We start from the raw sequence: 72089 nt of genomic DNA, 5'->3' as shown, positions 1-72089 counted from the left end.
CTGGTAGATCTGCTGATGCATAAGTTGTGTCCTCATTATGAGCAGGTGAAGGTTCAGTGGAGTCTTACCCAGAGGCTTATAGAGAAAGGGATGCTTCAGTTCTCAACCATTCTCCAGTCATTACTGAGAGGAATAGAATGTCTTGAATAAATTAGGCTCTGGGCCAACTGTGTGTGTGTGCTTGTGTGTGTGTGTGTGTGTGTGTGTAGTGTACGTATGTGTAAGGCAGCAAGTTGAAACATTTGATAGTATGGCCATTGTATGCAAAGGAAAATGCTCCACATTATCAAGTAGTACTTTTAGAAAAAGGGTTCCAAAAGGGTGGCTGTCCCTATAGGAGAACCCTTTATGGTTCCAGGTACAACTCTTATGGGTTCCATGCAGAACCGTCTGTGGAAAAGGTTCTACATGGAACCCAAAATAGTTATTCCTGGAACCAAAAGGGTTCTACCGGGAACCAAAAAGGGTTCTTCAAAGTGTGGGGACAGCCAAAGAACCCTTTTAGGTTCTAGATAGCACCTATTTTTCTAAGAGTGTATACTTGAAGATATACTGCATATTGGGAAAAAGCAGCCTTGGTAAAAGCACACCAGCAGAGAAGAGTTTATTGACTAAATGTTAATCTGGCATTATCAAAAGAAGGCAGACTTATTTATGGGGCGGGGGAAGCGGGAGAAGCTCCGTGAGTTATGTGTGAACAAGCCTTAGGACTGTATACAGCAGACAGATATCCTGCTGCCTTGTCTCAAGTCTCTATGGGTTGAGAGCAATGTGCATTGTGGTGCGGCCAGTACTCTTTGTGGTATTTCAGAGGCTGTGGTACTGACTGTGGTAAGCGATGATGACAGATTCTGTTCTCTGAGTTTACAGATGGTATTCCTGAAGTAGTCTTTTATTTCAGCTTAAAATTATTCATTTGTTCTGAGCAATGAGCTGTCTAGCTGCCCTGCTCAGGTGATACTTGTGATTGGGTTGATGGATGAGAAATTAGAAATGCTGTGATTCCACTGTGAGTGCAGCTTTTAAAAACACATTCAGATCTGAATATGAGACCTGCCTCTGCCTAATGTGACAACCTTCATATGTGTGTTGCCAGATGTTGAGGATGCTGTGAAAAAGGTACATTTTAATTAATATGAATAACTTTAAAGGCATATTCATGACTGTATGTCGAATCTGTATGTCAAAATGCTGTATGTCGAATCAACCTACGGTCCACCACTACATCCTTCTCATATACCTTAAGATCTGAAAATACTTTCTGGATAGGTGTAAGCAATATGGAGGTAAATTGAATAGAATATTACTTTGTTAGTCCATCCATTATTACAATCCATTACTAAAGAAATGTTTCTCTTTATCTGCTCTTATTTTCCTTCGACAACACATATCAGCTGCAGTGGGGTTCCCCTGGAGGGTGGATGGTTAATGCGTTTCTCAAGAGCACAATGACAGTGGATGGTAGCTATCATCCGGCCCAAGATTTGAACCAGCAAACTTTCAGCTACTGGTCTGCCTCTCAGTGCTCTGGGCTTAACATCCTACCAATACCAATTAAAACCTTTCAGATCAGACAGGGACAATAAAGAAGTGTAATGGCCGGTAGGGGCTATAGGTCTTTCTATTTTTTTCTCTCTTACCGATCCATCTAAGAGCTCAACTAGGTCAACAAATAAAAAGCAATTAAGTGGGGCAGCAGCCTCCTTCAGGGAGTTGGTAATTAGAGAGCGGTGGGGACAGCTTCATTCTAAATAGGTACTAAAAGCCCCATCCATCATCTCCACTGTGAAGGCTCCCTCTCAGGTCATGTGATGCACAAACGAGAGAGAGAGAGACTGTGTGTGGTATGTGTGTGAGAGCTGGAAAGCTGAACACACAGCGTCCTTTAAGTAACTCAATATGCATGTGTTTCTGTTCAGCGATTTAGATTGTGCTGCCACATTTGCATTGCAGAAAGGGGCAAACATATCACATTCCCTTGTGATTGGTTGGATGCAAGGCGGTGAGGTTAAGGATTCAAAGTTTATGGACTGGGCACTACCATTGTGAAAGTGGGGAAGGTTAAACACAAAGGACACAGCATCCTTGACCTGTGCTGTTCCCCCCACCTCCAACTGCCTGCCCCTTCTCTTCCTCCATATGGTTGGGAACCTGTTAATATGGCAATATGGGGAGACTTTAACTGGTAAAGAAGAGAAGAATCCTAATTCAATGGAGGAAAACTGTGTTAGGAACTGTTCAATCTTTTGGAGGCCATTCATGCATTAATTTGGATATTTCCCTACAATTACGCATTTAATATAGCTTCTAATCAGCATCAACTTATTTGAGATACACTGAGCGAAATATCTTACTTATTTACTAAACGATCAGGCAATGGGTAGAAAAACATTTGACAAATTTACCATTTACCATTATTTGGGCAACAATTTAGAAGCTTAAAACCACTGGAACAGTGGTAAACTTGCCTGGTATTGGACGCAAGTGTATCTTGTTTCTACCAGGAAGATGGTTCGGGAGGCAAAGGAAAATTGAAGGGCCAAAGTTGGAGAATTACCGAACATCTGTCATGACTTCCGCCGAGGTCGGTCCCTCTCCCTGTTCGGGCGGCATTCGGCGGTCGACGTCACCGGTCTTCTAGCCATCGCCGATCCACCTTTCATTTTCCATTTGTTTTGTCTTGTTTTCCACACACCTGGTTTGCATTCCCTCATTACTCATCTTCCATATAACCCTCTGTTTCCCCCCATGTCTGTGTGTGGAATTGTTATATGTAAATGTATGTGTACTCCAGGCTGGTTTGCGCCGGGTTATTGTAACCTGTGTGTGTTCAGTTTTCTGATTAAATGCCACCTCCATTCCAATAGTCTCTTGGGAATGGTCTGTTATGAAACCAAAAATAATATAAGCATTTGATATTTTCTGAGACACTTAGGAATTTAATTCAAATCGTGTGCTGCATATTTAATAACCGCCCTAAACTCTACATCCCCCAGTGGCTCTGTGACGCCCCCTTGACAACTGTGAGTCGAGGAAATGTCTGGTTGCGGCAACCAATCATATCGCCGTCTGTAACCAAGACTTAACAAAAAATTGCACTCGCCAACCAATCCGAGACCCCAGTGCAACCAGGAAGTAACCAAGAACAATGAGAACAGAGCTATAGAATTGGCTGGCACTAGAATAGGGGCCTTTCCTCTCCATCTCTACCATGAACATTTCATTCAACAGTAAAGTTTTTGCTGCTTACGTTATCTTTTTTTAAATCAGAGGTTTTGTTGTCTGCTGTTTTCAATTAGAATATCTAGCACTAGCAGGTAGGATCAGTGCATTAGGCACATCTAACAATTTAGCTAGCTAGTGAGCTAACTAGCTACTGTACTTGCAGTACGAGTGTATTTTGACAGATTGTCAAAATAGTCTAATGTCAGCCCCAATACTTCCACACTAAGCTAAAATCATAAAGTGTGTGATTTAATAGTAGGCCTATGTTTTGTCACACCCAGTTAGCTAATGTTAGATACTAATCCTTAACCAAATTTACTGTGTGATATTGAATAAACATGCACTTTTTTTTCCTAATGTGTTGAGATGTTAAGTAAAGGTTAGGCACTATTCATTGTTCCATCTATACATCCAATCTACACACTGTGATTACATTTGACATCTTATACTCACCATTACAATCTTTTCCCGTTATTTCCATAACACACATGGAGCAACACATCTTCAAAAAGTTGCCACATGGGAGCCTTGTCCTGAAAGACACCCGTTTCTACAGATGCACCATAGAGAGCATCCTGTCTTGTTACATCCCCACCTGTAAAAGCAGCTTCACTGTCCCCTGGAAGATCACAAAGGACTTCAGCCACGGCCTGTTCTCTCCGCTTCCATCTGGCAGATGGTAAGAGCATCCACCTCCAGGCCATAAGACTGTTGAAAAGCCTAGTTGTCCACCTGCACAACCTGCTATTCACCTGCACCTTAAGAGACTGACTCTCTGTAACACTGACCCACTGACTCTCTGACTCTCTGTAACAGTATTGCTTCCGTCCCTGTCCTTGCCTCAACCTGGGCTCGAATCAGGGACCCTCTGAACACTTTTGCAACCTGTCACCCACAAAGCATCGTTAACTATCGCTCCACGAAAGCCGCGTCTCTTGCACATGCACGCATGCATGCACACTCACTCACTACCATCACTGCTGCTATTATTTATTACTGTTTATATGTACTGCTCACTTTATCTACATGTTGACATAGCACATTTCATACTACATACTGTTACTGCTAGTTTTACTCCTACTTTTGAGAGATAGCCCAGTAATAGACTAAAGGAGCCTAACATTACTCCTTTAAAGTCCAAGTATCTTGGATGTTCTGTTTAAAGGTGAATTGGCTCTGGAAGCCAAAAGAACCAGACACTCCATCTAAACGTGAATCGATTCTCAGTTGTGATACGGTTCTAGAAACCTAAATCCCTCTACTTTCACATCACATCAAAATAATTTCACAAATGCAAAATACACACTTACTATACACTGTTTTAACGGGTTTTAACACAGCTGCAGCCGACAGTATTTTTCAGTGACACATTTGTGGCATCCGTCTTCCGTTTACACACAGCTGTTAGCAGACGCATATAGCTAATTAGCACAGATAGTCAGTTGGCTCTTGTCTTCTGTCTTTTTTTCTGTAAATACCAGTGGCGATTTTAGCATGTAAATCTTGGTGGGGCAAAAAAAAAAGAAGTGGGATGCATGCCATCAAAGCCACTACACAACACTAAATAATACATTCATTGCACTATAACGGTGACAAGCGGTGCCAACACAAACTGTTAGGTCCTACATAAAGCTGTCCCAATAGCAGAGTCCTAACACCTTACTGCTACACCTGGCTATCAGCAGAGCCTTCTCTGGCAGCGAAACAGTTAATTCAGCCTCATTTACTGCCGTTAAAAAAACATTGCTGATATGGCTGACTTACTTAAACAAACGCGGTTTCTGCTGACAATTGAGATGTACAAACTATGGCATAAGGGGACTACGAGCGGATAAGAGGCAATCCGTAATTTTGATTAAGACATTAATGATCGAGCTAGGATGTACGTAGTCAATATAACTATTTGTTCAGCACTTTTGAAATGTACAGCGACAGAATTTAGAACATGGGCCGTTCTTACAGTGTTCTTCCTGTACACCCAGTCAGAAACGTAGGATAAATAAAGGGGGCATATAAGCAGACAACGGAAGCTCTTACAATATTCGATGATTACATTTCCAAAAACAGGTTATAGGCTACATGTGCACCACCAAGTCAGAACAGTAGGCGAAATTAAGTGGTGAAAATAGACCAAATTATTAGGGTGAAGCACATGGGCTACTAACAGCTTACTACACAACATATACTTAGTATTACTTTCTTAGCTACAGTATACATATCTCCCTGGCATATTACATAGTTTATGCAGCAGCATACAGTACAATACATTTTTGGACTCACGTTGTTGTGCTGTGCTCACTTGAACAGGAAGGTGGTGCGGCGGTCCTTCGTGGGCAAATTTTGTCATCAAAGTCTGGCATTCTCTGGATTCATGGTGCTTTCAAGACAACTGGGAACTTGAATTTTTTTTTTTAAAGGTTGAAGCATGATGACGTTAGTGATCTTCAAGTCGTAGCTCTAGAAAGAGGCCCGAGTTCCCGATTTACAATTCCCGAGTTGGATTAAAGTTCAAACGTATTTTTCCCAAGTTCCCAGTTGTTTTTAACTCACTAAAGTCAGGTTTTGCAGTTCCGAGTTAACAGTTGTTTTGAGCGCGGCACAAATCATGCTTCATTGACAGCATGGCCAATGTGGAATGTCAATCATTTTAAACAAGGAAAAGATACCCTTAATCTTAGATTTGGGACCACACAGCCACTCCACTGAATAGCAGGCTAATGATTGCTTTGCAATGCTTGCAGTTAGCCACTGATTCCTTCCAAACCACTAATTGTTGAATTTGCGATATCCAACTTGTTGTGTAATGTTTATGGCCGATGAGCACCGATACATTTTATTTATAATTTCACTTAATTATTTATCTTCATATGACAAGGATTAAAAAGGATTTGCCAGTAGATTGTCGGCTTGATTCATGACGATGACTGCTAGCTAAGATTTTGAAAGTAAGAAAGCTACTGTAGATATAACGTGATTTGATGTCATTTTATCTTTGGCCAATGACCTTAAGCTTTCTTGGATGGGCACTTCTCATGTAACTCTATGGCAGCACCCAAGGGGTTTAAATTTTCGAGCTCTACCCTTTGACTTGGTGGTGACGTAGTGTCCCCATGATTGACAGAACACTGAGCCAATCACGGCGCAATGCTCCATATTTTCTGCTGGCTTGCCCCACCACCACAGAAAGCACTTTATTTCTTAAATGTTTTTATTTGCTCTGCCCCACCTGCCCTGAATGACGGGTTGCCACTGGCAAACACATGCTGTAACATGGAGATATGGCCCTGTGGTAAGACTAACCCCATAAAGGTGTATATCAATTTAACCTTTTGTTTTTTGTTTTGTATTTGAAAGATAAGGTCCTTATGCTTACAAAACCGTACTGCAAGCGGTGCGTGTTAATGTTCAGACCGAACTTCGGGGCTCTTAACAACTTCCCGTACAGAATACGCCTTCGTCCAATGACTCTTACGTGTAATGGAATTGAACTGAGGGTTTATGACCTCCACGCCTGTGCCTGGCTGGGTCTCTGTCTGTGACCTCCATACCTGTGCCCGGCTGGGCCTCTGTCCATTCTCCACATCTATGCTTGGCTGTCCTTCAGTCAGCTCCTTGTCCTCTGTTCCTTACGGGCTGGGCATTCTGATTGGAGCCAACTATCAGTCTCTCTCCATTTTAAGGTAATTATACAAAATTGTAATTATTATTGTTCAATTGTTTGTCCCTCTGTGGTGTTTATGACCTCCACACCTGTCCCCGGCTGATCCTCTATTTTTCAAGCTTATACAGCATCATTTTTCATTGATGTATCAGTCAACAGTATTCTCCCCTTCCTCTTAATTTACTCTGAGCACAAAACCCCTTAGCTGAATGCTGTAATTACATTCTGATCAGTTAATGTCAGTCTTTGAATGCGCCATTGTATAAACTATTTAATTTTCCTGAGTGTGTGCTGTGCACTGATTAAAAAACAAATGAGAGTATATTTGTCATTCTCACATCTTCCTCCAATTATGTTGTCTTCAATTACTTCCTTGATTTACAATCAAAATAACTTAGCCAACATTACGTTTTCGATGGGACAAACAAGATTTAACTCCTGCGGTGTTTAGGCCTACTAAATGTACCCTTCTTCATAGCTCATAGCTCAGTATTTGAATTATTTATTTCATAGTCTTTTTTGCTCATCTTTATCAAGGGTGCCAATAATTTTTACCTGACTGTATGTAGCCTGGGTATGTATGTATACAAGTAAAGCACAGGTGAGAGGACAGCATACGGTTCTTTCCGCCTCACTAGAACAACATGGAATACACGTCTCTGCATCCTTTGTAAGGTAATCTTTTGCAGGGAAACTATGTATGTTATATCATGCAATAAATGGGAACCTCACTCAAACAAATATCTATCTACTTTTACTCTGATAAGCCAATTTTATGTGGAAGCGTCATGAACCGCGCCAAGGCCAGCGGTCATCAGTAGTGCTCAACAGCTCTGTTCTCATTGGCCAATTCATGGTAACGTCTTTGGCAGCGGTGCGGTCTCTGTTTGGTTGGTGAGGGCATATGCATTTGTAATTGTAATGTGATATTGTACCCCCTAGCTCGATTGTCTATCGTTTGTCATCTATGTATGCTTGTGTTCCCTCATGTGCTTTATGTATTGATTTGTTATAAATAAATACAAAATCAATCAAATTAAAATAAAAAATAAAATAAAAAATATATATATATATTTTTTTTTATGGTTGGTGAGGGCAATTCTACGTAACTTCTTGGTAGGATCAGGGATATGATTGGTTTTCGCTACCAGAAATGTCCTCGACTGACTCTCTAACCGCCAGTACAATTTTGTACCGAAAGACCATCACTTTTCTAATATGTAAGAGATGGTACTGTGACTGTGCTGGAGTGATGTGACGGTTGTGTTGAGTTTATAATGGGCCTATGTAGCCTAATAATATGTGTAGTTATTGTAGGCTACAGCTTGGGACATCTATTTTGAAACCTCCCAAAATAAAAGCCTTTGATGGATTTTTGAAAGATTTTTCTTCAAACCGTGTTCAGCCTATTTCATAACTTCCCTAACATTGACAGAATAACATGTAGGTGAAAAGATGGTCGTATGTGAAACTACTTCTGTAGAACCTCAGCGGCTCCGTGGCGCAATGGATAGCGCATTGGACTTCTAGGTTAAAGATCGTGGTGATTCAAAGGTTGTGGGTTCGAGTCCCACCGGAGTCGAATTTTTTTATCTGTTGATAGTGAAACATGAGTATAAACTGACAATGATACATGAGCATTTGCGAATACGCAAAATGTGCTTAACCTCAACTATAATAATAGCCCGAATATTCACCTCCATTGATAAGCCGAAACGCTCTATCTACACACAAGGTAGCATAATCTATCGCCGAAATTAAAGTAAGATTCACCAAAAATTGCATACTTTTATTAACGTCAGATGTCGGGTAGCTGTCATAGTCAAGAACCAAATAGGCGACCCTTTACTATGCATACAATCTTGAAACATGTTAAAATACTGTGCTGGCAAAAGTTGTTTGCGAACTGCTTGTTGCTCTCGACGTGCTCGTTCAAGATTACGCAGCTTGAAGGCCTGCGTAACAGTGCACGTGGCGTAGTGGGTGTGGACTCGGAGTTGGCTGCTGGTGCTGGAAAAGGCTTCCAGGCATACAGTGTCGGAACAGAGAAGTGCAACGAAAACCCATCATTCACCATGAAACATAGAACTTCTTTAGTAGGTCGATGAAAAAACACACCATCAACAGAATAATTCCGCTATGAACAGCAGACATTGAACACACGCAATGGTGCCCCCAATCTCGGATAGAATCTCCATAAATAGAAAGCATTGGCTGGATAGCCTATATCCCACTAGGAATTCCCAGTGTAGTTAATCCAGTATTACGTTTAACAGAGGTTTACTACTGAGTAGTATCAATACCAGAACATAAACAGGTATGCCGTCATGTATTAACAAATACTGACCACATTGTTCTTGAGGTGACATTTGGTTATATTCTTATTTCCTATTGAATTTTGTGGTTATAACAAGGCAAAACACTTAAATACGGATTAGGCAATTATACGTTTGAATGCTGATATTTTATACTGCAGAGATGTTAACTTCTGGCAGAGAGAAGCTGCATGTTTGCGTTCAATCAGACTGAAAACAATGTTTCACTCTCCCACAGACTTGCAACATCAGCTCGCTCTAGATTGAAGCCTCTGTACGCTGGCTGTGGTCTCACAACTAAACATAGGCTATTATATTTGACTAAAATCCGTCCCACTCCATGTAGTAAGATATGTTACTTTACATTAGGTAGTATGATATGCTACAATATGGTAGACAAAGAACGAGAAGAGTTTGAATAGCCCAGTATTATGGGCCCTTTGTTTCTGCATAGGCTGTTCAGATGGAAAGAATCATTCATTTTAGTTTGTCGTCTACATGAATCAGGCATGCAGGCCTGTTATATCTACTATGTTACATAACATTTATTTACCTTTATTTCTGCAGCCTTGTGTTATGACGGTCACGTTAAAATAACGGATCTCTCCACGTTGATATTTTGAAGTGCCCTCCCTAAACAATAAATAAAAAGTATAGGCCTATACCATCAATGATCTTAATGTAACCGGGTGCTCATTATTCTTCTATTTCGCTAACATCGATTGTTTCAGACCCAAGCTCGTGGTTCTGTAAATAGCGGGACCAGCCCTTATACAAAGTGATTTGTCCATTAACAAACTAAAGTTCGAGTCAATTCATGAAAAGTATATTGATATGTGTCCCTGCACTTAATGCCAAGGATCACCAGGTGAACTAAGGCTAATAAAATTAATATGAATAATATACCTGCTCATATTAATTACACATTACAACAACATACAATTGTCATGATAATAATATAGTTTAATTTATAAACAAACATTATTTTATGAATATGTAAATAATAATAATCTTTATGATTTATCATGTTTTCAATCTTATACAAAAATAAATGAACACCCTGAATTTCAAAGTCAGTAAAAAAAAGGGGCACGCATCATTGTTAAATGTGCAAGTTCCTATTCTACAAAATAACATAACTTATTCAACTTCACGCAAGGCCGATTTCAATTTGCAATATATCTTGTGACAGATAAGTGGAGTTGGAGTGGTTTGTTGGTAATCGATTGAGAGAATTTTTTTTAATTTTTAGTCAACTGAGTGTTGCCTCTCCAACCCGGTGACCGAGTCAGCCCAAGGCGAGTCAGGGGTTAAAAGGTCGAAGTTGAAATGGGGAGCAAGTTCCAATCACCCAAGGAAAGCAATGTAGTCGAGGAGTAAGTGAAGAGCTGTAAACACCAGTAAACATGCAATTTGATGTTTCTAGTGAAAGTGAATTTGCAACGAGTGAAAAAAATTATCTTTGAAATGGTCTGTAAAACTCTTAATAACATTATCCCCACTTTTGCATGAATTTAATCTAATTCATTCCGATGTAGCAGAAACCTATTTTCTTACATTTGTCTTTTCTTAACGTTTTTTTTAAACGTGCAGGCTATACTTCAGCGTTCTGATATCGTTGTTTTGCCCTTTAATTGTTTATTTTTCAAGCAATATCTGACAAATGTTAGCCACTTTCAGATTCTGAACGTACCAGATGTCTCCCCACTCACTACTGTTCTCACTTTTCTCCCATGTTTCCCCCAAAACATGTCAGCATAATGCGGAAATCAATAGTGACTAGTCAATTGTTGTTTTCCACCATAATCCACATTTTTTATTGCCGACATTAACTTGCCAGCAGTCATTTACCGTGTTTACCTTCATTTAAGAGACAGGAAAAATATTGCACGGTTGCACAAGTTAATATAGATCTAGCCCAACTTTAAAACATGTTTTGTTGGCTGCACTTAAACCTCGAAAGTAGTTCATTTTGAATTGAATTAGGCTAATTGCTTTTTTCCTTTAATCATGATGCTCACTGAATTGTGTAGCAGAAGGACTGCTGATAAAATTGATGAAACCTACCGAGAAATGATCGGAAATTAATTTCAAGACCAGAATTTGCTGTGTCAATTAAATGTAGCCTACTTCTTTGTAGGCAGTTATAGAACTGGCTAAAGATGATGTGTTATCCTTTTTGGTGTGTTGTTAAAGTGGGATAATTTTTGTTTTTTTGAATGGCCAGTTTCATAATTACGTTATTTAGATGTTAGTCATTATATAGGCTCTGAGATTGTAAGGAGTTGATATGCTAATTTGACCAAATCATATCTCTCAAGTTGCACTAGCCTAATACATTTTATTATTTCTCCAGTCCTAATATCTCACAGAACCGCCTGTAGGCCTACTCACGTACATGTAGGCATATTTATTACCAGAACGTCGAGGTCAATAATCAGACAATAATCATCGTATGCCATTCTGCATGCATTTCGATTGCATTGTACTTGTACAGTGTCGAACACATTTTTCCATGGGATTTAATTGAAAGGGTTTACCATGTAGCCTATTATCCTGTCCAAGTATTGTGCCAATAGTTTATCTGCTTAGCTGCTTAGCTAGTTTAGCTGCTTTTAGATATTTTTCAAGATGTTACCCGCAAGACATCTGTAATAGAGAACACATTGGGAATATGAAGGAAACGCCTATATCTTTGTTCAGCTTGAAATTAACATTTCCATTGTGTCAAAATATATTATAAATGAATGTTTAACTTCTTGGGCTTAATGAAACCACCATAACACATCATGAGACCTACATAGATGCTTCAAAAACAATGTATAAGAAAGTGATGATGGGTGATATAAAACGTCCATACATCTTGTGCTTGGCCAGATGTGGCATAACCGTTTTGACACCCTTTACCTAATGTTACATTTGCTTTTGAGTGCTTTGAAGGTGTACATCCTTATTTAGCCTACATAATGAAATCTATATTCTAATAATTCCTTGCTGACTGACTACCAAAGTTGTTGAAATGTTCATGTTACTGACCTGTTACTGCGCTTTCTATTAGCCTACATGGGGATCAGGTCCCCCCTCTTATTTATTATGATCTAAAAGGTAAAACTGACCCTAGATCAGCACTCCGAGATGCTTTATGAAAATTGACCCAGCTCGTGAAACTGCAGTCATAGCCCACTGAGGTTTGGTATGATGGAGGCGGAGGCAAGTGAGCAACATCACTCAGAGGTGCTCTGATGGTAGATCTTCCAGGGCTCTGATAAATGATAAGATTGGCCCGTGCACACAGAGCCATCTCTCTTTCTGGGTCCATCTCGCTCTTCTTTATCTTCTCCTTTTTTCTTTCCCTCTATCACCTGTGCTCTCTTCATTGAACTAGGCAAGTCAGTTAAGAATAAATTATTCTTTACAATGACGGCCTAACTTTTGTGGAAGTTTTTCATGATCTGGAAAACAACAGGATTCAACTTTGTATTTGCTCTGTTAGAATATCTAATATTGAAAGGAAGTATATCAACTCGGAAAAATCCATTTGCCGAATATCTGAGGTGATCTAAAGCCATTTATAATCCATAGTGGACCAGTGACTTCATTATGGACTAATGATAATTGCGCAAGCTGCATGATGCGGGTGGGCTCGAATGGTAATGATAAGGAAGATCAAAATTATATTTTGGTGGTGTTTATATTTTTTTTTGTGAGGTGCACATTCATAAAACATTTAAAATATACCCTGCACATCTAGGATTTATACCATTTATGTTTTCAAAGTTAGTTTTGAGAACCATTCGAATGTGCCTTGTGCCACTGTGCCATTTACGGTATTGCAGTACAAGACTCGGCACATATTTATTATGTCATGCTTGCCAAAAATATTTCTTAATTAAGATTTATAATATAGGTCTACCTTTCCAAACTGTAATCACAAAAATAAAGAACATTTTATCGGAGGAAAAAACAGCAATCAAAATCTCAGTTTTTACTGAAGTCATCCATCCTCAAATCGAAGGAGACCTAGCAACACAATTCAATGAAGGTAGCTATATTAACAAACTATTTAGCAAAAGAGATTCAACATTCTCAGTTTTGCAGAACGTTGTCAACACGTTTTGATAATAGGAATTCCTGACTTCCATACATTCTGAACAGAAACCTTGAAAATGCATCATGAGCACACATTTCTGTAGCCTAAATCTTAAATTGGATTAATTTGGTAATACGTGGACAGATTAATGTGGTCAATTGTGGCTGTTGTTCGTTTGCTATGTCGTTTAGAGACAAATTAAAACAGAAAATAGAGATAAAGCATGCTACTACTATGCTTAACCTTTAAAAAATCATCTCTAAATATATGGTTCATTATTATTTGTATTCTTAGGTTTTGAGAAACGTATTTTTTTCTGAATGTTTGATCTTTTTCAAATAATATGTCATGCTCCAACAGAATGGATGCATTTATAACAGTCATTCATTTGTAAATATCCAGCACAGTCTATTAATACTCATAATAATTCACAAATATACAGAGCTTCTTTATGTAAGCCACTTACCTTAATTATGGTGTTTAGATGCCCTGTCTGTCTTCACTCACATGGAGCAGGTATCAGGCGTTGTAGTAGGCTAGAGACAGGGGCATTCGGTATACGCCATTGATACTTGTGTGTTTCTAATGTGTCTATTCACTAGCATCAGTGTTAATTGATCTCTGAATTTGTACTTGGGAAAGTTAGATTTTGGGTTGAAATGACATAGAAACAATATAGATTCACCAAGTTTTTGTCCAGTCGGAAAGCTTAGAATTCAACCAACAATGTATGAAGAAATATTGTATCTTATATATACATATCTTTTGTCACCTTTCTGCCTTTTGTTTTCTTTGGCTACTGTTAGTTTTTCATCAAGGCAGTACCACAGTATACTCTCATTATTGATTGATGTGATTGGGTGATATGGAAAATGGTAGCTAGATAAAGATGGATAGAGAACGTGTGCAAATAGAGATAAGTCTTCATAATAAACAGATCAGGATCTGTTTCCGATCACACAGTGATTCCTATGATTTATAGCTGAATTGCTGTAACCCTTTGATGTGTGTGTTTTCCGTAGGGATCAAGTGCAAGAGCAACTCTGGAAGATGTGGTTCAGTTGTGGAGCGGCCTGGATGGTGAAAAACAATCAGGCAAGTGTAAATGAATTGCCATGCCTGTGCTCCTCTTCATCCAGCTGTGTTGTCTCCTCTGTAAATTTATTTGAGTGTGTTAGCATTTGTGTTCTGCTTGTGGTCAAATCCTGTGTGTTTGATTGCTAGAGAGAATACAATAAATATCTGTAGAGAACCAAATTAAGATACAGTATGTAGCCTACTTTATTTTTTAAATATATTTTTATATATAACACTTGATCCCTATTCCTGATTGCCATTGCAGAAACGAAAATTAATAATCAATAAACATGATTAAAATGTGTTTACTGCTTGGAAAATTGTTATTGTAGAATTACAATCATTATCAATATCCTAATCGCCATTATCATCATCATCTTCATCATCATCACCCCTACTCCCAGTGTCACCATCATGGGATATGGTCTGTTTGCATTGAGTGTCTGGAGGCTGTTTCATGCAGATTTGATATACATTTGTAAATGATCAGCAATATGCAGTGTGCATGGGTACAACACTAAGACATATCCCTGGTCCCAGCTGGGCGGGCTAATGGTATCCTACAGGCTGGGATCAATAGCTCACTCCCTACATTTGCATAATAAGCAGATATGTCTGTGTGACAGCTCCTGGGGTCGTCCAGGGTTCACCTGCCTCCCCGCTACTGTTTCTCCCACCCGGAGCTCGATTAATACATCTACGGGTAGCTTTTTTTTAACCGTCTGAATATTAATTTACTCACAGTCGATAGTGGAGCTGCCTCACAGAGACACACAGGAAACAGCATGTATTTGTAATAGCCTGCATCTGGAGTAGGGGACAAAAAAGTGTCCTTCCTCATCCTTCCCTTTCTGTTTAATTAACTCAGCACTGCATACCTCTAAAACCGACCTGCATCTTGCCAACATACACAACTCCCTAGGTTGGAGGATAATACCTTTTTTTTGTTTGAACTCATTTTCAGCTCATTGTATTTCATTAAATAATTAATTACTAGTCATTAACTTTGTTTAAAATTGGATCATAAATGTGCATGATGTCTCAGTGATTCCATGCACCTCATCCAGCAGTCCATAGCCTACTCATGCAGTTGAGTTTACTGGGAAATTGGTGTTCCCGTTTTTGGTTTATCTTCTTTGATAGCCTTTTCCATTTTCTTTCTAATAATCATATAAGATCACATAAGTCTGGTGTCTTGATAAACCTGCTAAGTGCATTGGTGAGCCTTGGCGCAGTGGTGAACTATGCATCTTGGTGAGCCTGTTCAACCTTGGCACTCAGGTGAAGTGACCCATAGGTCAAGTGATAATGCTGTCATGTAATGAATCAATGCATGCTGAAACCCCTTCAAACACTGTGGAGACAAGCACAGCCAGACAACTGAACCAAACACCCTAACTGCTTGGTGAGCTGATACAAGTAGTAGCATTTCGAAGCAGTGGACACGCCTCTCCGACCTCAACATTTTCTTTCTCTCTCTCTCTCTCTCTCTCTCTCTCTCTCTCTCTCTCTCTCTCTCTCTCTCTCTCTCTCTCTCTCTCTCTCTCTCTCTCTCTCTCCCTCTCTCTCACACACTAATATTTTAGAGTTCAGGTTAAAGCGTGTTCACCCATTGTCTTTAAAGGTCTTGAACAGTTTCTTAACAATTTGTTATCCTTCCTCTTGACTGTGTTCTTGTACCTTCTACACATAATAACATGATTTTACTGTAGCGGTTGTTCTCTCCTCATAAAAATTAGGGGAGGATGGAATTCAGTGATTTCTGAATTACAGTGTTGAAATATAAAATCATGTTTGACACATTACGTTGTATGTAAAGTGAATCCCTGAATTCAGGCCCTCAGAAAACATCAGGTCATAGGTTCATGTGTTTTCCTGTGTTTGCTACATGAAGAGTTATAACCACGTCCCGGGCCTTCATCTGCATCATATCTGCTCACCTCATGATGAACAACATACCAATCACCTTGGTATTTAAGAACGGAACGATCACATGGGGAGGTCAGGGCTGTTATGTAGTGAGCCCCACTTGACAGGGATGCATCTCCCCGTAGCGCATTACCTCCTCACTACCCCTGACAATGCCTTAGGAAATTATGCAGCGCCTGGTGGCCTCTCATTTTACCGTAGAGAAGCGGAAGGCGTTGTTATTTGTTCATCTCTCGACCCTGGAAGCGCCGGAGGGATGAATTGGTGCTGGCAGATGACTGTCACCGCCAGGAGAGGAGAGAGGAGAGGTCAGTGAGCACCGCTGAAGTTGAGCTAGTGCTGCCGTGGCTGCTGCCTGGGCTGTGGAGAGAGGATGATTGGTGCAAGCTTGCTTCATTCAAACATGCTAACCTGTGTGAGAGTATGGAGTGGTGCTGAGAGAGTGGGAGAGAGAGCAAGAGGGAGAGAGGGATCTTTTACTCCATCTAAATGGACAGTGCCGTGGACAACACCTGCCTGGAAGCATAGTATGGTGCTGAATGAGAGTGAGCCATGTCATAATCTAACACACTGACAGGGATTTCATATCACTAGTTAAAATCCAAGGGATATTTTATCGAGCCATTGATTTCAAGAATAAATTCAGCTACTTGAATCAGAGAAAAAAAAATATTTAGAGGGTATTCCAAATGATTCTCTATTACCAAACACACACTCTTAGAAAGGAAGGTTCTGGATATAACCAAAAACAGTTCTATGCCTGCTTCATATGACACCCCTAAAGGTTCTATATAGAACCCAAAATTGTCTCCATATAGAATCCTATATTAAACCCAAGGAACCAATTTTGGTTCAGTGAAGAATAACCCCTGGGGTTCTGATCAAATAACCATACAAAAGGGTTCTACAAAGAAAGGGGTGCCATATATGAAGCAAACAATATAACCTTTTTGGATATATCCAGAACTGTTTTTCTAAGTGTATGGCATCTTACAATTTATTTTTATTGATTTAGGTGACAGTTTTATTAACAATGACAATCAAGTGACCCTTAAGTTGTGTGTTTGGAGTTGTTGTTTGTGTTTACCCATAGCCTCCTCGTACCTCTTTGCTTTAAATGGCACCAATCACCTGCTTCACTGGAGTGCAGTTAAATCCTCATTGATTATGATAATGTGCAGCTTTAATATGACAGTAACAGTTGTAAGCAATACAGGGAGTCAACTTACCCAGATTGATGGTCCCTTGGTGAGTTACGAGTTACGACCCATCTACCTTACTGATGCCTCTGTCCCCAACACCATTATAATAAAGCAGACAAATAAATAAGAGCCGTAAAGGTGACAAAGGAAAGGGGATATTTAACATTCCCCAGTGAACAGGCTCTGGTGGATGGAGACCAATCGTGTCTCACCAAGCCAGGGAATATCTGACCAAGAGAATGTGTTGCTCTCAGGGACATTTAAAAAAAAACTTTGATGTAACTTTTGGTTTTCAGTATGAGTAAATATAAGTGAAAATGTTTCTTGATATTTCCAATTTGATACTACTAGGATATATAAACTACAGTTCAAAAGTTTAGGGCCACTTAAAAATGTCTGTGTTTTTGAAAGAAAAGCTATTTTTTTGTCCATTAAAATAACATCAAATTGATCAGAAATACAATGTTGTAAAATGACTATTGTAGCTGGAAACGGCTGATTTTAAAGAAAAAATTGAATATCTACATAGGTGTACAGAGGCCCATGATCAGCAACCATCACTCCTGTGTTCTAATGGCACATTGTTTTAGCTAATCCAAGTTTATAATTTTAAAAGGCTAATTGATCATTAGAAAACCCTTTTGCAATTATGTTAGCACAGCTGAAAACTGTCGTTCTGATTTTTTTTAACTAGGCAAGTCAGTTAAGAACAAATTCTTATTTTCAATGACAGCCTAGGAACAGTGGGTTAACTGCCTGTTCAAGGGCAGAACAACAGATTTGCACCTTGTCAGCTCAGTGGTTTGAACTTGCAACCTTCTGGTTACTAGTCCAATGCTCTAACCACTAGGCTACCGCCGATTAAAGAAGCAATAAAACGGGCATTCTTTAGACTAGTTGAGGTTCTGGAGCATCAGCATTGGTGGGTTCGATTACAGGCTCAAAATGGCAAGAAACAAATAATTTTTTTCTGAAACTTGTCAGTCTATTCTTGTTCTGAGAAATGAAGGCTATTTCATGCTAGAAATTGCCAAGAAACTGAAGATCTCATACAAAGCTGTGTACTATTCCCTTAACAGAAGAGCGAAAACTGGCTCTAACCAGAATAGAAAGGGGAGTGGGAGGCCCCGGTGCACAACTGAACAAGAGGATAAGTACATTAGAGTGTCTAGTTTGAGCAACTGATGCCTCACAAGTCCTCAACTGGAAGCTTCATTAAATAGTACCCGCAAAACACCAGTCTCAATGTCAACAGTGAAGAGGCGAGGCTGGCCTTCTAGGCAGAGTTCCTCTGTCCATTGTCTGTGTTATTTTGCCCATCTTAATCCTTTCTTTTTATTGGCCAGTCTGAGATATGGCTTTTTCTTTGCAACTCTAGATCAGCCATTTCCCTGCTCCAATAGCTATTTACAACATTAACAATGTCTTCACTGTATTTCTGATCAATTTGATGTTATTTTAATGGACAAAAAGTTTGCTTTTCTTTAAAAAACAAGGACATTTCTAAGTGAACCCAAACTTTTGAATGGTAGTGTATATATAAAGTTGAAGTCGGAGGTTTACATACACTTAGGTTGGAGTCATTAAAACTAATTTTTCAACCACTCCACAAATTTCCTGTTAACAAACTGGAGTTCTGGCAAGTAGATTATTTCACTTAGAATTCACTGTGTCACAATTCCAGTTGGTCAGAAGTTTACATACACTAAGTTGACTGTGCCTTTAAACAGCTTGGAAAATTCCAGAAAATGATGTCATGGCTTTAGAAGTTTCTGATAGGCTAATTAAAATAATTTGAGTCAATTGGAGGTGTACCTGTGGATGTATTTCAAGGCTGACATTCAAACGCAGTGTCTCTGCTTGACATCATGGGAAAATCAAAAGAAATCAGCCAAGACCTCAGAAAAAAATTGTAGACCTCCACAAGTCTGGTTCATCCTTGGGGTCAATTTCCAAACTTCTGAAGGTACCACGTTCATCTGTACAAACAATAGTACGCAAGTATTAACACCATGGGACCGCCATGGTGTTAATACCGCTCAGGAAGGAGCCGTCATACCGCTCAGGAAGGAGACGCGTTCTGTCTCCTAGAGATGAACATACTTTGGTGTGAAAAGTGCAAATCAATCCCAGAACAACAGCAAAGGACCTAAAATCAAATCAAATCAAATTTTATTTGTCACATACACATGGTTAGCAGATATTAATGCGAGTGTAGCGAAATACTTGTGTTTCTAGTTCCGACAGTGCAGTAATATCCAACGAGTAATCTAACCTAACAATTTCACAACAACTACCTTATACACACAAGTGTAAAGGAATGAATAAGAATATGTACATAAAAAAATATATGAATGAGTGATGTATAGAACGGCATAGGCAAGATGCAGTAGATTGTATAGAGTACAGTATATACATATGAGATGAGTAATGTAGGGTATGTAAACATATGAAGTGGCATTGTTTAAAGTGGCTAGTGATACATTTATTACGTCAAGATGGCAAGATGCAGTAGATGGTATAGAGTACAGTACCTTGGGAAGATGCTGGAGGAAACAGGTACAAAAGTATCTATATCCACAGTAAAACGAGTCCTATGTTGACATAACCTGAAAGGCCGCTCAGCAAGGAAGAAGCCACTGCTAAAAAACCGCCATAAAAATCCAGACTAGGGGTTGCAACTGCACTTGGGGACAAAGATCGCACTTTTTGGAGAAATGTCCTCTGGTCTGATGAAACAAAAATAGAACTGTTTGACCATAATGACCATCGTTATGTTTGGAGGAAAACGGGGGATGCTTGCAAGCCGAAAAACACCATCCCAACTGTGAAGCATGGGGGTGGCAGCATCATGTTGTGGGGGTGCTTTGTCGCAGGAGGGACTGGTGCACTTCACAAAATAGATGGCATCATGAGGTAGGTAAATTATGTGGATATATTGAACCAACATATATCAGTCAGGAAGTTAAAGCTTGGTTGCATATGGGTCTTCCAAATGGACAATGACCCCAAGCATACTTCCAAAGTTGTGGCAAAATGGCTGAAGGACAACAAAGTCAAGGTACTGGAGTGGCCATCGCAAAGCCCTGACCTCAATCCCATAGACAATTTGTGGGAAGAACTGAAAAGTGTATGCGAGCAAGGAGGCCTACAAACCTGACTCAGTTATACCAGCTCTGTCAGGAGGAATGGGCCAAAATTCTCCCAATTTATTGTGGAAAGCTTGTGGAACATCTGAAACATTTGACCCAAGTTAAACAATTTAAAGGCAATGCTAACAAATACTAATTAAGTGCATGTAAACCTTTGACCCACTGGGAATGTGATGAAAGAAATAAAAGCTGAAATAAATAATTCTCTCCACTATTATTCTGACATTTCACATTCTTAAAATCAAGTGGTGATCCTAACTGACCTCAGACAGGGAATTTTGACTAGGATGATTAAATGTCAGGAATTGTGAAAAACTGAGTTTAAATCTACTTGGCTAAGGTGTATGTAAACTTCCACTTCAACTCCAAACATAACGATGGTCATTATGGCCAAACAGTTATATTTTTGCTTTTCGCAACAAAGTACGTTCATCTTAAGGACAGAACGCGTCTCCTTCCTGAGCGATATGACGGCTGCGTGGTCCCATGGTGTTTATACTTGCTTACTATTGTTTGTACAGATGAACGTGGTACCTTCAGGCGTTTGGAAATTGCTACCAAGGATGAACCAGACTTGTAGAGGTCTACAATTTTTTTTCTGAGGTCTTGGCTGATTTATTTTGATTTTCCCATGATGTCAAGCAAAGAGGCACTGAGTTTGAAGGTAGGCCTTGAAATACATCCACAGGTACACCTCCAATTTGTATTTATTTGATTTGTTTCACGTTTATTTAACCAGGTAGGCTAGTTGAGAACAAGTTCTCATTTACAACTGCGACCTGGCCAAGATAAAGCATAGCAGTGTGAGCAGACAACAACACAGAGTTACACATGGAGTAAACAATAAACAAGTCAATAACACAGTAGGAAAAAAAATTACATAAAAAAAAGAGTCTATATACATTGTGTGCAAAAGGCATGAGGAGGTAGGCGAATAATTACAATTCAGCAGATTAACACGTGATAAATGATAAATGATCAGATGGTCATGTGATAAATGATAAATGATAAATGATCAGATGGTCATGTGATAAATTATAAATGATCAGATGGTCATGTGATAAATGATAAATGATCAGATGGTCATGTGATAAATGATCAGATGGTCATGTGCAGGTAGAGATACTGGTGTGCAAAGCTGTGTGTGTGTGTGTGTGTGTGTGCGTGTGCGTGTGTGTGTGTGTGTGTTTGTCAAGTGCACACAAGGAGATTGAATTTCAAGGGGATTCTTTTGCAAGACACTACTTGATTTAATGTCAACATATTCCATGTAAACAGCTGTTGTTCAATCACTGAGAGATTTCCACATCTTTTGAAGGCTCTTGACAACATCTGGGAGGCATAAAATAGAGCTAATGATAATATGTATACACCTTCAGAAGTCACACACACACACAGACACACAGTATTATTAAATCACTATGCGTATTCACACTCTACATTTCTTAACCACAGCATTACTTGATGCAGGGAAGAATGGAAAAACGGAAGAACAAAGTGAGAAGTTTGAACAGCAGGCTTGGTTGGACCACCAGAGGCAATAACAAATAAACACAATCAAAAACAGGCAAGCAGAGAAACCACTTGTTTGTTGTGGGTCATTGAGTCTTTCCTCCAGCATTGCTGCCAGTACTTGGAGTTCCTCCTTTGAGTAATAGCCGTGGGATTTGGAGCCATGTGTCGCCGAAATGCTCTCTCATCTGCATCTGTTCCCACATTTACATAATTTCAATCTGAGTGTGATTAGACCAAAATGTTGTTATTCAGCAATGACCCCTTCAGGTAATGTAACACAGAACATAGGGTAAGCTGTTTCCCTGGTGTCTGGATGAGGCTTCTGGAGTCATTGGGTTATGCTGTTTGCTCCATCTTGTAACTCCAGTACTGCAGTGCAGGGCCTTCAGGGTAATGCTAAATGATGAAGGGAAAAACAAACATAATTGTCATTCACAATAGTAGGCTAGTTTTCATTTCTTTTTTACTATAGGGTTATGAAAAACCTTCAATGAATAATAATGAGTAATTTCAACACAATTTCTAGAATTCTCTATTCGGTAAGACCTCAATTGAAGTTCTCAAGTTCCATATGTGAAATCTGCATAAAGAGAGGGTCTCCATGTGTTGGGTTCTTGTAGATTGTGTTGCATTAATTGTGCTGGTGTATTTCTCCCCCTCCTCTTGTTCTCCTGTGGTTGTGATTAATAGTCATATGACAGTAATAACAGAATTAGAATGGCAGAGCGCGAGGCGTGTAGCACAGAGTTGGCATTTGCTACTGTCACAAACAGGGGCCATTGGCAGGCCAACTTAACCATTAAGCCCACTGCTCTGACTTCGTGGGTGACAGATGATAATGCAATGGCGTCTTTACAATAACAGCATCCGCGTACACAGCATACAGCCAGCCACTGCAAACACCATCAGAGAAGCAGACAGAGAGACAGATAGGGCGGGTGGGAGGGAGACAGGAAGGGAGGGAGGTTGAGGGGAAAAGGAACAAAAAAAGAGAGGGGTAGGAAGAATGAGAGAGAGTAATATGGATGAGAAAAAAATTAACACTTCAAATATCAAATACACTTCACTGCAATTCTTTGATAATAATTATTTACATATTCTGAGAAATGTTATTATTATAATCTGTAGTCATTATTTGGCAAAAAACATTTTAACCTCAAAGCGTAAAACAGACTAAGCTAGGAAGAAAACAGAAGGACAAAGAAGGATTTGATTGCAATGCAGGGATAATGTTACTATGCACTGATGCGGGAGCTAACATTGTGTTCTATAGGGAGGAGGTCAGAGACCTGGCAGTGTGGTGCAAGGACAACAACCTATTCCTCAATGTCAGCAAGACAAAGGTGCTAATCGTGGACTACAGGAAACTAAGGGCTGAGTGCGCCCCAATTCACATCGACGGTCTGTAGTGGAGCGGGTCGAGAGCTCAAGTTCCTCAGTGTCCACATCACTAAGGATCTATCATGGTCCACACACAACAACACAGTCGTAAAGAGGGCACGACAACACCTCTTCCCCGTCAGGAGGCTGAAGAAATGTGGCATGGGCCCTCAGATCCTATAAAAGTTCTACAGCTGCACCATTGAGAGCATATTTTAAAAATATATATATATTACCCCCTTTTTCTCCCCAATTTCATGCCATCCAATTGTTAGTAGCTACTATCTTGTCTCATCGCTACAACTCCCATACGGGCTCGGGAGAGACGAAGGTTGAAAGTCATGCGTCCTCCGATACACAACCCAACCAAGCTGCACTGCTTCTTAACACAGCGCGCATCCAACCCGGAAACCAGCCGCACCAATGTGTCGGAGGAAACACAGTGCACCTGGCTAGCGTTCACTGCGCCCGGCCCGCCACAGGAGTCGCTGAGACAAGGATATCCCTACCGGCCAAGCCCTCCCTAACCCGGACGACGCTATGACAATTGTGCGTTGCCCCACGGACCTCCCAGTCGCAGCCGGTTATGACAGAGCCTGGACGCGAACCCAGGGTCTCTGGTGGCACAGCTGGCGCTGCAGTACAGCGCCCTTAACCACTGCGCCACCCGGGAGGCCCATTGAGAGCGTCTTGCTTGCTACAACACCGCAAGGCGCTATAGAGGGTAGTGCGTACGGCCTAGTACATTACTGGAGCCAAGCTCTCTGCCATCCAGGACCTCTATACCAAGCTGTGTCAGAGAAAGGTCCTAAAAATTGTCAAAGATTCCAGTCCTAGACTGTTCTCCCTGCTACTGCACGGCAAACAGCACCGATGCACCAAGTCTGGAACCAACAGAATCCTAAAGAACTTCTACCCTCAAGCCGTAAGACTGCTAAATACTTAGTCAGGGTAGCTATTTGGATAACTATTTAACTATCTGCATTGACCCTTTTTGCACAAACTTTTTTGCACAAACATATGCGGTTGCTACTGTTTATTATCTCTTATTCCTACTTATATGTACATACAGTATAGCCAAGTTATCGTTACTCATTGTGTATTTATTTTTACTTTTATTATTACGTGTTTTATTTTTCTATTTTCTTTCACTCTGCGTTGTTGGGAAGGGCCATTGGTAAGCATTTCACTGTGTCTACACCTGTTGTTCACGAAGTATGTGACTAATAACATTTGATTTGATTTGCAAGAAAAATGGTGTTGATCTCACAGCAGTCTGCTGACAAAGGCATGGCTCGCTTCTTTCTCCTAATTTGGGAATGATTCACATTGAAATTATGGACTAGGAAATGATGTGTTTGAATGTTTTTAGTGTGTTTTCCATACAACAAGGAACACAGACTGTCTATTTGCCACTGGTAATGAATCACTCTCTTTCACAGTATGTAATCTTATTATTTGCATTTCTAATTTGAACATGCATCACATTTACATTGCTCAGTTCAAAAGACACAAACTAGAGAAATACCATCAACTCTCATATTAAAGCATTTAATAAACAATTTCACAATCTGTACAACAAATTTAATTTCAATCTGTTTTTTCCATTGTTTATGGCTTCCATAATATTTGGTGCTGTGTCATTATCACAGGTGTATAAAACACATATACATATGTTTAACATATAAATTGTTTCAGTATTCAATATGAATATCTTTATACACTGTAGCAAAATACAATTAATGCATTCATCTACTTTAGCAATGAGAAAACAACTCACTTGAGGAATCACAATGTGCCTCTGGATATTGGTAGTTTGCAAAATAGCTAAATATTTTGTGTGTGTGTGTCCTCAAAACAATCTTATCAGAGGTACTTGTCATAGTGAGAGGCTTCTATCAATGTCCCAACTGTAGCATCACATATCATATTAACCCGACTGGAACAGGTAAGGATCCGTGGCGCTGGAGAGTTCACTAGCATGCCGGCTCCACAACAGTCCTCAGAGGTGTAGCACTCTGCTCTCACCGGCCCTCACTAATCATAACCTAATGTGCTTACGGACAACATCACTTAATTCGTAATCACTGCTGATCCAACAACGATCCCCCCTTAAGCTCTAGAGTTCAGCCTTGTTTGCTCCTCTTGTTTCTCAACGCTGAAGCTCTGTTTACGATAGGGGATCAGAGGATGCACCATTTGCTGCAGGAGTGAGGTTGGTGCAGGCCATAGCTTCTACACTTAGGTCCTTGTCAGAGCACTGAGTGAAGTGCTGCTGCAGTCATATTCTCCCTTAGAGAATCATATCAAGGTGGAGCCCAAGAGCCAGGTTCCTCACAGCATCCATCCCTGTGGCCGTCCAAGAGGAACAGGTGAACTAGGCTCATCTGCTGTCTTTGTCATTGAACAGGATCCACCTCACTTTGCCTCTCAGGTGACATTCCTAGGGAGATAGAAAGCAGGGGAGAAAAACACATAGGGTTGAGGTTACATATACAAAACCAGAAATTATGGACTATCAGTCAATTTTGGTGACATGATGCAACGCAATGCTTCGCACACAATTTCTGTAAAAATTGTATTACAGAAGAAAATAACCATTGTATTTGCAGACATTTTCACATTTTACAAATCATTCTAGTTAGGTTATTTAGAAATACTTTTTTCCATCCAGGGCCTTGAACCAACACCACAGTTAGAGGACAAGCTACCCTGCTTTGCCACTTTCATACAACTATTGTGTACATATTTGGGAGATTTCATGCCGCATATAGCTTGCCTTCCACCCCCTGAGTCACAATGTTAGGTAAATGGAAACACCTATAGACCCCACACTGAAGAAAACGCCTGAAGCCTCCACACTGAAGAGAATGTCTGTAGCCTCCACACTGAAGAGAATGCCTGTAGCCTCCACACTGAACAGAATGTCTGTAGCCTCCACACTGAAGAGAATGTCTGTAGCCTCCACACTGAAGAGAATGTCTGTAGCCTCCACACTGAAGAGAATGTCTGTAGCCTCCACACTGAAGAGAATGCCTGTAGCCTCCACACTGAAGATAATGTCTGTATCCTCCACACTGAAGAGAATGCCTGTAGCCTCCACACTGAAGAGAATGCCTGTAGCCTCCACACTGAGGAGAATGTCTGTAGCCTCCACACTGAAGAGAATGTCTGTATCCTCCACACTGAAGAGAATGTCTGGAGCCTCCACACTGAAGAGAATGGGATACTCTCTTAGTCCCTAAAGTGGTTTGAAGGATGTTTTGTTGATATAAAGTGCAAAAATAATTATTATTCAATTCTACTCAGGGATGTTTTCTGTCTTTGCATAACCATAGACCTTGAAAAACTTAAATTGCATTTATTTCACATTTGCCAGAAAAATAAACACAATATAGTTCCCTGTCTTACATTTGGATGGGAATGGTGGAATGGTGTGTTTACAGATATCCCTCTACAATATTTAGTTTAGTAATGGCCTGAGACATCAGTCATACATAGTCAAACATCTGCCCCATTACAATAATGCAAATGTAATAAAACACAATATAAACAGAAGGAAATATTCCTTTACCCATAGAGGTCATACAGTCATAAAGAGGCAATGACAGTCATTAATATAGAAAATAAGACTCGGCTACAGTTGAAGTCGGAAGTTTACATACACTTAGGTTGAAGTCACTAAAACTCGTTTTTCAACCACTCCACAAATTTCTTGTTAACAAACTAGAGTTTTGGCAAGTCAGTTAGGACATCTACTTTGTGCATGAAACAAATATTTTTTTACAGACAGATTATTTCACTTATAATTCACTGTATCACAATTCCAGTGGGTCAGAGGTTTACATACACTAAGTTGACTGTGCCTTTAAACAGCTTGGAAAATTCCAGAAGATTATGTCATGGCTTTAGAAGTTTCTGATAGGGTAATTGACATCATTTGAGACAATTGGAGGTGTATCTGTGGATGTATTTCAAGGCCTACTTTCAAACTCAGTTTCTTTTTGCTTGACATCATGGAAAAATTCAAATAAATCAGCCAAGAAAAATTGTAGACCTCCACAAGTCTGGTTCATCCTTGGGAGCAATTTCCAAATGCTGGAAGGTACCACATTCATCTGTACAAACAATAGTATGCAAGTATAAACACCATGGGACCACGCAACCGTCATACTGCTCAGGAAGGAAACGCGTTCTGTCTCCTAGAGATTAACTTACTTTGGTTCTTAAAGTGCAAATCAATCCCAGAACAACAGCAAAGGACCTTGTGAAGATGCTGGAGGAAACAGGTACAAAAGTATCTAAATCCACAGTAAATCAAGTCCTATATCGATATAACCTGAAAGGCCGCTCAGCAAGGAAGAAGACACTGCTCCAAAACCACCATAAAAAAGCCAGACTACGGTTTGCAACTGCACATGGGGACAAAGATCGTACTTTTTTGAGAAATGTCCTCTGGTCCGATGAAACAAAAATAGAACTGTTTGTCCATAATGACCATCATTATGTTTGGAGGAAAAAAGGGGAGGCTTGCAAGCCGAAGAACAACATCCCAACCGTGAAGCACGGGGGTGGCAGCATCATGTTGTGGGGGTGCTTTGCTGCTCCCAGGGATGAACCAGACTTGTGGAGGTCTACAATTTTTTTGTAGGTCTTGGCTGATTTATTTTGATTTCCCCATGATGTCAAGCAAAGTGGCACTGAGTTTGAAAGTAGGCCTTGAAATACATCTACAGGTACACCTCCAATTGACTCAAATGATGTCAATTAGCCTAAGTGTATTTAAACTTCTGACTTCTACTGTACATATTTTGCTGTGATTTGTATTATTGTTGTAATCAGTAGACCTCATTTGGATTTCTAAAGATTTGTCAAGTTGCCAAGATAGAACAGGTGAGTAAGTACAAGCTGGGCAGGTTTATTTAAACTAGGAAAGCAATACCAGCAAGTTCGTCAAACAATAACAACAGCCCTGACAATAGGCCTACCTACATTGCACCAAATTAAATTACAGGTATGGGCTAAATAGTTAAATGGAGAAGCATGCAGAAGCAATATGCAAATGAATTCTAAAAAGTCTTTACATATGCTAATCACACAACTCAAACACTTCTTAATTTTAAATTGAAATGATATTGCACTTGCTATTGCCCTGCACATGCATTTCCCATAAGTATTTTCTGCCTAGACAAAAGAGAGGCAAGTTTGACAGCAATTTCCCAAGTTTGACAGCAATTTCCCATGTTAAATAATCTTCATAACTGATGTGCCATGAACACCATAAAAGACAAGCCTAAACAAAGTACATTTCTTGGCATTTTGCCTAACATTGAGCTTATCAGAACTCAAATGTCAAATTATTATAATTCTATGCAAAACTGTGCCTTCTCAAAGCCTTCGGACATTTTGCAAAAGTTTATAAATATATCATATTGTTAAAGTGAACACTTGGATTTCTTAAAGAAATCATGCAAATATCGTACAATTATTTAAACTGCAATCTCTTCATTCAGTAGCAAAACGACTCTGCCATATCACTTTCAATTCTGCTTGACCACACTGACAAAAAAACTATAAATGTATTATTATTCATAATTTTATTATTACTTACAGAGTATGACACCATTACACTAACATTTTAATTGTAATAATTTGCAAAGATATTTTCTATTTTGTTTTTCTTCAGAGAGCTAAACTAGCTCAAGCCTTTCCTGTCCTTTCATGCACAAGCAGGCTGCAGCTCCTCGTGAACTCTGTGTGAACTGGGATGGCGAAAATAAATCATTTTTACTCTCCTCTCTCCCATCACTCGCGCCTGCCGTTAGCTCACCCTGTCAAACCATTATAATGTCTAGTCCTGCCTTTGAGCTGGTCTAGGGGACATCGAGAAGAAATATCAATAAAAAGGAATTAGAAAAAAACTGCAATTAAATATTGAAGAAGATTTGACTCAAATAAGTCAACCTGGCTGTGTGCTGCTGGTAACTATAGGCATGTAGTCAATAAGACAAAATACTCACATGTTACAATGAGTTTATTATTAATTTCTTTAGTGAATTTATCAGGCAGATAGTGACTTATGGACTATACAAACAATCAATAAGACGTTTTGATTCAGCCCCAGGCAAACACAGTCACTCTCCTTGGGGTCAAATGGTATGATAGTCTATATAGGGTACAGATTGACCTGAGGGTGAGAGCAGGCAAGAGGCGAGCTGGGGAGACGTGAATAGGCAAGGTACGGGCAGTGGTTAGAACCATGCATACAAATGGCGCTGTCTCGGTGCAGTCAGGGTAAGATTTATGACTCCATCGCATTCTATTGCTGTAAACAACGCCGAGTAAAATAAAAAAGTTTGAGTTGGCCGACGGTTGAGGAGACCAATTGTTGTGTTGGACCAATGATAACGTTGTAGACCGTTTCGCAGGATGGCAAATCGTTGTTTCAAGACAGCACAGGTTTTAAATTATAATAAAACATGTATGTCGGCTAATTAGTTATCTAATTTAAATTGGGCGTTTAGGTCATTTGAAATCTTCACCCACAATTATCTTCACAACACATCAGGACTTTTATACAGGTGGAAGAGTGGGACTGTTTTAATTTGACAAGGTATTATCCACACTTAACCTAGATAAGCATTATAAATGGCCTCATTAACAGTTATTACATGACTATTATCTCATGTCCTGACTATAGGTTTAGAGTTTATTGTGATAGCTGAAAGGTCCTACATTGTCCTATACCAGTATATGACCTAAATATGACCTAAATTGTTATATTTGTGTGTGATATGAAGGAATATTATGACCATTTGTTGCAAGTTAATTAGAGGACTATTAGACTATATACAAATATAAGCTATCATTGTATATGTGTACAGCGGTGTAAAGTACTTATTAAGAAAAAATACTTTTAAGTACAACTTAAGTCGTTTTTTGGGATATCTGTACTTTACGTGACTATTTATATTTTTAGCATCTTGTACTTTTACATTTAAAATAATGTACTCTTTACTCCTTACATTTTCCCTGAAACCCAAAAGTACTCATTACATTTGGAATGCTTAGCAGGACAGGAAAATTGTCAAATTTATGCACTTATCAAGAGAACCTCGCTGGTCATCCCTACTGCCTCTCATCTGGCTGACTCACTAAACACACATGCTTCGTTTGTGAATTTTGTCTGAGTGTTGAACAGTGCCCATGGATATCTGTAAATTTAAAAAACAAGAAAATCGTGTTGTCTGGTTTGCTTAATATAAGAAATGTTAAATTATTCATACTTTTACTTTTGATACTTAAGTACATTATTCACACTTTTACTTGAGTCATTTTATTTTAAGGTATCTTTACTTCTACTTAAGTATGAAAATTGAGTACTTTTTCCACCACTGTGTGTGTGTGTGTGTGTGTATGTGTGTGTGTGTGTGTTACCCAGATAAACTTAGTTGATAGACATTAGCATAACCTGTAAGCCCTACTGTCCCATCTAATGATGAGGTCATAGTAACTGCTGGAGCCTTGAACACACACCATCTTCATTCAATCTCTTGACAAGACAGAATAATCACTGGTGATGAAACAGTCATGACTGTTTGTGTGGGGAAAGCTATGTATCAGAGCACGGGCCTACTGTTGACACCCATACATCTGAAGTGGAAATATCTTATGAGTGCCATTTTCCTTTGACATGTTTCACACTGCATCTGTGACGGGATAGGATGAATAGGCTGACTGTATTGCTCATTCACATAGAGATTTCCTATTTGATATTCTCCTCCTCCTCAAATAGTAACATGTTTTGTCCATTGGACTAGATGGGACTGGGTATTATTCTCCACCAATGGGCCTGGAGGGAGAGTCAAACAAGACTTTATTTGTCAAGGCATAATTGTGGATCCTCCTAATAAGCCGTATTAAATTGGAATTAAGGTTCAAGAAGCACAACCTCCACCCTCATGTAAACAATCATTTTTTGAATATAATGGTATACCCATAAACCTACCCACAAGCAAAGTTGTAGTGTGAAGTTTGAGTTAGACACATGTGGACAGAGGATCAATTGAGGGAATACCAACGACCAGCGGCTACCATGCGACTGAATTTCCTTATGTTTGGCATTCCATTGAGTCCTCAAAATAAAACAATTAACAAATGGACCTAAATAAAATTCCACCAAAGTGTTTAATTAGCCTACAGGCATATAATCTTAAGGACAACTGGCATGGAAAGATATTGAAGATAGGCCAAGTAGTTTGTTTTGCAATAGTATCCGATTTGTCATCCATCACATGACTTAAAACGGGCTATTGGCGAATAACTTACAATTTTGTAAACTTGAAAGTAGCACGTAATATAAATCTGTCATTCTCTTAGACCACATATTTTCTGAGAGAACATGGTGACACAGCCACCAGATTATTTGACTTGCTAAACTTCCTTAAGAGTGTGTATGTGATTTGTGAGGGGACTTGTGGACCTATATGAAAATACTAGCACCCTTTCGCAAAAATGATTCCTTACACTGTGAAGTACATCGGATAACACATGATAATATACAAATAGTTTTGTTTCATGTAGACTAAAGAAAAAATGTTCATCACATCACGTGTGATGGGTTACAGGGAGAGGTCTAAAACGACACACGCACGCACAAGCACACACACAAATACAAATAAACACACACACACGCACGCGCGCGCACGCATCCGGGGAGAGGGGAACATCTGCTGTGCTTCGGAGTTTGAATAAGGAATCGGCTAGATTTATAACACATCACCATTGAGAGTGCCTCCCTTTTTGTTCAATAGCCAGACGACCTCTCTTTCAACCCTGGGCTCCTATACTACCGCCATGATGCACATAATACTCTCTCTCCTGCACAATGAAACCATCGACGAACTCCCAATAGAGATGGAATCAGCTAAGCTACCAATGTAAAATATAAATGGTAAACTATTTATAGAAAAAACTATTCTAATAACTTGCTCATTTGATAAAGTTAACACAAAAAGGCTGTGTAAATTAGGAAGCCATTGGCTGCAGCTGTAAGCCTATATATCCTCCCACATAGCCTGGCCTATTCCAAAACCATTCCATGTCTTGTGGAAGAGTTCCGCATTTTTGAGGGACATGAGAGCAAAACTTGCCATAAATCAGAATGAGAAGGAGGAATGCTGGAAAGACACTGCACAGTTCCAAAACAGCCCAGGGGGTGGGGACTCCTCCAGGCATGCAGCGACACAGAAAGCTGTATATAAACCCACTGTATTACACAAAGCAGAATGTTTTGAGTAATTGTATGGTTAAACCAATTGGCCTATAGAGCTAAATGCAAGTTTGATCGCACTTTTCTCAGCCTATTAAAACGGCCTTATGCCTATAGACACACAACTATCAAGGGTGCTTGCCAACATGAGGCTGTCTGAATTGAACACGGATATATTGTTTAAGATATGACAATATCACGTCATAAAGACCCCTATTGGGAAATTTAGGCTTAAGAAATAATGGTTTATTTCTAGCCCCTAGCCTACACAAAAAGCCTACACGAAAAGTCAAAATACTACATACTACTAAATCCATTTAAACTTAAAAGTTAAAAACATATTGTTTATAGGCATAGGCTAAATCCTTTTACAAAAAGACAAAGTTCGATCCAATCCTTCATCACTCCTCGCATCATATCTGAATGAAGGATTCGTTGACCTGAGAGCAAATGTCTGTCCGTGTGCCATGCCCATTGCACCTGCATAATGGCCTAGTTTGGTGCCAATTACAGCCAGTGGTCCATAACCCATACCACAGTGCTGAGGGGGTCTCTGCTGCACTTCTTCTCCTCCCTCTCCTCTAAAGTGTCCATCCCTGTCTCAAGTAGGGTCCTGACCCTTTTCGTTGCCAGACACGAACTAACAAGTAAACATGTCATTGGGTGTTTAAATATTTATAATTGCTCGCAAACAGCAGAAAAATCCAGAGACTTGACCCTACCGCCAGAAACATGCAGTCCTCACACCCCACTATGTTCACTTACCAAAGATGCAAAACCAAAAAAAGGCTAATTCCGTTTCAAGACATTCTGAAACCCTTAAGGATTCACCGAAGTTAAAAAGAATAAGCAAATACAAACATCATTTTGGTAAAGTATTTGTTACATAAAATAGTTGTATTTGAGAAAATAGGCATGTTCTAGGCTCTTATCACGACAATTGTGTGTTTTCGTTGTTGGAGTTGCTGGTTACATCGAAATTAACTTGACAACCTATCAATTGTTCCTGAACACTTTTCTGACTAAGCCTTTTCATTAGCAAATGCAATGATGTTAGTCATAGATATAGATAATTTTTGCCAATATGAATATGGAATGGACGTGTATTCATCACTGACACTGACCGCTCAGAAATGTCAACGTAAACACAGTGCAGAAACCCGATGATGTAGCCTTTCAGTACAATCCTGACAGACACATATCACTCTCTGTCCCGTCAAAGACACTTGGGAAGTATTAGGAGGTGATACTGTAAAAGTTTTAGCCTACTAGATGGATGTACGCGTGTGCTGCCTATAGGCCCATTGAAAATAGTGGATATATTTGTTACGCTAAAATGCTCGGATATATATTTGGTAGGCTAACGCCTGTACTAAGAGGATGACACATTGAGATCAGTATTGAATTTTAAAAACACAATTTAAAGCTAGGCTACTAGTTGTACTATGTATCATTTGACCAAAAGTAATAAAAACGATTTAATGCTAAATATACTGTGTACAAAACATTAGGAACACCTACTTTTTCCATGACATAGACTGACCGGGTGAATCCAGGTGAAAGCTATGATCCATTATTGATGTCACTTGTTAAATTCACTTCAGTCAGTGTAGATGAAGGGGAGGGGACAGGTTAAATAATGTTTTTTAAGCCTTGAGACATTGAATGTGTATGTGTGCCATTCAGTGGGTAAATGGGCAAGAACAAAGTTTCAAGTGCCTTTGAACGGGGTATGGTATTAGGTGCCAGACGCACCGGTTTGAGTGTGTCAAGAACTGCAGCTGCTGCTGGGTTTTTCACGCTCAACCGTTTCCCGTGTGTATCAAGAACGGTCGATCACCCATGGACATCCAGCTAACTTGACACAACTGTGGGAAGAATTGAGTCAACATGGGCCAGAATCCCTGTGGAACGCGTTCGACACGTTGTAGATTCTATGCCCCAACAAATTGAGGCTGTTCTGAGGGCAAAAGGGTGTGCAATACAATATTAGGAAGGTGTTCCTAATGTTTTGTACACTCAGTGTATAGACCTAAAAATACACTTCAGTAATTTAGCAAACACTTTTATCTAAAGTGTCTTACAATAGTGCTTAGAAACTGACGTTGCAGCACAGGACCAATTTCTCCCCATAAACCTTGTATGTTTTTATACAGTCCTATACGTTTTTTTGTGTTTTAAATAGCCTCAGGTGTATTACATGTTAATAATCGTAAACGAAGCTTTGTTATAGGCTATTAATTTCAGACATTACTGACGCATTTACGGTATTACGGCATAATGAGATTTTAGGCTTCATACTTCTAGTTAGAGGTCACAGATAGGTTACAGCATCAGGACAATTAACAAATCACATCACACACACTCTCCACGGGTCAATTAACGTAGAACAAACATCCACAATCAAGGCAACCCCATGAAGACATACACACAAGTCGAAGTTACAAGTCGAGGGACCTTGACCGGTCATGTCAGGCCGTTGAAAAGTTCGAGCATCCCGGACTGGAATTAAGCTAATGGCACAGAAAACGTGTCCCCTGCCTGAACCCGTCTTTTATACCGTCCGCCTGAAAATAAAAATTCAATACGATTGCCCTTTTCAGCCGCGCTATAGGGCGACAGAGTGGTAGGCCATAGAAAACAGATCACTGGGAGGCAGCGATTTTGGTATGCATACACCCTCATTTCTCACCGGTGTCCGGGAGTATAATGGCAGCCAGAACGGTGGGTGGATCTGGAGGGGTTCCACTCTCCCCGAAAGTCATGGCCAAGTGAAACTCAGTAAGGCCCATGTCGCTTTGTTCTATAAGAAAGAGCTGAGAGATCCATGCTAAGATAGGAACATGTATATTAGAGGAATATTCCACTCAAAAACTGCAAAACTCATCATACCTCATCATCACCTTTTCTGTATTTTGACAGTTCTATATCTTGAAAACCTAATTACTGACATGCAAAACATTTTGGGAATGTATCAACAGTGGACTAATGAAACAAATACCAAAAGATATTGAGTGGTATTTTCCTTTAAGACTTAGAATATCAAGGCTTACAACTTCAGTCTATATGGTGATGCTCACTTGCAGTATTTGGGCCTCAGGCAATTAACGCCACAATCTCTAGACATCTAGCTGCTTATTAACTTATACGCATATTATAACAAAACAGTTATGATTTTGTTGTCATATCAGACTTTGTAAATAGTTTTGAAAAGTATTTTTGCTTGGAATGTCATCCCCTTGAGCACTACAGATAATCTATAGAAGATATCAAGTTTGATTTGCATGTGAAAATGGCTTGCAATACAACTCATGCAAATTGTAGATTGAAAGGGAATCTGTAGGCTACGAAGCTGCAGTGAGTTTTATAACGCTGCTAATATCAGTCTAACCTATACATTTTTAAATCACTTTAGATTGAAGAGACATACTAGCTGGTTTGATTTGAGGTACGACTGTGTGTGCATGAATATTTTTTTAAATAGAATAACTAGACGAATTCAGTGTTTTCTACAATTAAAATATTTGTAATTGTTTTCTACAATTAAAAATGTGTCTTAAAATAACATAATACAATATACACATATTTTTAAAGTTATAGCCAATTTGTTGAGGCTTTCATAGGTCTAGTTATGTTTAATAGTCCATATGCGCAAAACAGTTGCACGTAGGCTTATGGAAATGTGCACACAGGTCCATAACATTGTTGGTAGCCTGCTTGGAACACGTCACCTGTGCTCGTATGAATCAAACTTTGTTTGCAAACACATTCTATGTCATTAGTTTAAGTTTTAACTAAGCACAATGTGCATTTGAATTTGGGGAAAACATGTTCGACCTTTTGGTGAACTCTGAAAGGGCTATTCATGTGAGATGACTCGGAAAACCCTCTGCCCCTCTTACTCATAGAATAATGGAACTACTCTAAGGGAAGTTATCAATCAGTTATTCTGATGACATATAGGCCAAGGCCTACCACTTTAAGGTCCGAGCACTTCTTCGTTTGCAATGGGGACTCTCAAGGGTTCCCCATCTCTTACATTAATACATTTTCAAAACATGGTGTAGGTCACATGTAAATAGAATATAGGTTTTTATGCTGAATACGTAAATAAAGATGACTCAAATGTATTCTAAACTACTCGACACGGTTTTATTGAACACTACGATTATCACAAAAACACTAAACTTATTATGTTGCATTTTACAATGATCAATTAAAATAGATCTAAATCACAAAATGTAATCACAAAACACACTACCCTCACTGACTTTGCTTGATAAGAGGTTGTGCTGAAAAATAAATCACAACATTTCACTAATTCACATGTATTGAAAAATAAAAACTGGCTATTGTTAACTGTCACCTCTGAGATGAATAGCCTAAATAAATAGATTACCCTAACATTATTTTTCAGAGAATAAATAAAACGATTGTGTTTGTATAAGTCTACTGACAGCTACGTATTCTGCCACAGGCAAATACTTTGATAATGTCTATTATTATTCGTCAGAACAACTTACTAAAAAATAACAAAAAATGATATAATAAATAAATAAACCCTGATAACCGTAATAATCTGTTGGCACAGTATCTGCAGTAATCCATGCTATATAACATGCATACTTGAATAACTGTGGACTGAGAAGAAAAACCCGTTTACGCACAAGAACACTATAGGAACAATTATATATATATATAAAAAGAAAATATTTTTTTGTTAAATAAATAATCCGTTGTTTTTTCATCCTCTTTGTCAGATACTATTTTGTGTCTATAACCTTGTAATATCCTGGTCTCGTTCGATTACGGACACTCGAGAGAGTTCCTGGGAAGCTGGCATGGTGTTGGAGCCCACAGCACGCGGGAGAGTGCTGGCTGTTGTGGACGCTGTGTTGGACCCGGAGGTCGCGCTAGTGTTGGATGAGGAGGAAGATCTCACTTTCGTGTTGGGTAGCCTATGGTCTTTTTTCCACTTCATTCTTCGGTTCTGAAACCAAATTTTAATCTGGCGCTCGGAGAGAACCAGGGTGTGGGCGATCTCGATGCGTCTTCGCCGAGTTAGGTAGCGGTTATAGTGGAACTCCTTCTCCAATTCTAAGACCTGCTGGCGAGTGTAAGCAGTCCTGGACCGCTTTGCGTCTGCTCCATTGTAATTGGGATTCGCTGAGAGGTTTGTAGAGGTCAGTAGAAGATAGGAGAAAGGGAAAGGAAAAGAAGGAGAAATAGGAGGGAAGCAAGATTGGCGTGAATTGAAATATGAAAAGAAATAGCGATGTGAATGGAGAATGAAATCACTATTATCTAATCCCCAATCAAATACTTCACAGTCAGGGACTCGACTCGTGGGCTCTATAATGGGTAGCACTTTCTCCACTGCGAGAGAGCAGCTGAATTATTTATTCTAAATTATATATATTTTTTAAAATCCTTAGCCCTCATTTCCTCGCTCACTTTCTCCTCCCTCTGACACATACATAACAGAAAAAGCCACATGGCAATACAACTGTCCAGACTAGTGCCTCCGCTATAAAATTTATGGCGGGTGTAATTGCCAATGCTGACTCGTAAATCTACATCATATGTGCCATTTCAAAGGGGCTGCTCTCTCAACGTACGTAGCACGAGCCGGTTATAGGCCAGGCAATATAGGTAAAATAAGGGTGAAAGAGAGGAAGAGAGAGCACGAGAGGTAGGGAGAGCGAGTAAAGAGAATAACAACACAGATTGCCTACCGATACTGACGTGGATTTTCTTCATCCATGGGTACACTACAGGCTGCTTAGCCAAGGCAGAGCTGGTGGGTTGCTCCGGGGCGGCTTGGATGCAGGCAGCCGGCGCAATCGGTGGGGTGGTAGGGGATGTGGGTAACAGTGGCAAGGGTTCACATGGAGATGTATGTGCCTTCCCCGCAAGCAGATTCCCCGAGTGTGTGAGCCCATGGCCGGTCTGGGGCTCGGGCTCGGGGATGCTTACACAGTTATACGGGCGCTCCTGGTAGGTCACTCGCGGAGGATACAACTCCTGGTGGTGATGCTGGTAGCCGGTGTCGCTCGTGCGGCTGTAGTATTCAGGGCTGTGTTCTGGGATGTAGCTATTTTGTGAATATTCCTCGCAAGGAGGAAATTTCGGATCGATGTAGCTAGAGTCCATCAAATACGAGCTCATGATCATTAATTTCTGGAGTGAAAAATAATTTTTCTACCTTTGTCGTTTTTCTGGTCCATAAAGCCCTCCTACTAGCAAGCGACCCTGTAAAGTTACTTTAACCACGTGACACAGCAGTCCAATGGCAGCCGGCGATGTTGTTACCGGATAAGGAACCAAACATTTATTCGAATATTTTTGTAGCCTTTGTGTGAGAGTGTTTTCTCCAGGCAAGGCCTCGGCTCTTCGACCAAGATCAGTATGAAATGATTGAATAGGGCAGAAAGTGGCGAAGATCCGTTGGAGGCTATGTGAGGAAACAGACAGTCATATATACACACATCTCAGGCAGGGACTGAGGAGAGCAAAGGTATCCTGACATGACTCGGAAAAATATACACCAAAACAAACAGAACAAAGTAACAATGGCATAAATTGGTGTGAACTTTGCGGTTAAGTACAGATAACCACTCTATTCTTAAACCATGACAGCAGAATGCATTCAGAATCACACCCTAACAATGATATAAGATAACAGATATCTGAAGAAAAGGAGGATTTAGGGAAAACAGGACAACATTCTTACGATAACACACGTCTAATTAATTGGGCCGTTTTGATCATTGACAAGCCAATCGTTTGGAGACCATTACGCACAGGGTCAATTCAACCATTCTAAACCAATGTAGATGATTCTACTACCAGTACAATGCTACTAATATGATAATAGAATACTTCTAATGCTAATTTTCACGATATGAATAGGCCAATAATTACACTAATATGCTTAGTAGGCTATTAGGCTATTACTATCCTATTGTAGACTTGTTATAACAACAACAATATTGCCATTGCAATTTTTAATATTGTGTAAACCGAAGAATAGAATATAGCATTAGGTCGTGGTATTGCTGGTCAAATAAGGAGTAGTTGGCAGCTGTAGTTGCAATGGATTAGCAGTTATGGTTGTATAGTGACCCTATGAGTGATAATGGCCTGGCGAATTACAGACGGAGTCCCCCTCACGATCTATATCAGAGAGACTGAGAGCTGAACCTCCAGGTTAACTGTCTACTTCCTAAATAACAGGCATCATTGCCGTGTCAGTTTTTATTGAATAAAAATAAAAACGACACATAAAAGTTAGAATGGCTTATTTATTAGAACCCCCCTTGTTGTTTGAGTTTTATTAGGCTGTAAATGCAGTAAATCAATCGCTTCAAATGATTCCCGCTCGCACGCGCGCTTTATGGTTTCCTAGAACATTCTCTCTCCAGGTTTCTATCTCGCTCCGTCTCTCCCACTCTCTCTCTTTGCGGCCCCACCTTCCCTCTCCTTCTCCATCTTCCAAATGTTAGACGTTTGCTTACATCCATTGAAGAATTATCAGATGTTCTTGATGGGCTACTACGTTCTATCTGACACAGAGGTATTGAAATCGCCCATATATTCCCGTAGAGGCGAATTTGCGGTTGTTAATTGTAAACACAAATTCGGTTCTACAGGGTGCATATAGACGACTTGAACTGCATTCCAATGCTGCAAGCTGTGATTGTGAAAACTGGAAATAACTGTTAATAAATCCCACTCAGAATAATAAGTAGGCCAATGTCATGCGGGCATATTTTAGAGATAGCACTTATTTAGCTCGTAGAAACTTTCTCACAGCCTAGTGTATAGGTTATGAAGCGTCAATACACATAACACACCACATAGTGGCCTATATCTTGAATATGTTATAGGCTGTTAATTAATGGGTGCACATGATGGTAAAGTGTTAATAATTATATAGAATTTAACATTTCTGTCATCATAATGTCAGCTAAACATGATGCACACAACAATAATGAAACATTTGAGAAATTTCCGCAACACACTGTGAGACGCGGTAAGTGTCTATTAAGACCCATAAATTACTAAGCAGAGGCAAGACTTAAATCTTTCATTGCACAAAATGTATGCCTTTAGCTGAATGTCCTATGTTTGGCCTCCACCTAGAATGTATAGGCCACACAAAGGAACTTCGAGAAGTAGCCAAAACACACAACAAACAAGTGAACATTCAACATGTCACTGAATATAACCTTGCGGGTACCCCTTCCTAATCATAAATATTCCGTTTGGAAAAACGGAGGACACAAAGGGGCCACGTGACAGTAGAGATGAAAAATAACTTTCTATTATCCCCGAGGTATATTGTGTTCTTCATTACCATACTGACCGTTGGGTAACCCGAGTGTGGCGCGCTGAACGTACTCAATAGACTATGCCTATGCAAGATATCAAAAGTGAACTCCCCAGAAAAAATACATTGAATATAAGCTACAATGAAAAAATATAAACCTCAAGAGCAATAACAATATTAATATGAAGAATAACAGTAATCAACATTTTCAAAAAATAAGTAATATGCCGTCGTCTATATGTGTTTATTTAATATTTGATAACCTTAGTCTGCTTGATACGAATAGGCAAAGAGTCACGTGACTATGAAGTTACTTCCAATAGGCTTATGGGGGGGGGAGACTATCGTTTTTTATTTCCCATCCCCCCACAGTCCTCTTTCTCTCTCACCCTCTCTCGCTGAAGGCTCATTTTAATATTAGTTAGACAGATTGACTGGTGTTTCACCTCTTGCATTTGACTCGTTCCAATAGTTCACTGCCAACGAGTTATTGATGAAGAATCACCAATGAAATGAGTCTCCACACAAATGCCATTTAGATCTGTTACCTCGTTCAATAACTGAGTATAGGTAGAGATGGAAAAATTAACCCCTTGAGTAAACTAATCTTAAATCGTGTTAGATTTGGCAAAATGACGTTCCTTGAATCTATATGGGCTCTGTTGCAATATGTACGCTACTTCAACTCAACGCATGCTTTTGGAAAAAATCAGCACTACTCTGTCTGCATCCTCCACAGTACCCCCGGGTAGGGGGGTACTGTGCGGGGCAGGGACTATACATTTATCCATTTATCTAAAACGTTGTGACTTACTGGTGATACCCACTTGAAAGACACTTTCAATTTATTGCAGTAATAGATCAAAGACATGCCATTTTATTCAATCAAACAGACAAGCTGACTGAGCAGTCCTTCACCTGTTGCCATAGCTTTCAGCGATAGAAAAAACCAATAAGGTCACCAACAAAGACATTTGCAGGTAATTGGCGTATTGTGGATTATAAATCCCAGGGCAAGGTTTTGGAATGTATTTTCAGTTCTCGTCGATGCCGTTTGATCAAGTTGGAAGACTAAGGTACTTTCAAATTCTTCTAGTCAGGAAGTTACAGCTCCCTGCAATAGTTTTGATTCACAGTAATCATACGTTTGGTATGGGATCAGCAATGTAATAATTTCAGAAGTGGGTTCTGTAGCCAGGCATTTGAAGTACATACAACATTGATATATACTCTTAATTGTTTCCGCATTAAGATTCTGAAAATGTGGATAACAGGATTTTGTTGTAAAATGTCATTTAGTTCCCTAATGGAATGAAAACTAAATAATATCCTAGTTACATGTGTTGCAAATTTTGAATTATCATATTTTCAAACTAAATAGATACACTCTGCCTTTTTTCAATCATCAGAGTTCCCGCTTGCCTGAAATTCCAGGATCTTTCTCTCCAAGTTGCGAGATAATTACTTCTAAAAAAAAGGCCGTCCTACAAGGGAGGCATTCTTTCTAGTCATAGGCCATTTTCCTTCCAGTTGAATGGTCGCTGTCAAGATCCGACATCAATTTGCTTTAGCTCCCACAAATAGCAATGGAATAGCTAGGCCTACCAGATCTCATCAAACGTGACCCAACTACCTCATGCACCAAAGATACATTGTCTCAGGCCTGATGTTGTATTATTATTATCGTTACATAGCCTACTATTCAATCAGCATATGTTTAAGGCTTATGTTACCAGGTTATCACCTTCCAGTCAATTGATAATCCTAATTAATCAGGTACATTTGAGAGAGAGAGAGAGTTAAGGAGAACAACAGTCTGAGTGCTATGATCAAGTAAACATCAAGCCAGCAGTTTTTTTCTTACATTTTACAACACTATAGCTAACATCCCCAATATGAACACAAAGGTTACACTTCTGCGAAACCTCATAAAACACTCAACATCGCCTTTTAGAGTCAAGATTATTCCGAATGTATAGCGTTGGCCTGTAGCGGTGGCCTGTAGGGGTGGCCTGTAGCGTTGGACTTTTTTAAGACCTATTATAATATTGAATATCACAGGTGCCAGTCCAATGTAATGTCAATGAGTTGCAGCAGTCTGGTTAGAGCTGTCAATCGGACATGACGTCACGTGACCCAATCGTGACCTAATTAATCTAAGTTATATCCTGAGCCGTACACCGGCTCTGGCTCTGACTGTATCTGTCATGTAACATTTTAATTCCAGAAATATTTAAATGCTTGCTGATATTAAATTAATTAATAAATGAGCTCTTAGGAAGATGTGTCTACATTTCTTAGGCTACTGGTGAAGCCTAATCTATGGTACTCAAGGTACAATTCACAATAAACATGAAACAAAGAATTAAACAAATCACCATTTGTGAAAACTGTATTGAACTAAAAGCAAGCCGCCATCTAACGTAAAACACAGGGAAACCACGAAGCCAACACAGCTGGAACTTTTTAAAGTTAAATTGAGAAGTCCGGAAAATTAGAGTTACACAATCTGTTCCTGTGTTCAGTATAGGAGTCTCTAATGAATGAATGGGGTTCTCGCGATACTGGCAGGCATCACAGGGTTTAATGGTCCAACCTGCTGTTATCTTCGCTAAAACAATTTGAGAGGGAATAATTGTTATCTCTGAGTCGTCTGCTCAGCCAAGTCACACCAGATCCAGTGCTGTATTCGACATTCGCCCAGGAGGAGATTCCATTAGTACCGGCCACTAGGTGCAATGGTGAGAGCTATTACCATCAAGTATGCTTGCTTCTTGCTTGGGCGTTGTGGATGGGGATGGCCGTAGGCCTACTCTGCTACTGAAGTCAATACTTAATTTGAAGTATGAAATATTTCCAAAAATTGTCAGCTGCAAAATTCACATTCACATTCGAACCATTATCATACACATTTTAAACACATTTTTGGTTGGATTATTCAGTACAATAATATAGGCCTAATAGTCTACAGTCGACATTGTATGAGCTATTGTCTCATACCAGAAGGTGCAAAGAAATTATAACTAGCCCAAATTTTGGAGTCCTGGCACCCCCCTACAATTAACTAACAATTGATAGCCTACAATTGCCATGCTTTCATGTTTAATTTAATTTTGTTCTATGTTCAAATTGCCTATGTATAAATGCAGTATAGATGCTGATTGTTGAATCAAAGCTGATTGACTGCCGGATCAACAAAAACATTGCAATGTTGAAGTCTAATTATGTAATGACAACCACACATATACACACATGTCAGGAGAACACAGGGGGCTTCCGATATGCTACACGCTACACTAACTGAAGGAAACGCACATGGCCTATACTGAACTGTTAACGCCCATAGCATCACATCTATATCACAAGCAACTAGTCTACTTTTAAAGGTAATCTGAGTTTAGAGAAAATGCCAACATGTCAAGGGCCTAATTGAGAACCATTAGCGACAGATCACCAAGGCATTTCTCAGGCTAACATGAAATTACAGCATTCATTTAATTTTAGCTGGGTGTTACAAGAGGCAGGTGTCTATTTCATTATAAAGCAAGATAAACAAGATTATTAACTTACTGCATCGTCTGGGAACAATTATCCGGAGTCGAACGATGTGAGTGCAGAGCATTAGGGGCTAGATAATCCTCACTTAACGCCTCATACCTCTCCGACCACTCAGATAAGAGGACCCAACATCTGCGATTCACGACAGTTAAGATTATATATGATGTAAATATATTGAGGGCTGGTTTGTCAGCTCTCCCAAACCATAAAATTTACTTTAATGACATCACGTGTTCTCCGTGAGCCACTCAGGGTCAGCGCCCTAGGGCCTTCAGCATACACAACCTCCAAAAGTTTAAAAGTTTTTTTTTAAAGACAGACGGAAACAAAAAAGTATCCAATACCAAATCAACCCTACTCCATGCGGTAAGCTTGCAACTGACATATCCGAGAGGGATGTCAGACGCAGGACGTCCTAGGGAACTATAACCACAATAACATAGCGGTGAGTAATGTTTTTTTCATTCTCTCTCTCTCACGTGGAAGCAGGGGTTTTGACGTGTAAATAGTGTTTGGAAAATACTGTACCAAGAAGTCGCAGAGGACTGCGTAGCTAGACAAGAGTTTTCCCTCTAGTCTAGTATAATGGAAAGGCTACTTCAAAAGTGAAAGGGCATGAAGAGGGGTGGGGTCGGGTTGTCCAGCACTGTTACCTGTCTGTGTTGATACGGAGGAGACAGTAAGGTTGATGCTGTGTGATGACGGCTCCAAGAGTTCCTCTTAAGGGGATTTACTTGGTTGCATACTGCTCCCGGTGTAGGACACATTCAATGACATCATGGAAGCAAAGCATGTAGGTACTATTCCAGGAACGACATGGTAGTTGACCCTAAAAGTTTAACCAAACTAGAATTCACTTTGAACAGAGGTTTTGAAAATGATCGATGCATCGGTTTCAACTTTACAAGTTACGTTTAGTGGACGTTTCCATCCAAAGTGGCTCCTTAAATGTGTGTTGTGTAGAAATTTCTGTCAGAAACATAGATATGGACAACATGTGGAAGAACTGTTTGGACCTGTTTTGAGTACCGGTAGTCGTGTGAACTGATTATTACGGATAAATGATCGTTTCTGGTACAAGGTTTCCGCTGATGGACCATTCAAAACGACTAAAGAAAACATTATCACGTAAGTTTGTTAGGCCTAGATATTGTGTTGAATGTTTCTGGAAATAGCCTAGGAGTAGAACGTATTTTAAAAGTACTTCAAAAGTTCACAACTGCAGCTTGGGATTTTGATTAAAATTGTACTTTTCCTTGGGAAAATGATGTTCATTTCATCAACCTTGGGTGATTCATTTATTATTTTATCTAAGTGGACAGATTTGCTACATTCAATGGAAATAGCGTTTTCTTATGTATTCAGATTCAAGAGTCGTGCTGAATGTGCATCTGTTTAGTTAAACAATTGTCGTTGTTTGAGAGGTGTTAGGGAGAGCAGTAAAGTTTTATGATGCGTCAGGGCCATAAAGCTTTACAGGCATCCGTCTGTACTGTACTGTAAATAATTACTGAGGAAGTGGAGGCTGACAGAGAACCGGGATCAAAACCCGAGACCACGTTGAGAATTGCTAAGGGCCAAAGAGTAAAAAAGCAGCCACTTCTTGGAGTAATCAAACGACTACTGAATTGGCTGCACAAAATTCAAGTAGGCCTATAGCCTTATACTTCCCCAGCACAGCCCGTTTTCCCCGTGACATCGTCAAAAGACAGTGGTATGAAGCACATGCTCACCCATCTTTATTTCATTATTTAAAACACAAACATTAACGAATGCCTTTCTTCTCAAGATTTCAGTCCACTTCAAAGACAACACTTCATTCAGCTATCTAAACAAGGTGAGCAATTTAAAATATAGGCTCTACCAAGGTGCTAACTGTTCTAGATGAATTAATAGGCCATTAAATAATTCAAGTGCATTTTGTTCCAGAGGATCAACCCCCATTCTACCACTGAATAGATGATTATTTCCACAAAGTGAAACAGGGATTTGACAAGAAAATGTGAACTGTAATATGTGAAATCGTTTTACCTACAAGGCCTTCAAAGTTTTCTTTGTGAGCAATTATAACCATGCAGAGTATGAGAAAAGGTTGACATAACACTGTTTTGTGGCAGACGTTGGAAATGAGGGTGAGAAGGAAATTGTTTAATTGTTAGCTACTCATTGTGGACATGAGCCTCTTGCCTCATGACAACATTTATGTGAACTCAACATCTCACCTTAGTTGGTGGCCTGTTCTGTGTTCTTCACTTTCAAACATTGGGTAAATGAATGTATATTTTTCCATGTTCCAAAATAATGGGACATTTGCAGGAAATGTAGGATGACCAGAACACTGGTCCGTGTATTGCCCAATTCTCAGCAGAAATCCTCTATTACATGCATTGTTCGTGATATACAATATATATTCTAAATTGTTAATAATGATTTGTCACAACTGTAATGCTGAGGCTAAAATAACTCATCCCATGATCATACTTGGCACATTGAGTCAGATCTTAGTCAACAATCAAGCCACATTATCCCAAATATGAATCTCCTGCCGACTGGCAAGTTATGTATTCCAATATACCTTTCATATGAGGAAACCATATCATTCTACGAAATGTATAGTAAGGTTTAATGTTTTATCGAAACTATTTAGATTGTACGAGTATCTCACTGTTCTCACGACACTGTTGCCAAAATCAACAATTTTACGTGGAATATTTCAAATACAATATCGTCATTGAGAATGATATAGTCCCCGCAATTGACTAAAATGTGTCTGTTACATTTTAAGATCCCTGGATGTTTAAACGGGCCTAATAAAAAAAATTAAAAAAAACACAAACAGAACAAAAATATACAAGAAGTTTGAAGAGTAGGCTAACTACAATGAATTTACCTTTCGTGGTTGTGTTTTATATAAATTAATAGAAAACTCACACGGAGGAAACAATGTTGATAGTACAGCAGGAATATACGATAATATCAATAACTTTCAACTTGAAATGAATTTAAGGAAAAAGAGGGGAAGGGATGAAACGTTAAAATTATTAAAGTCATATTTTCTATAATTAATCTAGTTCAAGCGTTTACATTCTCACAAGTTCTATATGACTCTGTTGAACAAATTTATATTCCAAGGTATAAAATAAAACAGTACAATATTCAAACAACATGACAGATATATTACATCATCAGATCCATAATCGAAGAATGTTCATTATTATCACACTGAAACATCGCATCACAAAAGTCACGGTTTGGAAACGGGTAGTGATGAGAGTCTTTGAATGTCATCTCAAACAGAAACGTTGATATCTTTTGAAAATGCCCCCTGGTTTTAGATGGACTCTTTCATTTTAAGCTTTGAGTCCTTTTTCCACTTCATTCGTCGGTTCTGGAACCAGATTTTGATTTGCCTCTCATTCAGACAGAGCGTATGCGCGATCTCGATGCGCCTACGACGCGTCAGATACCGGTTGAAATGGAATTCTTTCTCCAACTCCAGAGTTTGGTAGCGTGTGTAACTCGTCCTTGACCTTTTGCCGTCAGCCTCTGTGGTGTAATTGAGAGAAAATGTGTGACCGCACTGGAAATGTGAATATTCATATAAAAACAGAGTAAACATTATCACTTAAAATATATCTTAACTTGTCAATGGACATACAATGACTTGTAGTTTACCAATATATACGAATGAATAGCAAAACACAGCCTGTAAGTCACTATTCTGTGACTATATCCCCATGTCAATAGATTACTTTAAAGTTTTAACGTTACTGTATGGCCTAATGAACGGAAGGATAGCTGGATGGCTGGATGGCTGGATAAATGATCATCAATATAGAGCTGTATGAGTTACCAAAATATGTCCATTCGGGTTTACTCAATGAAACTACAGTGATTGTATCACTATTAGGCCTATGACTAATAATAGTATTGTTATTATAATGCAAAAGTGTTTTTTTAACAATAACTAAAACAAGGGCAAGAGTCATTACAGTTCCAGAAATATCCTTTCCCCCTCTAAAGTAGCCTACGTTCCCTGTTGTATAACAAACAATTACTTGCCAAGGCCAGTAGCCTATATACATATTTTATTACATTAGAAACGTTCAGTTAAAGCGTATACAGTGAAATCCACAATCTCACTCTTCAGTTCAAATATCCTCGAAAATAAGGATCACGTTTATCATACTACGTTGTTTTGGTTCTAAATATAGAACGCACACATTGTTTGTTGAGGGTTTGCAGAGACTTGTGTCTCCCTTATCCAATTACCCTGTCATAAATTTGGACGCAGATCGCCTCTTCGTTGTAACAGGACAGTTTTACGAGCAATTGATGCCTTTGTCATACAATTTATGACTGCGAGTTTTATTATTTACGAATACGACCTATAAAACTCATAGAAGAAAAACTGAATGGACTCAAGAGGGTAAAGAAGATAGAACACGTGGAGGAGAGAGGGTGAGAGGGACACTTTCCCTTCTGTAGGAAATAAAGCGAAAAGAAACATCAAACTTTACCGTGACCCATGTGTAGTTTAGTCATCCAGGGATATATTTGCGGTTGCTGCTCGCTGGTTTGTGGTTGAGTCGAATGGTTTGCTAGTGTTACTGGCTGGACGGGTTGCAAAGTTCCGACTTTGATCTCTCCTGTTTGTGTCTTGCGGATGGGCATTTCGCTCAAATCTGAGTTCGTCACCGGTTTTCGACGATACAATCCCAGATTTAGAGATCCCTGGCCGCTTGTCTGCTCGTTCATGAGGTGTCTCTGGGTAGCGTCTCCTGTGGAAGACTCTGGCGGTGGTGTAAGATCGCCAGGATTGCCACGCAGCACAGTGTTCATCTCTCCCATGCCAATGGAACTCGAGGACCGTGGGGACGCAAATGACCCGCGGTGATCATGCCCTCCATAACCACTGTAGCTGGACACGTTGAGGTCAGGGATAGATCCGTAGCCATGGTTGTGCAAAGCGAAAGCTGACGCATCGTGAGTTTGCTTAAACAACGAGTTGGCTACGTAAGAACTCATTTCAAGAGAAAACGCTAAGGAAACGAAATGGAAGCATTTATACGGACAAAATTATTGCATTAAAGTTTTGACGTAACACGAATATTGTAAAATATGTACAGATAGCAGTTATACCGGTGTGGTATTGTTATTGCGTTTGCGTTTGCGTTTGATTTGTAGCTCTTTTGAAGTTCATGGGGTTTTATCCTAAAATGACAACGATTTATAGGTGGGGTATTTTTTTTATTTTTTTTAATCCATTGCCCAAATATGGGACGTCTAAAAAGAATCACGTGCTCGTATCGGCCAGTCATAAATTTGGCTAGATTACACTTGGAGGTTATTAATGGCAATAGGAGAAACGCCTGATATCCGGGCATCGAGGACCCTGATGGGGCACTGGCGGAGCAGGGCTGGACGGAAGGCCGAGAGCGTCACCTGGTGCCAGGGACGGATAAGAGCATAAAACACACAAGGGCATGGGGCACCCTCTCCTTCTCCTCTCTGCCACACTATGTCGTGATCTACCTGGCAACAACCACACAGTTATGCGCATCGAGGCATGCGCGCACATAGAATATTGTTATTTCGTAGGATAGAACTGCATTGATGGCTAATTGATTACCACCATAATCAACAATAGTAAAATTGCTCTATAGGTTTAAAATCAGCCTTAAAAGTGTAGCGTAGAGCAGGTAATCGGTCTCCAAACAATACAAGGTCAATTTTCAACCTCCTTTATAATATAATTGTCAGGCTACATAATGTCTGACCACAATTTTATGCAATTGTCAGTAGGGTTTCTTTAATTGTTTTTCCACCATAAACTGCTAATAATAATAATGATAATAATGGAAGGCTAAACAATCCATTGCTATGGCATATGACTTGGGCCTTCTGTTATACAGTCACCGTACTAGCAATAATTGAGCTTTACTTTTTTGGGTCGCTACACTGTGGCTATATGTTTTATATTGAATTGTATCTGGAATTGTTTTCTAAATGGCTTGACTGATCATAGCAACAAGTTTCTCGATATGGCAGGTTTGGCAGAAATCGAAATAGTCGTGCATAAGTTTGAGTAATTGTATAGCCTACAACGACTCTTAGAATGATAATGCCAATATTATGATAATGCAAACATAATAATTCTCATAAGAGTAAATTAAACCCAAAGTCCTCTTTATTGATGTTGCATCACTGGTTTATCTGAAAAGACAAAGGAAAACAGAGTGTCCTCCGTAAACAACGGTAACATCGCCTGGCAATGGTTTTAAATGGCTTGCGTGTGACTAAGAAGGCCTTTTAGTATTATGCTTGGTATTACGTTACATATAGGCCTACCTAATAACACGAATTACAACCTTAAACCATACAGTGTAAGGTGAAATGGAAGTCTATTCAGACTAGAAAATTAGACAGGCCTCACAGACAGTGATGTTCTATCGAATTGTGTGTGATTTGCGTTTCCTCTCCTCTCCCCATCCACATTTTCCAATATTTCTGTAGCTATTTGAAATGACTAGCCTATTCAAAGATTTCACTGCATGGCTTTGAAAAAATGTGGGTACATTTAATTGCTTTAACATCTCAATGAGCCCTACCACAGAGAGCCACAGACAAATATCAGAGAGCCACAGAACATTCATTTATTTTAAGTGACAAAGGTCTATTATATGACGAATAAAAAACATGAACAATGACATGTGTACACATTTAACCTGGAGGGCTATAATGCTGCTGTTTGAGAACGAGACTACCTTGGTATGGTGGGCGCAAAGACATGGACAACTTTTTTATTAACAGTTTTATTAAATATGACTTGACGTAAATGTCATACATCACTGTTATTGTTTAATTTTAGATTTTCATCTAACGCGACAATCTAAGCCACATAGGTCAGTTATTATTTGACCACATACTCAATGTAGGCTACTGGTACATATCTAAACATAAATAAAGTAGGCCTACTTACTACAAAAAAAGTTGCGGGTTGCACACACATGCTCTCACAGGGCTAAGGTATGTATAACAGATACACACACACACACACATATATATATATATGATACACACACACAAGTGGATGTAACTCTTGTAGTTTAATTCACATATTCTTTTGACAATCCTTTTTGGAAAAACATATTCGTCATAGGTGTACAGACAGCTGAGAACCATGTGTTTTGCATCGTTGTCAAACAACATTTATGAAAATACAATAATGAACGTCTTCGCGTTACACACAGTCTGTGCAGGCTATATGAGGGAATGTCAAGTAAAGGAAAGAAATTCTGTGGTCACCGTGAAAAGTTCATATCAATACAGAATAATAAAAAAAGGCAAACATTGACATCTGAAGATATCTTGCATCCACATTGCATTTAACGCAGCCATATCTTTGAATAGACTAGTGTTTTTTATTGTGCTAAAAAATAGACGATAGGTACTTGCTAGGTAGTTAAGTTATTCTCACATCACGGCGGATTGATGCATATAGTAGGCTAGGATATGAAGTCGTTCATTCTTTCTTCTCTTCTGTCGCCTCTTCTGTGTCCTCTTTTCCTGTGTCTTGACTTGCCCCTGCCGAACCACTTTCGGCGAGAGTGGACGTTAGATTGCTTTCCTTTTTCCATTTCATCCGGCGATTCTGGAACCAGATTTTTATCTGACGTTCCGAGAGACATAGTGCGTTGGCGATTTCGATACGTCTGCGTCTCGTCAAGTAGCGGTTGAAATGGAATTCCTTTTCGAGTTCTAGAGTTTGGTATCGGGAGTAAATTTGGCGTCCTCTTCGCCTGTCAGAACCGTATCCAACTCCTGAATGGAAACACAATTTTGAATGATCATAATCTGGCATAATCAATATTTGTACGTAGGATATGCAATGTCCCTAGCCGAACACACGCGCACACATAATCACAAAAAAACACGGAAAGAATCGATGTCTAGGATATAGCCTAATTGTGTCAGTTCTTACATGCTAGCCTATGTTTTGCAATTATCTAAATAATCAACAACAGTGGTGGTGCATACTGACGCAACACACATACACTTCGCTATCAGGGGAACCCAGTCCACTGAGTGATATTTGAAGAGATTATATGTTATTCGTTTTACAATACCGTGAACTCTTTAATATGGGTGACAAAGGGATTAGCTTAAAATATATAAACTATTTTGTTTTGAGGGACATGGGGATGAACTGTGACTGAGACTTTTTCCTACGAAGATAAAAGGCCTTTATTGCATGCGACAGGGTGCTGCTGTAGTAATGGTTTATGGGGTGATAAAAAGTAGCTTCCCCAGTCGTAAAACGGACCAGCTCGTTTAATTCATCTCTAGGAGTTTGTAATAGGCCTACTCACCGCTATGAGAGTTCATCCGTTGCATCCACGGGTAGATCTGAATGTTCCCCTTTTGTTCCTGTGAGCCGTTCCTGCCTTGATCAGACGGGTAATCCTGCGCGAGCGAGCTTTGTGAACCTTGTCCCAAACTGCTCTGCCTACAGCTGGGTAGCACGTCCTTCTCTTGGTAAAACACGTTGGATCCATACTCGTACGGTCCCCTGGTCGAGCCGAATACAACGTTGTCTTGGGGAGAATAGAAAGGCGAGGAATATATCCGGTTTTGGGCTACAGCGGTTCCGTAGGAGGAGAAGTGTCGAACTGGGTCATAGGTAGTTGAGTTTAGGGCCACGTTTGGTAAAACCTCTTGACCACCAGCTAAATGGCATGAGAGCGACGGGTTTGCGAAATAAGAATTCATACCTCCCTCTCTCCCTTGCGCCCTCTCTTTCCCTTTCCCTCCCTCCCTTTCAATATCAGATCTCTTTTTATTCTCTCCCTCTCTCACACTCATTAAGTCACTCTCTTTTTTTCACTGTCAGTCTATATTTTAATACAGGCACGCTGTATGATTTCTTTATAATGTATTTCTGGACGCCAATAAAGACACAAGACACCGCCGAATGTTGTCGCTAAAGCCTCACTCTAGGATGGACAAGATGACAATGTCAGCTGACCAAATTTCCTCCAATAAAAAGCAGGGAGTAGAGGGACTGAGGGAGAAAAAGTAACTTAATTAAAAAAAAATCTCTGTCAAAACTACTCTCGCATATGCGCGCGCACACACACGCCATCGTAAGCTAACACGTGCACACATGCGCGTGCACACACACGCATAAGGAATACATACATAGGGAGCATTTACGCGCACGCACGCACGTAAACACACGCACACGCACACACACACGTACACACACGCACACACACGCACACGCACACACACACACGCACACGTCTCCTCTTGCCAATCTGCTCCTGCAACGCATATTCTTTGTTGTACAGTACTATCCCATAGCAACATAATAACACTCCTGTTCACAAAGGTATAAAGAAGATTCTGTGTGTGGATGAATTAAATCAGATAGGCCTTTAGCAATAAACATTCACAATAATGAATTAGCCTAAATGTGGAATTTAATTATTGAGAGAAATAGATGCCATCGCCAGACAAGCATGCTCTATTTCAATTATTTGACTTGAGTCCAGTCTCTTGTAATAAAAAAAAAAAGATTGGACCTTAAAGAAGAACGGGTGTTATGTTTCTATACCCCTCGCGGTTGAGAAAATATGATTAGGGTTTATAACCGCAATACAGTGTGATCGAATTATTCAGTTCGAAAAAGCTTGACAATATTGCCCTCTTTAAACGATGAATATGTTTTTATTCGGTGTGGGTTACATAGTTTCTAAACGGATTAAAAACATGATTTATGTTGAAAAAAGAGGATTAGGCGGGCCTAGTCCAATTGTTAAAATAGAGTCAAGAAAACGTGTTTGGGTGACTTTTAATTATATTATTTACAATAACAACAAATAGATAGATAGGGAATGCTGTAGCCTAATATGAATGGACTGAATGTTGATGTACTGATAATATGAAGGCCCATAACACAATGATCTAATACTTCCACATAGGAAGTATCGCGTTAATCCAGTTTGACATAAAATAAATCCTAACACAGGCTTTGTTTGAAGGCTACAGGCTGGCAGGATAACTGAACACAGGAGTGTGCGACACACACACTCACACTCCTCACACACACATCTCACACACACACACACACACACACACACACACACACACACACACACACACACACACACACACACACACACACACACACACACACACACACACACACACACACACACACACACACACACACACACACACACACACACACACACACACACCTATTTTCTCATTAGAGTTGGAATGACACGAAAATGGAAAGGGTTCACAATTGCTAACGGCAAGAGAGGCCTCCTCTTATTGCTAATGCTAGCCATAAAAATAAGTTATGTATATATTGTTGAGGATAGACGGGCATGTCTTTTGGGGCTTCTCCATCAAAAAGCGAACAGGTCTATGCTACATTTGATAGCGTGTGAGGTTGCCCGATATAGGCAACGTTTTATAAGAATTAGATTAGACCTGGTGCACAAAATTCGAGAAACCTATTCGAAGTGGTAAGAAAAGTCTTATATTGGGACAAGAGGCTTTTAGCTGCGTTACCCCTTTATTCAGTAATTATTCTTTCGGCAGAAAGAGGGGGGGGGGGGGGGGGGGGGGGGTTTATGGCAGTTTTAGAGCGAAAGAATGTCTTAACGCCTGTGTAAGCCGCAGAAGTCATAAACCAGACAAATGACGGATTCTAGTCTATACTCTTCTCCTGCATGCACTGTGTGTATCCGCGTGTGGGAAATCCTCGCCCATACAAATAAATGAAATGCACTAGTGAATGGAAGGCTTTATCGCTAGAGCATGAAAAGAAAATACACTTAGTGGTGCCTTTAAAAAACGTGTATTACTACAAAGAAGGCTACAGGCCTAAACCTTACAGCATAAAATGCAACAGCAAGAGAGCAACATTTATTGATAGGCTAAGTTACAGTATTGCAGTGCAACATTAGAGGGTTGTAACTGTAATACGTTGATAATTTGTTGATGAAATAGCTAAGCCAGTGTGGAGATGGAAAATATGAATCATTGTCGGAATAGGTCTATTGTAGGACAATGCAATATAAAATAAAGAATGAAAAACGAATATAGCTAACATCTTGATTTTCAAATATCCACTAAACATATTTAATATGTGTTTCAAATGTGTCTGTTGCGTTTTGTCTTGGCCTCGGTATCAAACTCAAAATATTAGACTTCCACACAAACAACGTAGGTCTATCTAACGTTATTTGTAAGACAAGACATTGGTAGACTATTCTTTTTGGAGTAACATGGGAAAGATAAAACCGACTTTTATGACAAGTTTGATGATTTCGATTGATATCCACATAGCCTAATCAATCCTACTCTGCCTTCCAAATAAAAGTTCAGCACTCAGTTTAATCGAACTAATGAGCTCACGGGTCTGGCAGAAGTTGTCGGATACAAACGTGGTGTTTCCCAAACAGCCTTTGATCTCTAAATCCGAACGCCTTTAAAAGGCTATTGCTTTAATGCGGGCCATATGACAAACGCAGCAGTTGGAATGCAGTGGGATGTTATCGGTGAGCCTTTCTGTAAATTTAATAGAAAACTTACATGGAACCTTTTATCTCTGTAAGCCTAGTTTGTCATGCAACTTTAGATAATTAATACATGTATTAATTGAGCCCCCCCCTCCTCATACACACAATATTAGACTATACACGTTGAGTAACCTATATCTATCTCTTTAATAGTGCTTCTCTATTCCTCGCGTAAAACATATGTTGTTGCAAGGCTGATGCGCTATCTGTGAAGGAAACGTGAATTGGGTTGGGGGAGAGGTAGAGAGTGGTTTTATTGTACTATGGAAGTGGAAGTGTATGGGGAAGTGTTTTATTGCACCCTTTGTGGAAGACAGTCTGGCATTTGCACGCAAAAACAACTTTGGAGGTCTTGAGGTCTGCAACTAAAACGGACTAAAACCATGTCGTCCTGATAATGTTAAAATTGTGTTCTATGGCAGACACAGCAAGTCTAACAAAGCCTTAGAAGCATAGAAGAGTAGTTATTATTTGTTGTTATTGTAAATAATACAAATTATGGTATCAGGGTTATGGGTTATATTCAATATTACTGGTTTAAGATGAGATATCATATAAAACCATCATTAAATTACAATATTATCTTATATGGGCAAAACAACCCTAAACGTAGGCTTTTTAAAATAAATTAAGAAAAGCAGCTGTCCAAAATGATCACATAACTTGGCTACAATAGTCTCTCTCACATTATAACGATAAGGCTTTTGTTTCAATGCACTTTCATATTATTATTAAAGAACATAATTATTCAGAATATTTCTAACATTTGAATAAAGCACAATAGCAGAATGTGCAACATAGCCTTCAGAATTTTAGGGACAATCGCCTACCAAAGAGATTCAGTGCTACATTTCCGATATGCCCAATAATCTCTAAATAATTTGAACACTTTTTTTTGTAGTTTCAAAGATTTGTATCACCAAATAAATCAACATATCGAAGGCCTACCCTGTAAGTATAAAGCTTTTAAAAGTGACTTTACCCTATGCCATTCTCTAAAACCCTCATCAGTTTTTTTGAAATGTCCTGAAATGTCCTGCAACCCCCTACCTGCTTTTACAGCAAAATAAATTAACATTAAACTGATGTGAAAACAACCACAGTATAGACGGAGTGCGCCTAAAGAAAATCAATGGCTTTTCTAGTAGGCCCGTGCATTTTAGGTGCAGCGTTTTGAGTTTCAACCAAATATTACGCACAGGTTCTGTCTAGACGCCCACAATGTTATCGTGGCATGAAATTTGCTGACTCGAATAAATATATGCTCTTGTTGTACTTGATTTTAATTTTTCATATTGAGCTTGAGTAGCAACATAATGTTGTTATTTTGTCCTATATTGTGTCAAAGCTAACATTTCATTAGATAAAACAAAGGTGACTGAACACACCCTATTGACATAGACCTACTGTGTGTATGTATGTTCTCGCATTATCGATCACACAGTATTATTGGCAGTGACAGGATTTTGAGGTGCTGCGATCTAACACTAGATGGCAGTATTGACTGTAATACATATTTGGTGTGGGAAAAGAGGTAATCAAAGTTTGAGCCTGAATTTGTAGGCTATTGCCAAATGCTGTGCATGACAATCACACGTTTGATTTTATATTGCTGTGATGCGTTATTGACTTACGCGTCGAACACACCGACAGTGATATTGCATTTTGTTACACCAGAATTACATGAATTTCCAATGAAAAGCTGCGTTTGCCTTGCAGCATTGCGTTGCAGAGGAAGTTGCAGTGCGTTGGATTTATCGTATGTGTCAAAACTGTATGAGTAGACGGCTTGACAGAAATGGTAGCAGAAAGTGATTTTTTAACTTTTGTGGCATACATATCCAGACGATGCTGTATACTAATTTGCACAATACACTGTCGGTGTGTTCGAAGCCTGAGGCTATCCATTGTGTAACGAAATAAAGTGTTTTGCGTTGGTGATCCATGATGATGAAGTGTGTATTTATATATATGTATGTTATCGAAGGCCTACCCCTGTACATTATACACAATACACATTAGTGTACAGGCTGCTATGTAGATTATACATATTATACATTAGTGTACCAGTTCAATAAACAAAACGAATACTTGCACAATGTTCTGATGATGACACCACCACAACCGTCAGCACAACCAACCATCAATAGTAACTTTGTTTTGCCTGCTCATGTTGCAATATGGTTTAGATAAGTAACTAACTGAACAATGGGTATTTACGCATGTGGAGCAGCTTTACCTACCTATATAATATCATTGTAAGGTTTATAAGAAAGGCTACAGCTTGTCCCATCGCAATACATTGTCACACAGAGACATTGGTCCTAAACATTAAAGCCAAAACAATAACCTAGGCCTGGTAGTAAGGTATGGTTAGTAATGAAATAGATGTTCCCTTTTTTAACATCGAACGCGTGACTGCAGACTAACTGAGAAAAGCCAATTCCTGAATCAGACCAGGGTATCATAATGTATCACACTGGATATTTAATGTACATACAATTCAAGAGTTAAATAAATGAAATAGCTCAAATTTTATCGGAACCATTACAGTAAATCATGCCAGGCATCAATGCACCAACCAGCAAGCTCTATACCCCACAGGTACCAGTTACTTTTTATGGTCTGGTACAAGAAGCGTTGCCACAAGCTAGTCCTGGTGATGCACACAAGCCCTCTTGCCTATTTCTGTCAGAATCAAAATGATTGCTCACGTGTGTTACAGCGAGCTACTACTAATATCAGGAATAGTTCCCCAGTCCCACTTGTAGATGAATTGCAGAATATATATCTTGGTGTGTAGCTTATTACTAAACAATAATAATAATACATACACTATACCTTTATTTTGTGCATTTGATGTTTACACAAACAGATCTAATGACGTTACAATAGTTATACCTATATCAGGGGAAAACAATATGTCCATAGACCTACAGTGTCAATACAAGTATACATTAGATGCATGATTTGGTAAACTGCATTTTCCCCCCATTAAGCAAAAATATATGTTACATATTTAAATACATCCAAAGGCCACAGACCATTCGATTAATTTTAAACCAATAAGGAACGCAGAAACCCAAACTTACCTAGGTTCTCCTTGCTGCTACAGTGACGTACATCCAATGGTCCAGCAGCTACAAGCGCTGGAGGGAAACAAAGGAGACCGAGGAACCCAACTTGTTAATATCCAATATGTCGCTTGTATTCTGTTCAACGCTGTAAACCGAAATTAAAGGTATTCAGGTTCTGAAGTATCACAATCCTCAACCTGGATCCGAGTAATCTACTCAGGTTCCACTTCTGATTTAACAGCGATGAGCGGGCAAAGGGAAGAGAGAGGGAGAGAGAGAGAGAGAGAGAGAGAGAGAGAGAGAGAGAGAGAGAGAGAGAGAGAGAGAGAGAGAGAGTGAGTGAGTGAGGGGGAGCACTGGATAGGGACGGAGAGACACAAAGCGAGAGAGGGAGGGGAGAAGGAGTAGCAGTCAAATGGAATGGCAAACATGTAGGTGTGCTGCAAAAGAAAACACATTTCTGTATAGAACGCGAAAAATGCTGTCGCTTAAACGGCCAGGTCGTGTACCGATTGAGAAAGATAGTAATCAGGGAAAGACAACAGTATAAAGTTCATGTTCATGGAGAGAGAGTCACATGTCAAGTTACAGACAATCCAATTTCCGATTCAGTCGTAAAGTTTTATAACTCAGTTGTAACTTTCCCACTAAACAATCAGGAATGCGTTGCGCCTCCTTCCTGCCTAGCCGACCCATTCTCTACATCTTTCCTTTTTCCATAAGGACACTTCACTATCTATGGAATAAGCTCAACAACTCCAGAAACTCACATCTCATTCAGTATGTGTCGATGAAAGCTAGTCTAGTTAATTTTCTTATTCTTTCCATACTGATGTGCCTCCCTTTACGCAATTGTAGAGTCCTATATGCCAACTTACATTTCCATCGATAAATATAGTTCTGTTTTTCTTTGCTTCTGCATCTGAATACATCAGTCACATTTTAGTCAGGGCGTAATACAGCATTTACACGGAGGATGTATCCTGCAGATGCACCAACCACTCCTCCACATGCGCAGTCATGCGGGTAAACATATCGTCACCAAACATGTGCGCGCGCATGCTGTACCTTCATCCCAGGTCAGCGGCAGCAGCTTATTCTGTACATGATGGAGATCAGCTATAAAATATATCTAAAAAACATGTTTTAGACCTTTGTTTACATGAAAACATATATTTCCAAGACAGAGACACATTCATGTTATCAATTGATTAGATGACAGGATGAGATTGTCTAACTCTGCCAATAGAAATAGCCTAATTGATTTGATTCTAATCCTATTGAGTACATTGTCAGATGGTCTGTATACCATTTTAAAATAATTCTGATGACAGCATAGTTTGCTTATTAATGTGAGACTGCCCTGGTATTCATTCCTGCCTTCATTCTCTACATGTTGTTGGCTATATGAGCACATTGTAATAGGCTATGATATGCTCGTAATGGTCTAATGCAGCTGTTTAATACTTGCTGTTACTGGCAGAGAGGTTTCTTATTGGTCTATTAACTCATTTAGCATGGTGATGTCACCATTGAAGGCCAAAACTCCATCCCACCAAAACAGGCTGAAATTTCAGGCGGTCTTTTCAAACAGCTCTAAAACATGAAACACACCGAAAATCTCACTTCCGATAAACAGCCGATCGGTACTTATCACAGTGGGAGGCTGTTCCTTCTCTTGCTAGAACAAAAGCAGTACTTGCTACGTGCAGACACGTCAGTGATGAACCAACACAATGCTTGTCAGTGGCCACCAGCCAATTGGAAAGCCGAACCCCTACAAAAAAAGGATAAAAGAGGGCGTTTTCTCCATACATCCATGGATGAGCCAGTCACACTTCATATGCAATGTAGGCTATGGGATGGTAGCTAGCTAGCTAAGTGCACAGACACAATGTACACAACACGAAATACTTCCTACAAGCTAGTGAACCACTGTAGCTAGTATTGACATTATAATTAAATCACAATGGATTAGCTAGTTTCCATGAAACAGCTGCCTGTGTTAGGTGCCAAGTTAGCGCAGTGTCCTTAGCTAGCTAGTTATGTTGTGCTAGTGAATATGCTAACGTTTGCTAGCTAGCTAAACATTTGTCTATGGGCTGGCACTGGCAGTATGGGATTATGGCAAGTGAATTAAATTGTTTGTGTCTCTTCTTGCTAGGTAGTTAACTAGCTGTGGCCATCTGGCTAGTATCAACAAAGGCTTTCTAAAAAATAGACACATTAAAGCAGATAGCTTGGAATCTAGACCATAAGCAATACGCACGGATATGCATTAACAAACAACGCTACTGCCTCCTTGTGGTTTGGACTATTTTAACAAATGGCTGATGACTTCCAAGATCTTTGCTGTGTGAACACAAAAGAGATTGACTGCTAACACTCTGTTCAGAGGTGCTAAGTACTGTTGTCAGGTAAATGTTTAACAATCCTATATTTATAAAACAGGAAAATCATGTTTTTGACTGCACTGTGAGGGAGGATCATGTTGCACCATGGATTGAAAAATAAACTCATCCACTATACAAATTAACAGTTTTATTCTGCATATTGTTAACATTTTACTGTAGTGGGCTATATCAGGGTCACACAGAATGTTTCTTGGTAGTCTTAAACAAATCAAATCAAATGTTATTTGTCACATGCGCTGAATACAACAGGTGTAGACCTTACAGTGAAATGCATACTTACAAACCCTTAACCAACAATGCTTTAAGAAGTTTTAAGAAGAAAAAAGTAGAAATCAGAAAATAAAAGTAACAAATAATTAAACAGCAGCAGTAAAATAACAATAGCGAGGCTATATACAGGGGTACAGAGTCAATGTGCGGGGGCACCAGTTAGTCGAGGTAATTGAGGTAATATGTACATGTAGGTAGTTAAAGTGAATATGCATAGATAATTAACAGAGAGTAGCAGCAGCGTAAAAGAGGGGTCTGGGTAGCCCTTTGATTAGCTGTTCAGTAGTCTTATTGCTTGAGGGTAAAAGCTGTTAAGAAACCTTTTTTTCGGTACCGTTTGCCGTGCGCTAGCAGAGTGCAAAGTCTATGACTAGGGTGGCTGGAGTCTTGAAGAAAAATCTACTTTGAAACAAAAGTATACACCTCACACACATAATTATGGGCTTAAAAAGAAGAAGACACCTGTACCATGTCAGATATAGAGTTGAAATGTATATATTTTTTGTATATACATCACAGAAGACTGGGAAAAAAACTTTGACATCGTCTGTTTAATTATTTACGTTTTTTAATAATTATGAAATTATGAAAAATATTAATAACATTCCACAAATGAGGCCACAAGGTCATTTGACTACAAGAAAGGGCTACCTGTTATTATTAAGCGATGTAATGAGGGTGATCACTTGCCTACAACGAAATAAAGGTGCATGCCACCTTCACATGATGCATATTCCTCTTTCCACTAAAATATAATTGAGGATTGCATTTTAGTTTTTGGGGAAAAATGTCCGCCATAATGGAGATCATTCTCGGTGTGCACAATTAATTAGCAATGGAGGATAACTCAAGATTGGCCATCATTGTTTACACTTAACACAATACTTAACACAATAATGGTTAGCCTATACCTAGAGAGTTGAGCCTCGATTTATTTTTCAATTCTATGAATTCTTTACATTGTAGCGTGTAAGCCTACTACATTTCTTTTTAAGATTTCTAGCAATTGAATATGTAGCCTATACACAGTACACTTTAAGTAAGTCGGTAAAATACATTAAAGTTGGGCTATCTAATAAACAAAGTTTTTAAAGAACAAATATGAGACTTAATTGTTCATATGGCTGTGTATTAGGTTTTCCTCTTTAAAAACAACTGGTCAAAGAAGAGAAAACCAGACAATCGTATTGTTTGTGGAGGCCTACACTGAAAGCACCAGTATACTAGTGCAGGGGTATTCAACTCTTACCCTATGAGGTCCGGAGCCTGCTGGTTTTCTGTTCTACCTGATAATTCATTTCAAACACCTGGTATCCCAGGTCTAAATCGTTCCGTGATTAGAGGGGGACAATGAAAAAATGCAGTGGAACTGGCTTCGGGGTCCAAAGTTGAGCTTGAGGGCTATAGTGCGTCAGAACACAGAAACACTGTCGAGTTTATTTGCCGTCCATAAAGTTAACAGGTGTTTACGACCTTATTACGGAAGTGGTCTCCCTTCATGACAATATAAAGTACAAAGGGAGACGGGTAGACAATGTTCACAGACAATTGTCACTCTACAGAAAACTTCCGGAATTTCGGCAGTAAACAGCATATAGAATAGGCTAAATCTAGCCGGAGACATTCAAGTCAAGAGAGTTTTACTAGGGGGCCCCAGTGTAGGTAAGAAGGCATCTGAACATCTGACTGTGGCGGCATTGATTGACAAGGTGAGTTTTATTCGGTAAATGTACATGTTAAGGATATTTAAAAAAAAATTACCTTGATTTTACTAGACAAGTCAGTTAAGAATAAATTCTTATTTCTTATTTACAATGAATGGCATTTTTTATTTTATTCCAAGAGATGGTTTAAAATAATATATTGAGTCTAGGCTAGGCCTGTGTGGTGTTAAATATGCATAGGATATGCACCATATTCCAATTGCCACACTGCGCTGGTTACGAATATATTTGGTCACCTTATTTTAAGGGTTAGCCTCCATAAAATAACAAATCCCTGAAAGGTTTCGGGAAAATGTTAGACAAGACCGATAGGACTTAAAGGACTTAACATTTAAATATGAACATGTCTTATTTCCTGTAACCTGCAGACTGCAATAGGCCAATGTGCATATGATTTCTAACATCGCCTACTCTATGATTTGATTGAATTTAAGTAACCTAGAGTAACACATCGCAAACATCTTGTACAGTGCCTTCAGAAAGTATGCATACCTCTTGACTTATTCGACATTTTGTTGTGTTACAGCTTGAATTCGAAATGGATTAAATAAATACAATTCTCAACCATCCACACACAATACCCCATAATGACAAATTGAAAACATGTTTTTGTCACAAATGTATTGAACATGAAAAACAGAAATATCTCATTATATAAGTATTCCCACCCCTGATTCAATCATTTGTAGAAGCACATTTGGCAGTGATTATAGCTATTCTTTTCAACATTCTTCAATCTCTGTCAAATTGGTTGTTGATCATTGCTAGACAACCATTTCCAGGCCTAGAGCTGACAAGGTAAAAATCTGTTTTTCTGCCCCTGAACAAGGCAGTTAACCCACTGTTCCTAGGCCTTCATTGAAAATGTGAATTTGTTTTTAACTGACTTGCCTAGTTAAATAAAGGTAAGGTCTTCTTGGTCAGCAACTCCAGTGTAGATTTGGCCTTGTGTTTTAGGTTATTTTCCTGTTGAAAGGTGAATTAATCTCCCAGTGTCTGGTGGAAAGCAGACTGAACCAGGTTTTTCTCTACAATTTTATTTGTGATTGCGCCATTCTGTTTTTTTAAACGGAAAAACTTCCCCGTCCTTAATAATTACAAGCATACCCATAACATGATGCAGCCACCACTATTCTTGAAAATATGTAAAGTGATACTCAGTAATGTGTTGTATTGGATTTTCCCCAAACATAATGTTTTTTATTCAAGACAAAAAATGTATTACTTTGCCCAATTTTATGCAGTATTACTTTAGTGCCTTGCTGCAAATATGATGGATGTTTTGGAATATTTGTATTCTTCTTTTCACTCTGTCAGTTTAGTTAGTATCGTGGAGTAACTACAATGTTGTTGATCCATTCTCAGTTTTCTCCTGTCACAGCCCTTAAACGCTGTAACTTTTTTAAAGTCACCATTGCCCGGCCTCCTGGTGAAATCCCTGAGCGGTTTCCTTCCCCTGGCAACTGAGTTCGGAAGAACGCCTGTATTAATAAACCAAGTGCAATAACTTCACCATGCTCAAAGGGATATTCAATGTCTGTATTTATTTTATTTATACACATTGACCACTAGATGCCCTTGTTTGCGAATCATTGGAAAGCCTCCCTGGTGTTTGTGGTTAAATCTGAGTTTGAAAATCACTACTCAACTGAGGGACCTAACAGATAATTGTATGTGTTGGGTACTGAGATGAGGTAGTCATTAAAAAATCATGTTAAACACGTGTATTGCACACCGAGTGAGTCCATGCAACTTATTATGTGACTTGTTAAGAAATGTTTTACTCCTGAACTCATTTAGGCTTAGTATGAGAACTTATTGACTCATGATATTTAAACTTTTTATTTTTAATTAATTTGTAAAAATTTCGAAAACATAATTCTACTTTGACATGATGGGGTATTGTGTGTAGGCCAGTAAAACAATTATATTTAATCCATTTTAAATTCAGGCTGTGACATAACGAAATGTGGAAAAAGTCAAGGGTGTGAATACTGAAGGCACTGTAGCATACTCTAATCGTTGCATAATAACGTATTGACGACAAGAGATTAAAGATGCACATAGAAGCCTACACACCTGTTTCTCTTTCCATAAAAAAAAAACATATTGGATTGCATTTTTGTTACTGGGCAAACAACAACTAGAAAAATAACGTCAAACAGTACTAATATAGTGTGTAACAACTGACTTGGCAACAATACAATTTATCTCGTCTTGTAGGCCAAATAGCATAATATACATAATATACTACTCGACTTAATTGAGATAATTTATCAAATATAACTAAGCTATTTAGTGATTTTATACCTCTATGCCGTATAGTGGTGCACATACAGTATGTGTTGAAGAGGCAGAGTATACATACTTTTGACGTCCATAATAGGCTATGTTGAAAATGTACCAACAAAACATAGCATGGCGTTTATCTTCCCATATATCCAGACAGCTACCCAAGGGTAGAGGGTATTTGAAATGTCCTGTGAACATACAGTAAGGTCGCCAATGCGGTTGAATGTGGATGTCAGTAACTTCTGGTATAGGCGGGTCTCAAACAAGAATATAACTGCCTCCGGCACACACACGCGCACACGCGCGCGCGCACACACACACACACACGCGCGCACACACACACACACACACACACACACACACACTAACATGTACAATCACTTATACTGTATTTTGGGCACCTATAAGGTAGCTTGGAAGTATGAGTAGCGCAGCGGTCTAAGGCACTAGAGGCGTCACTACAGGTGTCACTAGAGGCGTCACTACAGACCCTGGTTCACAACAGGCCATGATCGGGAGTCCCATAGGTTGGCGCACAATTGTTCCAGCGTCGTCCAGGTTAGGGGAAGGTTTGGCCGGGGTAGGCCGTCATAGTAAATAAGAATTTGTTCTTAACTGACTTGCCTAGTTAAATAAAGGTCAAATACATATAATAAATGAAGTACTCAAATGGATATCGCATAATTACGTGCACTCGAAGTGTAGGCCTACGAAATAGTTTAGGTAAGGGGGATCTTCTACATCATAAAACCACTCTGCTTATTGGTAAAATAACTCCTTATATACATGATATTGGGCTGGGATATTTCCCTTTATCAAATATAAACTACGTTGCAAGCGTTTGTGTCTCAAAACTAAAAATGTTTATGAACCACTATCAATACAGGCGTATCCATTCCCTCATCCATTGGTCTGACTGAAAACAAGTCAGGATAAAAAATATTTTCTATAATGTCATTTTGTTTGGGTGTAAGATATTGTGATGAAATGTTATTAGGTAAACATCATAAAATGACAAAACAGCCATAATTAGATGTTTAGATTGTCTACCTAATTTGTGTGTGTGTGTGTGTGTGTGTGTGTGTGTGTGTGTGTGTGTGTGTGTGTGTGTGTGTGTGTGTGTGTGTGTGTGTGTGTGTGTGTGTGTGTGTGTGTGTGTGTGTGTGTGTGTGTGTGTGTGTGTGTGTGTGTGTGTGTGTGTGTGTGTGTGTTGGACTATTGCAGTTCAGAGAAATTGCGAAATTGTATCAAGAATGAGGAAGGGAAATTCAGATTTTTTTCCATTTATTTGAACATGTTCATGCCAATCAAGTGTGTGTGGACTCGCAACCAACATACCCTCCTTTAACTTTAAACATAAGAAATCAAGCTGATTTGTACAACAAGAAATACGAAGACAAACAGAGGTCATATTCAGTGCAATAAAAAATAGTCTATTGCATCAGCACAATATTGTAGGCTAATGATATTTAAACGCTAAAGTACAATTCTTTGTTCAATTATAACATATTGGTTAAATAAATGTGCATTACTTAAGGCAGTTTAAGTTGTTGGGACACCAATTGTTGTTACACCGTTCTTTAGCTGACTAGGTAGTATGGCGCAGAGACAATTGTTTGGAAGATCAATATAGGTCCTACTATACCGCCACAAGTAACACCATAAGTATCGTGCAATCAAATGCAATATAATGTGTTATAGGCCTATCATTGCACTGGCTTGTCCCTTCAGTGAGAATGTATAGATCCACATTGCTAATGACAAAACCGTTTTCTTGGTAGATTTTACCATCACCTCTAAGTGCATCTAAGGCTAATAATCACATAAAAATAACTTATTGCTGTCTTCTAGAATCTTACATTTTCCAGAATTAGGTCAAGAATCAAGAAATATTCTACATATGTCGAATTTCCGATCAAAAGAACAGACAGCGCTCACAATGTTTACAAAATATAGGCTACATTACAATACACAATAGTAGGCCAATATTTGTGAAAATAATAGGCGTATAGATTGAAATTTGAGACACAACAACATGAAATATCCCTTACTGGCCGAAAGATCTTAACCACTGGGCCAACTGCCACCCTTTTCCCCCCACCTTTGGAATTGGCAGTTATGAATAAAATAAAACTCCGATCATCCCAATGCACACACACAAACCCACATAAAAAATACTCGAGGGAAAAAAAGTACAAAGAATTTGTATTAATAGTGAACCCTTCTCCTCGAATGACAACATTTATGGAACATTTAAACATTTCCAGACATCCTATCCTCTTGTGCATTCTGTGATATGGACATATGCGTAACAATATGATTTGCAAGTGCTTCAGGTCTTTATGTTATGAGAAGCTTTGCAGCGTTTGGAGACTGTATAAGTTAAACATTATTAGTAGTTATTATCCTATTATCCTCATAGAGAGAGCCATTTGCTGTAATCCAGAACAGTTATTTTTCTCTCATCTTGTTGACTCAGTAAAACGGTTGTGATAAAATGTGATCTCCTTCTCCCGGGACCATCTTTCATCTTTTAAGCCATATAACCATAAAAAGAAAGAGCAATAAAAATCACTCTTTCGCCTCCTCTTCCACTCCCGTTTCCTTTTTGTCTCCCTCTTCTCCTTCACCATCATCATTGCCTTCATCATCGCCCTCTCCCTCACCATCACCATTACCCTCGTTCTCTGTCTCTACTCTTTGACACGGAAATTGGTCCTTGATGTTCTCCTTTTTCCACTTCATCCGTCGGTTTTGGAACCAAATCTTCACCTGCCGCTCCGTCAGCCCTAAAGCGTGAGACACCTCGATCCGACGTTTACGGGTGAGGTAAGGGTTGAATAGAAATTCCTTCTCCAACTCCAGTGTTTGGTATCGACTGTAGGTCTGTCGGCCACTCCGTCTTCCGGGGGCTATAGAATGAAAATAGAACATACAATTAAGCAGGAATTGTTGCAAGACTGTGTCTGGTTCACTATTGTTTTTGAAATATAAGGTAAATTCTTTGAAATTGTGTGTGTGTGTGTGTGTGTGTGTGTGTGTGTGTGTGTGTGTGTGTGTGTGTGTGTGTGTGTGTGTGTGTGTGTGTGTGTGTGTGTGTGTGTGTGTGTGTGTGTGTGTGTGTGTGTGTGTGTGTGTGTGTGTGTGTGTGTGTGTGTGTGTTTGACTATACATACCCTGTACCCTTGGATAGCTGTCCGGATGTGTGTGAAGATAAACGCCATGCCAAGTGCTTCTGGTGAACTTTCACTGAATTCGTTTTTACCGTTGTTATTAATCTCTGCTTATTTTCTCATCTACTAGCGATCAACTGAGCCGCCATTAATGGCACAGCACTGACGCAGATCTACTGGTATGTATACGCCTGTAATCAAAGTAGCTAAGATCTGATGAGAGCGAATCATTGTTCCACGGTTAAGTGACGACGTTCTACTGAGTGATAAGTGAAGCTCCGAAAACGTTATCATATGTTACGGGATGTAGGCTACATGCCATGAAACTACAACAAAATAACCACACAAGAAGCCTAACTGTAGCCTACTCTTATAATGTTACAGCCTATATAATTGCACTAATGCACATGTAAACAAGTAGCCTACTAACCGTGCGGTCTCATCCATGGAAACATGAGACTAGGAGACTGGTTTTGATTTAGGTGGCCTTGTCCTTCTCCGAGGTTAGTGCCATTTGACGATTTACAGTATGGGTATAGCGCCACGCTTGCCTCTTGTTGGGTACCATAAAGCGTTTGTTTTGGAAGGGCTTCGTATCCATACAATGTAGTGCCATCTCCATGACAAGCCAAGGCGCATTGATTCTGCTGGTAACCTGGTGTGGAGATCGCCGGCGTCCTATGGTGAAAGAAGGCTTGGACGTGATGGGGCGGGTGCTGAAATCCCGTAGCCGCCGCTCCCGCACCGTACACCAGCGTGTGTCTCCGGGTGACGCCTTGAGGGAACCTGCAGTCGTAGTAAGTTGGTTCCAACGTTTCACTGCCTTTGCACTTGGAAAAGAGAGGGTTCACGAAATAGGAGCTCATGTTACAGTTTACAATGTTACAGTGGAAGAACTTAGTTTACGACAATTCCAAGTATTGCCTTAGTTTTGTTCCAAACCCCACACATACAACGAACGAAACCACGAAATCATAGAGACAGGTTTAAGGAATAAGATAATAAAGTCTGTTTCCTTATCCACCTCTCCCCTGTTAAAACACTGCCCTGCTACCAAAGGAAGTCCTTTGGTTTTTATTGGCTTTTTCCTTTTGGAGCTTCAAATCAGCTTCTTATGTCGTGCATGGTTGATGCTGAAGCGGCTAGCAACTCCGACACACAGACACTAGCGTTTCGTTTTTACACCCCCCCCCCCCCCCCCTTCACGACATCGACCCCCTCCTCTCTCACCACCAACCTTCAACCCCCTCCCATTCTCATTGAGATCTCGGACGTCTAAACCATGAAACAGGCAAGCGGGAAGGGTCTGTGCATTTTGCTTTACAATACAATAACATGTTGAATATTTTATGTAGCTTAGACTCTGTGTCAACTATCATTTTGTTTAGTCTTATACACATTGTCTATTTGAAAGAATAGTTTTCTACACCTTCCTCCCTAGTTAATAGGCCTACCGTTTATTGCCCTTAAGAAAGTGACAAAAACCTCGACCCCTGACTCTGTGAAGGAAAGGTTTATGCATTTACGTCAATTATTTCCATTCACGTACACATGTACGCGCACACCCAGTGGTTGTGAAATGTTTTGTAGCCTAGCCTATTTCAATTAAAATATTTTAATCGAAAATGTTTACATGCAGCAAAATTGTATTTGCTAATAATACAGCCTAGATATTTGGTTTGATATGTTTTTTTATGTTACCAGAATTATTTTATAATGCTTAATAGTCGTTGATGACATTGATTAATTATTGTACATGATTTACATGATTATTAATGAAAATAAAAGTGAAATAAACGTGTTTGGTTGAATTTTTGGTCTTTACTTAGAGCAAACATAATAAAAATATGAAAATATGTTTCACAATTACAGACTATACATTTTGACATTAAGTTAGGTCTACATGTTCTGATGTTCTTTTGAGCCCATAGTAAATGTAGCCTACCTTATGCTACTTAACACTAAACATAGGCTATCGATTAACACAACGGTAAAAGATAATTGATCAGTTATAACTAAAATAATTGTTCTTCATAACAACACCAAGACAGAGATAGAGACCCACTGACAAAATACATGGTTGTAGATAGACATAGGCTAAATAAATTGGAATATCGATACTTAAAAAAAATAATACAATATTGCCATATTACAGAAATACTACTGCCTATAGTGTAGGCTAGAGAAGAAAGATCATTATTATCCGTAAAAGTTATATGCAGACGATTAATAATAGGTTTTGGAGAAAACGGACGTTGTTGGTTGTTCAGCTCTACGCATGAGTTGTTCATCTCTACATTTGTGACTAGTACCCCTAGAACAGCCTTTAAGAACATTTTCTCCCTCCAGTCCCCCAAAGGTTCCCATACAAAAGGTAAACAGGCTACATGGGCTCGAAAATGTTTAAATACTTAGTCAACAGCGACATCCAGTGGCCTTTTTGTGTGATTTGTACTGCGCTAATTGGACTTGTTCTAGACCTACAGTACTTTCACATAACCATCAGAGGCTATTATTTCGTGAGATATATGCTAGGCCTACACATATTGTATATCGTGATAGTGGAAGATTGGATCGGTGATAGATTTTAAACCATAGGCCTAATTAGTAGCCAATAATTAAAATACATACTATGAATCATATGAATAGAATGTTTCTGCCACTACTGGGCCTACAGCTAGTGCTGCTAGCTTGATAAAATGCCAATCCTCGTAAGGGATATAGTATAAGAATACTGTAGCCTAATAGCAAAAGTAGAAATAATGACCATTTAATAATGAGCAATGAGGATACCTATATCTGTTACAACTCTAATAAAATCTCTATAAATCG

At 39.3% G+C, this 72089-nt stretch overlaps 4 protein-coding genes, 1 long non-coding RNA gene and 1 other non-coding gene across 7 annotated transcripts; 1 reads left to right on the top strand and 5 right to left on the bottom strand.

Moving 5' to 3' along the window:
• Positions 1 to 8378: 8378 nt before the first annotated feature.
• Positions 8379 to 8468, top strand: trnar-ucu (transfer RNA arginine (anticodon UCU)). The gene is given in 2 exon segments: positions 8379 to 8415; positions 8433 to 8468. It is a non-coding gene; the product is annotated as a tRNA-Arg (tRNA).
• A 16428-nt stretch (positions 8469 to 24896) lies between these two features.
• LOC116374219 (uncharacterized) lies at positions 24897 to 59884 on the bottom strand. Its single transcript, XR_004210052.1, has 2 exons — positions 59400 to 59884; positions 24897 to 25989 (listed from the first exon to the last, which is right to left on the bottom strand). It is a non-coding gene; the product is annotated as an uncharacterized LOC116374219 (long non-coding RNA).
• On the bottom strand, positions 36942 to 40381 carry LOC109875919 (homeobox protein Hox-C4a). The gene is made up of 2 exons (XM_020468356.2): positions 38553 to 40381; positions 36942 to 37983 (listed from the first exon to the last, which is right to left on the bottom strand). Exons 1-2 carry the CDS (start codon positions 38989 to 38991, stop codon positions 37592 to 37594), a joined length of 831 nt encoding a protein of 276 aa, XP_020323945.1. The 5' UTR covers positions 38992 to 40381; the 3' UTR covers positions 36942 to 37591.
• Positions 46423 to 50192, bottom strand: LOC109875922 (homeobox protein Hox-C5). Its single transcript, XM_020468358.2, has 2 exons — positions 49228 to 50192; positions 46423 to 48253 (listed from the first exon to the last, which is right to left on the bottom strand). The coding sequence occupies exons 1-2, from the start codon at positions 49733 to 49735 to the stop codon at positions 48039 to 48041; spliced, it is 723 nt and encodes a 240-aa protein (XP_020323947.1). The 5' UTR covers positions 49736 to 50192; the 3' UTR covers positions 46423 to 48038.
• On the bottom strand, positions 51343 to 53836 carry LOC109875923 (homeobox protein Hox-C6). The gene is made up of 2 exons (XM_020468359.2): positions 53080 to 53836; positions 51343 to 52531 (listed from the first exon to the last, which is right to left on the bottom strand). The coding sequence occupies exons 1-2, from the start codon at positions 53570 to 53572 to the stop codon at positions 52233 to 52235; spliced, it is 792 nt and encodes a 263-aa protein (XP_020323948.2). The 5' UTR covers positions 53573 to 53836; the 3' UTR covers positions 51343 to 52232.
• Positions 59885 to 67351: 7467 nt separating the features above from the next.
• LOC109875920 (homeobox protein Hox-C8a-like) lies at positions 67352 to 70405 on the bottom strand. Of its 2 annotated transcripts, none has more exons than XM_020468357.2 (2): positions 69688 to 70405; positions 67352 to 68996 (listed from the first exon to the last, which is right to left on the bottom strand). In XM_020468357.2, the coding sequence occupies exons 1-2, from the start codon at positions 70121 to 70123 to the stop codon at positions 68656 to 68658; spliced, it is 777 nt and encodes a 258-aa protein (XP_020323946.1). In that variant the 5' UTR covers positions 70124 to 70405; the 3' UTR covers positions 67352 to 68655. The 2 variants fall into 2 exon arrangements, 1 of the variants encoding a protein (XP_020323946.1); XR_002252885.2 differs by having other exon boundaries at positions 68881 to 68996; positions 69261 to 69795.
• Between the last annotated feature and the right edge of the window lie 1684 nt (positions 70406 to 72089).

This window comes from Oncorhynchus kisutch, linkage group LG5 (assembly GCF_002021735.2).
Source record: "Oncorhynchus kisutch isolate 150728-3 linkage group LG5, Okis_V2, whole genome shotgun sequence".
NCBI lineage: Eukaryota > Metazoa > Chordata > Actinopteri > Salmoniformes > Salmonidae > Oncorhynchus > Oncorhynchus kisutch.
Note: the sequence above shows the minus strand (reverse complement) of the source record. Positions and strands in the feature narration are given on the sequence as shown.

Excerpts from the sequence above, each read along its gene's own strand:
- LOC109875919 (XM_020468356.2), bottom strand. The coding sequence starts at position 38,991 with ATGATCATGAGCTCGTATTTGATGGACTCTAGCTACATCGATCCGAAA. Across the intron at positions 37,984-38,552 it reads GAAAATCCACGTCAGTATCG|CGAATCCCAATTACAATGGA; the intron begins GTAGGCAATCTG and ends CAAACCTCTCAG.
- LOC109875922 (XM_020468358.2), bottom strand. The coding sequence starts at position 49,735 with ATGAGTTCTTACGTAGCCAACTCGTTGTTTAAGCAAACTCACGATGCG. Across the intron at positions 48,254-49,227 it reads TAAACTACACATGGGTCACG|AGGCTGACGGCAAAAGGTCA; the intron begins GTAAAGTTTGAT and ends ATTACACCACAG.
- LOC109875923 (XM_020468359.2), bottom strand. The coding sequence starts at position 53,572 with ATGAGTGTGAGAGAGGGAGAGAATAAAAAGAGATCTGATATTGAAAGG. Across the intron at positions 52,532-53,079 it reads ACGGATGAACTCTCATAGCG|GAGTTGGATACGGTTCTGAC; the intron begins GTGAGTAGGCCT and ends GTTTCCATTCAG.
- LOC109875920 (XM_020468357.2), bottom strand. The coding sequence starts at position 70,123 with ATGAGCTCCTATTTCGTGAACCCTCTCTTTTCCAAGTGCAAAGGCAGT. Across the intron at positions 68,997-69,687 it reads TCCATGGATGAGACCGCACG|CCCCCGGAAGACGGAGTGGC; the intron begins GTTAGTAGGCTA and ends TTCATTCTATAG.